The sequence below is a fragment of the Mobula birostris genome, chromosome 32 (genome assembly GCF_030028105.1).
Source record: "Mobula birostris isolate sMobBir1 chromosome 32, sMobBir1.hap1, whole genome shotgun sequence".
Classification (NCBI taxonomy): Eukaryota; Metazoa; Chordata; class Chondrichthyes; order Myliobatiformes; family Myliobatidae; genus Mobula; species Mobula birostris.
The window spans coordinates 15,004,472-15,076,560 of record NC_092401.1 but is presented as its reverse complement, the minus strand read 5'-3'; the positions used below and the strand labels follow the sequence as shown (position 1 = coordinate 15,076,560).

The 72,089-nt window shown below is 42.4% G+C and overlaps 1 protein-coding gene across 1 annotated transcript; it reads right to left on the bottom strand.

Annotated features, from left to right (window-relative positions):
* Window positions 1–34,716: 34,716 nt before the first annotated feature.
* LOC140191123 (hepatic lectin-like) lies at window positions 34,717–71,653 on the bottom strand. Its single transcript, XM_072248228.1, has 6 exons — window positions 71,580–71,653; window positions 71,028–71,147; window positions 54,361–54,426; window positions 52,528–52,679; window positions 45,967–46,076; window positions 34,717–35,948 (listed from the first exon to the last, which is right to left on the bottom strand). Exons 1-6 carry the CDS (start codon window positions 71,641–71,643, stop codon window positions 35,813–35,815), a joined length of 648 nt encoding a protein of 215 aa, XP_072104329.1. The 5' UTR covers window positions 71,644–71,653; the 3' UTR covers window positions 34,717–35,812.
* Between the last annotated feature and the right edge of the window lie 436 nt (window positions 71,654–72,089).

Here is a 72,089-nt window from a genome sequence, read left to right as displayed (position 1 = left end):
GGGTGATTACAGTCCTATAGCTCATATCTATTACTTACTCATTCACCAGTTTGAGCAGAATATCATCGAGCTGCAGCTCCAGTACCTTAACGTTCTGTGAGAAGTTCTAGCTCGAGGAACCTGATGCAGGTGTGGTTATCTGGGAGTATGGATATCTCCGAAACTTTCTGCGTCTCAAACACAAGCGAAAACATAGTTCCTGCAACCATTCTCCTTGCACTGACTGCGGCAAAGCGGACGAAGAATCAAAAAATAAAGAAGACGCTTATCAGATTCTTACTTCACTCAAATCTGATGAACCCAAGCCACTGTAACACTGGCCCACTCACACAATTTTGCTCCGCCTGCCCCTGCCTTATCTTTATTCTCTTTTTATAATCAATCCTTTTCAGCGATTGGACGCAGTTCTACTCCATAAACTGCTGCGAATTGTTGCCATTTTTGAAACTTTAACCGCGGATTAGATATTGGCTTTGTGGGAAAAGCCAGGAAATGGTAGCAGATGGTTACTTCCTTGACTGGATCCCTGTGACTCGTAGAGTGCCGCAGCGATCGGTGCTGGGTCCGTGGCTTCTTGTCATCAATTATAACGCTGTGGATGATAATGCGGTTAAATAGTTTCGTACCTTTGCGGATGACAGCAAGATGGGGGATGTAGTGGACAACGAGGAAGACAATCAGAGCTTACAGCAGGTTCTGAACCTGCTGAAAAATGGGCTGAAAAATGCTAAATGGAATTTATTGCAGACAAGTGCGAGGTGCTGTACTTCGTTAGTACAAGCAAGGGTAGGACCTCCTCAGTGAACGCTCGCGCACTCAGGTGTGTTGTAAAACAAAGATATCCAGGAATATAGGTTTATAATTTATTGAAACTGGCGTTACAGGCAGATAGGGTCGGAAAGAAAGCTTTTGTCACATTGGTCTTTATAAATCAAAGTATTGAACACAGCAGATGGAATGTCATGTTGAAGTTGTATGAGACGTTGGTGAGGCCTAATTTGGAGTATTGAGTTCAATCTTGGTTACCTACCTATAGGAAAGATGTAACTAAGGTTGAATGAGTACAGAGAAAATTTACAAGGATATTGCCAGGATTGGATAACCTGAGTTAGAGGAAACTTGAATAGCTTAGGACAGTATTCCATGGACTGAGAGGATATTTCATAGAGATCTACCAAACTATGAGAGGTATAGATAAGCAAAGTGCAAGCAGGGGTTTTCCACTTAGGTTGGGTGGGACTACAACTAGTGGTCATTGGTTAAGGGTGAAAGGTGAAATACTGAGCGAAAAATTAGGAAATTTTTTCACCCAGAGCGTCGTGAACATGTGGGATGAGCTGCCAGCACAGGTGGTGCATGTGAGCTCGGCTTAAACGTTTAAGGGAAGTTTGAAAAGGTATCTGTATGATAGCCGTATATAGGCTATAGCCCCGGTACTGTTGAATGGTTCTGCACGGACTAGATCGGCGAAGGGCCTGTTTCTGTGCTGTACTCTATGATTAAATTACAGGTGTGCTGGTTTCGCAGCCAGATATCGCTTGTTGAGATCAGTTGCCCGATCCACGCTTCAGCTCAAAAAATGAAGATTGCTGGCAGAATAGCAGCCAGTGGTAATATGCAGTCCAGAGTGGAGGCTGATAAGTCAATCACCAAGTCACTTAGTCAAGGCATATGCCGCTTGACAGTCAGTCCTGAAGACGGATGCTATGGTTTGGAGGTGTTTGATGTTCGGATATATACTGAAATGTAAGTTGGAAAATGATAATGTTCGAATAAACTGATGTGAATTTATGCCAGGTCATTGAAAGCCAAATGCATGTCCACCAAGTTATTAAGAAAGGAAAAGGTATGCTTGTTTTTATTCTGAAGGTATTTGAATGCAGCAGTAAGTACTTTGCTACTTTAGCTGGAGTATTGTGAACAGTTTTGTGCTATTAATAATATGATTATACTTACCACAGAATGAGACGATGAAGGTTCAAAACAGCTGGGGCAGAGCAGTAGGTTTGCTCAAAGATGCCACTGTGAACATTATCCCCAGAGTGTAGAAGAATGGAAGATCTCGATTAAAACTGGTGGTTGCATGCAATAGACAGAGCGAAATAGCTCCAAATCAAATGCATTAGATTAATATTATACGGCCCCAACACATCCATTCATAACTACTGATTGATTAATGGTGTATTTGCTAAACGGAGGGATACTTTTAGATTCTGTTCATTTACTAAGAAAGAGCTCCGTGCCAACGTCATGATTAGAGCAGCCATCTCCATCTCCACCTGGAAGGGACAAATATCAGATGCCAAGTGCAGATGAAAGTAACAAACGCATCAGATAATGGAAGAGAGAAGCAAAGGAAAGTCTATCAGACCGAGTGGATATCTCTGTTGTAGTGATGAGAAAAAGTACTACAGACCTAGCATTGCATGGGCATAAATTTCTTATACTATTTCACCGTTTAGTGGTCCCTGCTGACAATATGCCCAGTACCATTTACAGCTTCTGTGTAAACAAAACAGACTCTGCCTGCATGGAGTAAGACCTGCATTACACTCAGGTATGAACTAATGTAGCAAGTAGCATTTGTACCATATTGCTAATGCAATAACCATCTATACAGGAATATCAATATAGCTAATTTCCTTCTACTGAAATAAAGTCCAAAAGTCCAAAGGAAACAAGTTTATGGGAATACTTCAGCGTAAAATTGTCATACTGTGGGTATTTCCATCTCAAAATTCAGAAGGTGGGTGATAGGTAGGCAGCATATGCTGGTCGTATAGCTGCACCATAGCCTGGTGCATGAATATTACTGCCTGTGCCACGCGACAGTGAGAGTAGGAATGCGATGAGGTGGAGGATAAATGCGTGGCTGAGGGATTGGAGCAGGGGGCAGGGATTCAAGTTTTTGGATCATTGGGACCTCTTTTGGCGCAGGCGTGACCTGTACAAAAAGGACGGGTTACACTTGAATCCTAGGGGGACCAATATCCTGGCAGGGAGATTAGCGAGGGCTACTGAGGTGACTTTAAACTAGAATGGTTGGAGGGTGGGAATCAAATTAAAGAGGCTAAGCGTGAGGAGGTTAGTTCACAACAGGGGGATGGGAACCAGTGCAGAGAGACAGAGGAGTGTAAAGTGAGGGTAGAAGCAAAAAGTACTAAGGAGAAGAGTAAAAGTGGAAAGCCGACAAATCCAGGGCAAGCATTAAAAAGGGCCACTTTTCAACATAATTGTATAAGGGCTAAGAGAGTTGTAAAAGAGCACCTGAAGGCTTTGTGTGTCAGTGCAAGGAGCATTCGTAATAACGTGGATGAATTGAAAGTGCAGATTGTTATTAATGATTATGATATAGTTGGGATCACAGAGACATGGCTCCAGGGTGACCAAGGATGGGAGCTCAGCGTTCAGGGATATTCAATACTCAGGAGGGATAGACATGAAGGAAGTGGAGGTGGGGTGGGGTTGCTGGTTAAAGAAGAGATTAACGCAATAGAAAGGAAGGACATAAGCCAGGAAGATGTGGAATCGATATGGGTAGAGCTGTGCAATACTAAGGGGCAGAAGACGCTGGTGGGAGTTGTGTACAGGCCACCTAACAGTAGTAGTGAGGTCGGAGATGGTATTAAACAGGAAATTAGAAATGTGTGCAATAAAGGAACAGCAGTTATAATGGGTGACTTCAATCTACATGTAGATTGGGTGAACCAAATTGGTAAAGGTGCTGAGGAAGAGGATTTCTTGGAATGTATGCGGGATGGTTTTTTGAACCAACATGTCGAGGAACCAACTAGAGAGCAGGCTATTCTGGACTGGGTTTTGAGCAATGAGGAAGGGTTAATTAGCAATCTTGTCGTGAGAGGCCCCTTGGGTAAGAGTGACCATAATATGGTGGAATTCTTCATTAAGATGGAGAGTGACATAGTTAATTCAGAAACAAAGGTTCTGAACTTAAAGAGGGGTAACTTTGAAGGTATGAAACGGGAATTAGCTAAGATAGACTGGCAAATGACACTTAAAGGATTGACGGTGGATATGCAATGGCAAGCATTTAAAGATTGCATGGATGAACTACAACAATTGTTCATCCCAGTTTGGTAAAAGAATAAATCAAGGAAGGTAGTACACCCGTGGCTGACAACAGAAATTAGGGATAGTATCAATTCCAAAGAAGAAGCATACAAATTAGCCAGAGAAAGTGGCTCACCTGAGGACTGGGAGAAATTCAGAGTTCAGCAGAGGAGGACAAAGGGCTTAATTAGGAAGGGGAAAAAAGATTATGAGAGAAAACTGGCATGGAACATAAAAACTGACTGTAAAAGCTTTTATAGATATGTAAAAAGAAAAAGACTGGTAAAGACAAATGTAGGTCCCCTACAGACAGAAACAGGTGAATTGATTATGGGGAGCAAGGACATGGCAGACCAATTGAATAATTACTTTGGTTCTGTCTTCACTAAGGAGGACATAAATAATCTTCCAGAAATAGTAGGGGTCAGAGGGTCCAGTGAGATGGAGGAACTGAGCGAAATACTTGTTAGTAGGGAAGTGGTGTTAGGTAAATTGAAGGGATTGAAGGCAGATAAATCCCCAGGGCCAGATGGTCTGCATCCTAGAGTGCTTAAGGAAGTAGCCCAAGAAATAGTGGATGCATTAGTGATAATTATTCAAAACTCGTTAGATTCTGGACTAGTTCCTGAGGATTGGAGGGTGGCTAATGTAACCCCACTTTTTAAAAATGGAGGGAGAGATAAACCAGGGAATTATAGACCAGTTAGCCTAACGTCGGTGGTGGGCAAACTGCTGGAGTCAGTTATCAAAGATGTGATAACAGCACATTTGGAAAGCGGTGAAATCATCGGACAAAGTCAGCATGGATTTGTGAAAGGAAAAATCATGTCTGACGAATCTCATAGAATTTTTTGAGGATGTAACTAGTAGAGTGGATAGGGGAGAACCAGTGGATGTGGTATATATGGATTTTCAAAAGGTTTTTGACAAGGTCCCACACAGGAGATTAGTGTGCAAACTTAAAGCACACGGTATTGGGGGTAAGGTATTGATGTGGATGGAGAATTGGTTAGCAGACAGGAAGCAAAGTGTGGGAATAAACGGGACCTTTTCAGAATGGCAGGCGGTGACTAGTGGGGTACCGCAAGGCTCAGTGCTGGGACCCCAGTTGTTTACAATATATATTAATGACTTGGATGAGGGAATTAAATGCAGCATCTCAAAGTTTGCGGATGACGCGAAGCTGGGTGGCAGTGTTAGCTGTGAGGAGGATGCAGAGTGACTTGGATAGGTTGGGTGAGTGGGCAAATTCATGGCAGATGCAATTTAATGTGGATAAATGTGAAGTTATCCACTTTGGTGGCAAAAATAGGAAAACAGATTATTATCTGAATGGTGGTTGATTAGGAAAAGGGGAGGTGCAACGAGACCTGGGTGTCATTATACACCAGTCATTGAAAGTGGGCATGCAGGTACAGCAGGCGGTGAAAAAGGCGAATGGTATGCTATCATTCATAGCAAGAGGATTCGAGTACAGGAGCAGGGAGATACTACTGCAGTTGTACAAGGCCTTGGTGAGACCACACCTGGAGTATTGTGTGCAGTTTTGGTCTCCTAATCTGAGGAAAGACATCCTTACCATAGAGGGAGTACAAAGAAGGTTCGCCAGATTGATTCCTGGGATGGCAGGACTTTCACATGATGAAAGGCTGGATCAACTAGGCTTATACTCGTTGGAATTTAGAAGATTGAGGGGGGATCTGATTGAAACGTATAAAATCCTAAAGGGATTGGACAGGCTAGATGCAGGAAGATTGTTCCCGATGTTGGGGAAGCCCAGAACGAGGGGTCACAGTTTGAGGATAAAGGGGAAGCCTTTTACGACCGAGATTAGGAAAAACTTCTTCACACAGAGAGTGGTGAATCTGTGGAATTCTCTGCCACAGGAAACAGTTGAGGCCAGTTCATTGGCTATATTTAAGAGGGAGTTAGATATGGCCCTTGTGGCTACGGGGATCAGGGGGTATGGAGGGAAGGCTGGTGCAGGGTTCTGAGTTGGATGATCAGCCATGATCATAATAAATGGCGGTGCAGGCTCGAAGGGCCGAATGGCCTACTCCTGCACCTATTTTCTATGTTTCTCTGTTTCTATGAATATGGAACTAAAGCCGATAGTGAATTCGGCGTCCTATGAGTAATAGTACTTTCCTTGTTCTTTTATTCAGAAACTGGAAAGAAGGGGAACCAAATAATGCGAACGACGTCGAGGACTGTGTGGAGATACTTGGCAGTGGAGAATGGAATGATTTGCCATGTGATAGCAGTCAGCGTTGGATCTGTGAGAGATCTGCATTGATTCCCTCTTCAATATAGCAGTTGGTACCAACAGAGCAATGACCCAGTTTGTCAATATTGAACATGATATACAGATGTTATGTCGGATAAGAACACATTTTAGTCTAACCAAAGAGTGCTGATGTCTTAAAAAGTATTCCAGTCATTTATTCGTGTCCTCTTCTGTGGAGAGTTCTTTTCGAAATTCCACATTTGTCGCTTGTTCCACTCCAGCTCTAATGAATTTAGATCATGACTACAATCAAAGTTTAGAAATATTCTCCGCCATTTGTAAACCACTTGGAAACTGTCTCCAGGCATTAAATTATCTAGGAAATGGAACTTCTCCAGCTTCCTCAGTGAACTCTTTGAGCTTGAAAATGTGCTTTACAGAAAAGAGGGTACGCTTACACTGGAAGAAGATATGCATCCCTGATTAATTCAGCGGGAAACTGGCAAATATGCATAATGAAAGCAGTCTGATGAAATGCATTTGGGACAGGGGACAAGGCAGAGGAATTTGCAGTCAAATATAAACTTTTTTTTATTATTATCTGTTTCATACGTCGTGATTTGTTACGTTTTCAGCCAGAAATCAGCAGTGGTGCAGTGATTGCCAAACGGTGTCCGACACATCTCTAAGAAAATAGCCAAAATAAACAAGCTAATTGATTAGGTGTCGCTCAGGGTGATTTCGGTATCTCAGAAACTGCTGATCTCCTGGGAATTTTACGCACAACAGACTCTGGAGTTTACAAAGAATGGTGCCAAAAAAAAAAAAATCCAGCGAGTGGATTTAACAAGATGTTTTTGCTCACAGAACAGCCACTCGCTGGATGTCTCTTTGTTTTTGGCATCATACTTTGTAGACTCCAGAGTCTGTTGTGCGTAAAAATCCCAGGAGATCAGCACTTTCTGAGATACTCAAATCACCCTGGACGGCACCTAATTAATTTGCTTGTTTATTTCGGCTCTTTTCTTAATTATGTGCCAGACGCGCTCTGGTGCGCTCCAGCGTGCACTGCCCCACTGAAAGTCAGTACAAGACATAAAAAGCTGTAAGTTACGCAATTAAATTCATCAATAAAAGAATAACGACGAAATGTTCAGGTTCCACGTTTCCAATAAAGGTATATTTATTGTCCAAGTATGTAAATATATACAATTCTGAAATTTGTCAGGTTTTCATAACCGTTCAAATATCTGATGGTGGAGGGTAACAACCTGTTACTGCATTGTTAGGTATAGATCTTCAGCCTCTTGTAAGCCTCTTTATGATACTAACGAGAAGATGACATGTCCTGGATGTGAAGGCCCTTAATAATGAATGTGACCTTCTTGAGCCACAGCCTCTTGAAGACGTCCTTGGTAGTGGAAATGGTTGCACCCTGATACAGCAGGCTAAATATATATTCCTCCTCATCTTCTTGCGATCCCGTTTATGGCAGGCTCCATACCATTCAGAATACTCTTTGCCTTACATCTAGACGAATTTGTAATACTTTGGCCATAGAACAAATCTGCTCAAACTTTCCGTGTTTTGGAGGAAGGATATGTTCATATATCTCCAATCACAGTAAATCAATTTAATCAGTGGTTAAAATAATCGGACTGGTTATGTTTCTATATTATCAAAGAATAACAAGCAATGCAAGGTGTACTGGAAATAGCAATATGTACTTGCCTCATTGCTTACAATTCCGATCCCGGGCATAAAAGTTCTGATTGGATTGGATAGGATTAGGGGAAGCAAGGAACGATATTGTCAGCACTGGAGATGCAGTTACGTTGACTATTTGAAAAATTGAGGATTGCCTTGGAACGGAAGTGGTTGATTGGATACGTAACTAGTAAATTAGGAAATATTTTAAAGCTGTTATTCGATAGGAACCATTTCCCTTTGAAGAGAGACGAAGAAATAGGTGACACGTTTCAAATAGAAAACACTTTTTCTACCAAACGCGCTGTGGAATTCGTTGTCTGAAAGGGTACACGATGTGGAAACCTTTACAGCATTTGAACAACAGAAGGCGTGTGCATGAGGAACCTTGCCATTTAGGAATAGATATCTAGCACTAACATGTTGCATTAAACAGGGCTATGTTTTATTTCAACTAACAGCAACAACTTGGGCTGGATGCCAGACCAATGCATCTTCAATGGTCCTTCCGGTTCCAGGACATCTCTGTTGACCCTTCCCTTTTTATTTCCGATGCATTCAGAATCCCAAACCTCCAGTGCTATTTGGAAACCACCTCTTCTTTCTTTGAAGACAAGGGTAGTTCTTAAACAGTTTTAAATCCCGTAGACTATTGGTAGAAAGCAGACTGAAATTGCGGTGTGTGACTCCGAGTGCCGGAGAGTCCAGCTTCTCTCAAACCATGTGCCCCTCCGCCCTTCGCTGTTTTTCTTTTTTGTCGGCAAATAATGACAAAAATCTGTCGATGTAAACTTCAAATAAAGCATATCGTATAGCTGCTCAGCTTTAATGAACTTCTGTGTGTATGCTGTTTTACAATATTGTTGCCCAACATTGGAATACGTTGATAATTTGGCGCAAATTAAATCTCTAAAATAGACAATCTTCCACTGAAAATTAATGATATCCCTAATGTCTTCTTTCCACCATAACACACTTGTTCCCTCCCACGTCCTCCCACTTTTGTGCGACTATTTTATAATCAACTGAAATTTTATGTTCCTATTTTACTGCTGACCGGATTCGTCATAAAGGAGAAATGATATTTCCTGTTTCTGAATCTCGGATATCGACGTGTTTCTTTAAACCATTCATTGACGTCAGGAGAATACAGTAAAAAGTTTGCTGTATCTATTGACTGTTTGCAGTGTACTTCTGATATCTGTTTACGCTCAATCCAGCCACTCTGAGTTAATTCGTGCTGCAAGCAGCGGTTCATTTCTATAGCCAGTATTCAGTTTGAACAAACAGCTACGTTTAACAAGTAGCTTCATGCACCTGTAGAATAACGTTCTTAAAGCCCAATTGTATAAATGAATGTAAATAGTGTTTTTCGGTATTGAGCTGACAACTTAATGGCAGAAAAGACCAAGGGGATCCCAAAATCGTCTCCCTTTGTTACAAGCACAAGCTAGTCTACAGATACTGCAAATTCAGAGTAATACACACACAATGCAATAGAAACTCATCAGTCAGGCAGCGTCTGTAGAAGGGAATAAATATCCGATGTTTTACGCTGAGGTCTTACATTGGCACTGGAATTAAACAGGGAAGAACCCAGAATGAGATGGCAGGTGATGGGAAAAGTGTATAACCCAGACAGATGATAAGTTAAACCAGGTGAGAGAGATTGTTGGATTGGGGAGCATGGCTAGCGATTGAGAAGCTGGGACTGGTTAGATGGAAAATATAAAAGGGCTTAAGAAAGAATCCGATAGGAAAGGGGAGTTGTTCATCGGGAAAAGAAAGGAAAAAGGAGGGGCATTAGAGGGATGTGATATGCAGTGCAGAAGGAGATAGTGGGTAAAAGGGGTGCCAGAATGGAGAATGTTCAAAGAAAGGGCAGGAGGTGATAAAATTACCAGAATTTAGATACATCAGTGTTCATGCTGTCAGGTTGGAGGATACTAAGACGGATAATGAAGTGTTGCTTCTCCATTGTGAGAGTGGCCTCATCGTGCCAGTAGAAGAAGCCATCGACCTACATGTAATAATGGGAATGTGCAGTTGTATAAAATGGTTGAACATACGGAATCCCTGCTGTTTGCAAAAGTAGCAAACGTGCCTTCCTTTTCATTTCTGATTAACGATCCCAGCCCGAAACTTCTTCTCAATAAATGCTGCCTGTCCTGTTAAATTGTTGCAGCATTTTGTGTGTGCCGTTCCCCTTAGATGGACATATATTATAATTCGTCCCCTAAAACCGTCTGTGCATACTTCAACTTCAATCTCTCTCCACGGGGTGTCCGCCTCTGCTTGCCGTCAACGGCGTTGAGGAAGGTGGAGGGTTAGGGGTGGGAAGGAGGAGAATGGTGGAATTCTCCACTTTCTGACCATTCTCCTCTTCTTCATTTGAGAAGCTTCTATTTGGGTCCTCAGTGGGACCATGCATGGAGAACCAGGTGTATGATTTGAACTTCAATCCTACAGATACATAAACTGACTTGGGACTAGTGCAGATATTATTAATAGCATTAATTTCCACTCTGAACTGATAACGTGTGGAGGTGAAGTAACACTAAACTATTATGGCTGGGTTTCGGAAGAACAAGATGTGAAAACTCTGCGACAAATGAATGTGGTTGGGATTTGAGTGGAAGCTGTTGTGAGGCTCTTTCCATTGGCGAGAAAAATCCTACCTGAGGAATCTAGATCAGCCGTAGAGTTCTCTGGGTAATATTATGCTCTCGCTATTTCGGCCTGAATCTCTCGATTGTCAGACGTGCGTTCAACTTCAGCGACTGATTGTGAATTTTCCTCCAGTTAGCATAAACTTCTATCCCTTATTTATGAAACATTGACATACACCGACAACTTCTTCAGTAGATCAAGATAGAATTCCGTTCGGTAGTCGCCTTTACTATTTTGGTATGTAAAATTAGCAAACTAAATATTTCTTCTTTGAAATGGGACCGCATTACAGGATGTGTGCGACAATATTTGTCAAGCAGTTGTAAGAAACGTGTTGAACGTTGTTTAAGGTTAGTTTCTGTTCAACCCCTGAGTTCCTTAAGCCAAGGATATAAGGTTGAGTGGTGGGAATCGATCCATTATGAAGACAAAACAAAATGCTCTTCCAATGTTGAAATGCTTCGGATTCAACACCAGGAGAACAATGCTCAAAATACTCCGGTGTTTGTTGGGGAGCGTCAACAGTTTTTGTGTGTGTGTGTTTTTTGTTCAAAAAGCCCAGTGGTTCTATAAGTGTAAAACTAATGCCCAACAGTTTTGCTTCTCTAGCGGTATTTAAATCGCATAACCGTTTAACCTGGCAGAATATGGACTGAAATCTTGATTTGGCCAAAGAAGAGGACAGAGTAAAAAGGAATAGTAACTGAAACAAAGCAAACTTCCGAAACATAATTACGGTTGTTCAGGTTGCTCTGTTTCAGTTACTTGTCTGGGTTTAATTAAAACCTCCAGATCGATGAACAACACCCAAGAGAATGCATTACCAGGAATTCCTGTTCTATTGGTTGGAAAGGATCTGACGGTAAGAGCAGCCACATGTCCGCAACTTTAACTGTTGGTACTAAGTCACTGTGGAACAAAGTAATAAGGCCAGAAGTGGCTTGTCCGATTGTGAACGCCATGAATTTATTATAAAATGAAGGAGTTGTGTGAGGGGGGGGGGTGAAGTCTATATTTCCATCTGTACCTTGATATTAAGCAACACCTACCCGTCATTTCCAGCATCTGCAGACTCCCTCGTGTTTATGCACATTGATCTTTCTTCAGGAAATTATTAGAAAATGTCAGTAATGTAAACCACCTCCAAATTTCTGTGTGGGAATATTGTCAGAATAACAGTTAAGTGTTCGACGGGTACGGTGGACGACCAGCAGCAACAGAAATAGAAGCAGGCACAATCTTTCATGCGCCGACAATACTGTATTTCTCACTCCATTGTTAAAATCAACCCAAATGAACCGAGGTCAGTCAACATAGAACATTGAATGGTATCGTACATGTGCTAGACATTCAACCAACTGTATCTGTGCCGACCACGATACAAATTTTAATTACAAATCTGTCTGCACACAGTCTTTGTACTGAATATTACCTGCTTGTCCATGTGCTTCTTTACTTCACTATCATGTTAATTTCTACTAGCTTCTCGTGCACAGCCTTCCAGGTAAAGAGCACTCTGTTAAAAAGTTCCTTCTTAACTTACTTTGAGAGAAGTATATTCCTTTCTATTCCAGATTAAAACAACTTCAATCGTTATTGCTCACCTGTGGCCTTTGATAGTCTGCTGTAGGGAAGAGTCAAGATCAATAAACAGCGCAGACGTAAATGTCTGGCGCATCTCCCTCGTTATCAATACTGTGGTGCCAACACTGCGAAAATAGTTTCGGTGAGGAGGGGGAATGGGTGGGGACAATGAAATGTGTGAACTGAAAGTTCCATAAAACGGAGACAAACAGCAAATCTCAACAGTACCCACAGACGGAAACAGATAACAGGGGGAAGACACCATGGTTTCCCTCATGTTACCGTCGAGCTTTTCAAATTTTACCCTTAATCCATTACCTCAAGTTGTAGTCCCACCTGACGTCAGTGAAAAAAGTTCTGTTGCGTTAACCCTATCTATACCCCTCATATTTTGACAGCTTTCCTTGCTCTCTGTTACACCTCCTCCGCTGGCGCCGTGCACAGATTTGTTGATACGGTCAACCACGTTATGATCCAATCACGAATATACATCTTAAACAAGAACGGAATCAGCACTGATACCTGCAGTACTGTACTAGTCACAAATCTCCTATCAGAGGCAACCATCTGCTACCACTCTCTCGCTTATCACAAAGCGCTTATGTTCAGCGCTTCTTTCATCAAGTCAGCAACTTGCCTTTGGTTTTCATTTTTGCCAGTCCTTCATTCGCGGGTGGAAATTCAGGAGTACCATTACAATCAGATGTAGAAGCAATCTTCATTCCTGTTTCCACAACAATTTTGTTTTACCAGTCTGGGTTGTTAGCCCTGGTTGAACCACCGAACCTGGAGGACCGGCGTACCACTATTAGTATTACCTCTACCGTTTAACCTGTTTGGAATGGGTGACCAAAACATAAAGCCCTGACTCCAGCCAACATAGCTCACCGCGTCATTGACGCTAGCAAGCCTCCAAATCCATGGAAAAGTTTGTGGTCGTCTTCGATGGTGGTCTACAATATATGCCTATTAACGTAGCCATACTTTTTTATATTCCTTAGTTCCAACTATAAAGCCTAATTCGAGAACCTCTTGTTATGTCCCGCCTGCGCACTGGCGTGACATTTACCCTGAACAGTAACGCTACCCCTCCTCCTCCGTACGTAACCATGGAATATTGGGTTGCCAGTCCCGCTCCTCCTGCAGCCGTCTTACTACTGGCTGTATTATTCTAATTCTATATATTGATTCATGCTGTGAGACCATCTGCTGTTCCTCCAATACTTCCTGCATTGAAATATACGCAGCTAAGGACGTTAGTCGGAATTTGTTCCACCTTTTTATTCCTGAGATATTATCAACAGCTGACTCCACAACTCCTCCAGCATCTGCTCTGGCACTCTGGTTCCCATCGCTCTACAAATCTAGTTTAATGCCCAACCCTCTGCTACACTAGCAAACATTCGTTTTCCATTCAACTGCAAACCATCTGTTCTGTACAAATACCACCTTCCCTGTAAAAGAGCCCAAATGGCCAAATATCTGACGCTTTCTCTCATACACAAAATCCGTAGCCATGTGTTGAACTGTATGATCTTTCTTTTGCTGGCCTCATAGCACATGGCACGTGTAGCAATCCTAAAATCACCACCGTGCCCCGGAGGGCCAGCTCTTTATTTTAGCACCTAACTCCCTAAACTCACTTTGTAGAGCCTCGCCACTCTGCCTGCCTATGTCATTGGTAGGAAATGGACAACAACCTCTAGATGCTTACCCTGGCACTCAAGAATACTGAGGTTCAGAATAAGATTCCCCAGAGCTTTGGCACCCTGGAGGCAACACGATATCCTGGAATCTCGTTTTCGTTCACAGAAATTCCTTTGCGTTTCTCTAACTAACGAATCTCCGATCACCAAACCCCACACTCCTTTCCCAGTTACAGAGCCCACTCAGTACCCGAGACCTCTCATATAAGCCTCTGCTTGTTGATGCCTCGAAGAGTTAAAGCCTCAAAATATCCACTAGGGCATTGTTTGCTCAAAAGTTTCGCTAATGCCCCCCTTCTTCGTCACTATTCCCCATTTCCATTTCCCTCTCTCATCTCATCTCCTTACGTGCCCATCACCTCCCTCTGGTGCTCCTCCTCCTTGCCTTCCTCCATGGACTTCTGTCCTGTCCTAACATCTACCGACCTCTCCAACACTTTATCTCTTTCACCATCGATTTCCCAGCTCTTTACTTCACCCCTCCCACTCTCCCTGTATCACATATTACCTTGCATTTCTTCCTACCCTATACCCACCTTCATACTCTGACTTCTCATCTTTTTTCCGAGTCCTAATGAAGAGTCTCGGTCCGAAACATCGACTGTTTACTGTTTTCGATAGATGTTGCCTGATCTGCTGATTTCCTCGGGCACTTTGTGTATGTTGTTTGTATTTCCAGTTGCTGTAGAGTTCCTCTTGTTTGGAAAAAATAACAACTGGGTGGGGTCAGACACTTTAACTCATTCACAAAGTCAAACCCCTTCACACACACACGCATACCTAAACAAACTGATGTGTGGCTACACGTCGCACTTCTACGCACTCATACTGTACACCTCTATTTTACAGAACGGGATTGTAGTCCGAATGACTCCCTCCCAATGAGATGAGGCAGGAAGGCGCTAACTAACCAATCCCTGCGCACACCACCAACCCCCCCCCCCACCACCACCACCCCCACCCCCCAAGGACTCCTGATGCCGCTGAAAGCCTGCCAGTGACTTTTGCAGAGCGTCTAGCGAGAGAATTCAGGAATCCTGAATGGAATACGATGAAACTAGAAGAAGATAAAAGGAGCCCTTCTCTTTATTGGCTTCTTGACCTCTCTCCTTCTTGTACTACTCCCTCCACATTGCATCGCGGATGGAGGAGTGAACCTCATTTACCTGCTCTTTCGGTACCCCGACATTCAACAAAAGCATATCCTTATGAGTCATGCGGGATCCTCCACTCCCCATCTGTCTGTCCAACTTCCGCACCTGCTGGGACGATAGGCTCCCTAAAGCATCCATCTCTCTGTTAGATCGGGTCACTTCAGTATTCCCTCATCCGGTATCCTCAACAAACATGCGGACAGAAGCTCTCTATGCTTCTGTCTGTAACTACCCTCTAACCTCGCCAATATTTGAAAATTCTTGATGTCTTGAAAAGGGCCAATCCTACAACTACCTACACATTCCGGGTCCTCTGCCTCCTCTCCCTCCCGGGAAGAAGAAGCCGCGGACGGATGCACACCAATGCGGGTATGGGAACGCATGATCTCTAGCCTGGTCCATAATGTTTCGGATATGGAGGGGGGAAGACGATCATTTCAGCGCATACTACGAGGAGTCAACTTTACCCCTTCTTCCCCATTTTCACCATCCAACCAGACACCCCCATCCCCCTTTTACGCAGTGGAATTATCACCCTGCCGCATTAAGGCTTGGACATTAACTGGATCACCAATTAACCAGCGGCCAGCGTCTAACTGCTGTACCTTTATTAAACCGCAGGCTATCTCAGTATTGTTATCTTTTAACTTTGCGGCCCGTTTATGCCAACCGCCCCACTTCTTCCGTAATGAAACAAAGCTGATTTAGCCCTTCCAGCTCATTTTTACAACACGCGTGTCTTACAATGCCTGTAAACAGCCAGAAATAATGCCTCCAGCTATCATTTCTCCTGCGAAATCCCAGTGTTTTAAGTATGGGCACGATGTGGTGCCCAGCTTCAACCCCAGCGATATCCAGCTGGTCTGAGCAATCTACAAAGATCCCATGAGTAAGTTGGCAGACTTCACACCCCGCACACCGGTTTGTCAGTCCAACTCGGAAGTCGGCGTTGCTCATATGTACTGGTGGTGGGGCGGGGCGAAATCTCTAGTAAGCTAATTTTTAAAGATACTAATTTTCGGCTCAAACAGTAAACGCAGCCTGGAGCGCCTAATGTAACGTGGAAACAGCTTTACGGATTTGGTGAGTGAGACACAAAGCATTGATTAATAATAAGCGTATTAATCATTTATCTGAAAGTGTAAAAGACTCAAGCAAACATCTAAATTTCCCCAAGTTACACACAGTACGAAACAGATCATTCAACGTTTTCAGAGCCAAGAGTATGTGAACCTTCCAACACTGGAAAATATCTTCCCAATGGTTAGTGAAGCATGTTCTGGGAACAGAGTGCAATCGCCCGCTTGTCCCATTCTAGAAGCACAGAAACAGACAAAACCAATAGCACAATACAGGCCCTTCGGCCCACAAAGGTGTGCCGAACATGTCCCCACCTGAGAACTTTCCTTGGGTTACCCTATTTTTCTGGGCCCTCTATTTTTCTGAGCTCCATATACCTGTCCAGGAGTCTCTAAAAAGATCCACCACGGTCAACGGCACCCCATTCCACGCACTCGCCACTGACTGCGTAAAAAACATACCCCTGCCATCTCCTCTGTGCCTACCTCCAAGCACTTAAAACTGTGCCCTCTCCTGCCAGCCGTTTCAGCCCTGGGAAAAAGCCTCTGACTATCCACACGATCAATTCCTCTCATCATCTTGTACGCCTCTATCAGGTCACCTCTCATCCTCCGTAGCTCCAAGGAGAGAAGGTCCAAGTTCACTCAACCTATTCCCAATCCAGGGAACATCCTCTAAATTTCCTCTGCACCCTTTCTATGGTTTCCACATCCTTCCTATAGTGAGGCGACCAGAACTAAGCACAGTACTCCAAGCGGGGTCTGATCAGGGTCCTATATAGCTGCAAGATTACCTCTCGGCTCCTAAACTCAATCCCACGATTGATGAAGGCCATTGCACCGTATGCTTCCTTAAACACAGAGTCAACATCCGCATCAGCTTTGAGTGTCCTATGGACTCAGACCCCAAGATCCATCTGATCCTCCACATTGCCACTAATCTTACAATTAATATTATATTCTGTCATCATATTTCACCCAGCAAAATGTACCTGCCTTTCACAAAGCCATGCTGAGTAGTCCTAATCATTTTCCCGTCCCTCTGAGGAGCTTGAGACCGGACACTGGTGCCGTGGCACACAATCGAACCAATGGGCACGAGCTGCAGCACACTCCAACGGGCCAATCACTGACTGGCACGATAGAAACAACGTTTACCCGACAAGTAATTTAACCCCATATAACAAGGTTCCTTGGACTTGTGGTGAGAATCGAAATCCATTCGCGCGCACTGTAATGCTCATGATATATAGGACCAGAATTGGGCGCATCAAGGCTTCTCCGCTCCCCTCCGCTCGCTACCGTGCTGTTGATTCTGACTGATCTATTTCTTCCGGAGGGCGGATCCACAATTTCCGTGGGAAATTTAAGCAGCTCCATTTTTAAACAAGCAGTGGATGAATTGGAAATTTTCTTTCAAATTCACCCCTGATCAGAAAACATTTTCTTTCCTTTTCAGCATTTTAGAGCGTAACACCATAAGAGCATAAGATATAGGAGCAGACTCAGGAAGCCATTTAGCCCATCGAGTCTACTCCGTCATTCAGTCATGGCTGAAACTTTATCTCCTACTCAACCCCATTCCCCGGCCTTCTTTCAATCCGGTTTGGAATAATGTCATGTCCAATCAAGATCCTATCATTCGCTGCCTTAAATATACCCAATACGCCTGTGGTAACAAATTCCTCAAATTCACCACCTTCAGGCTAAAGGAATTTCTCTGCATCTCTGTTTTAAATGGATGCCCCTCTTTCCCGAGGCTGTTCCCTCCGGCTGTAGACTCCCCCACCATGGAAACATCCTTTCTACATCTACTCTGTCTAGGCCTTTCAACATTCGCAAGGTTACAATGAGATACCCCCTCATCCTTCTAAATTTCAGAACCAGAGATCTCAAAAGTTCCTCATATGATAACCTTTTCATTTCTGAAATCATCCTTGTGGACGGCCTCTAGACCTTTTCCAAGGCCATCACATCTTTTCTTCGATATGGAGCCCAAAATTGTTCACAATACTCAAGGTGAGGCCTCGCCAGTGCCTTAGTCTCACCTCCCTACTCTTGATTCTACAAACTGTAGATCTGTTGAAATGACTGCTAGCATTGCATTTGCATTCCTCACAACCAACTCTGCCTGCAAGTTAATCGCTAGGGTGTTATGCACAAGCACTCCCAAGTCCCTTTGCATCTCAGATTTTTGTATTTTCTCCCCATTTACAGAAAGGTCTGCACATTGATATCTACTATCAAGGTATGGCATACATTTGCAAACATTGTGTTTCATTTGCCACTTTCTTGCCCTTTCTCCTATTCTGTCCAGGTCCATCTGCAGCCTACCTATTTCCTCAAAGCTACCTGCCCTTTCACCAATCGTCGTATTATCTGCAAACCTGGCAACAGACTCACCTATTCTATCATCGAAATCATCGCTATACAACATAAAAAGAAGAGGTCCCAACAACGACAGCTGTGGAACACCACTAGTTAATGGCAGCCAACCAGACAAGCAGCCAATGCTCTAACCACGTCATTAACTCTTCTGTAATCTCATGTGTTCTTACCTTGGTAAGCAGCATTCTGTATGGCACCTTGTCAAAGGCCGGCTGAAAGTAGAAAACTGCAACATCCACAGCATTCCCTTTATCTATCATACTAGTAATCTCCAGTGAGTACCTATCACTTCATTTTACAGCATATTTGATCCAGTTGGACCTCTTTCGATTGGAGTAGTTTTGGAGCACTGGTTGCAAATAGTTTTAAGTTTAATTAGAAATGCGTGGAAGTCAACCGGATTCTTGTTTCCAGACGCAGCGGGTGGGGGTGCTTGGGTCGTCGGGATATGTTTTACTCAGAGCCTCTTTAGCACGTAGGTTAATTAATACAGACGTTAGGGAGGGTTTAAACTAATTTGGCATGGGGAAGGAAACCGGTGTGATAGGGCTGAAGAAGGGGAAAACAAAAATACATCACAGATAGCGTGCAACAGAGATGATAGAAAGGACAGGCAGCAGATGAGGCACAAGCACAAGATGTGGGGTGATTTAGAGGGCAATAGAGTCGTGGTGCAGTTAAAACAGAAAGCAACAAATACTGGACTGCAACACACATAAAAATTGTTGGTGAACGCAGCAGGCCAGGCAGCATCTGTAGGAAGAGGTACAGTCGAAGTTTCGGGCCGAGACCTTTCATCAGGACTAACCGAAAGAAGAGCTAGTAAGAAATTTGAAAGTGGGAGCGGGAGGGGGAGATCAGAAATGATAGGAGAAGACAGGAGGGGGAGGGATGGAGCCAACAGCTGGACAATTGATTGGCAAAAGGGATATGAGAGGATCATGGGACAGGAGGCCCAGGGAGAAGGAAAAGGGGGAGGGGGGAACCAGAGGATGGGCAAGGGGTATAGTGAGGGGGACAGAGGAAGAAAAAGGAGAGAGAGAAAAAGAATGTGTGTATATAAATAAATAACGGATGCGGTACGAGGGGGAGGTGGGGCATTAGTGGAGTCTGAGAAGTCAATGTTCATGCCCACAGGTTGGAGGCTACCCAGACGGAATATAAGATGCTGTTCCTCCAACCTGAGTGTGGCTTCATCTTTACAGTAGAGGAGGCTGTGGATAGACATATCAGAATGGGAATGGTACGAGGAATTAAAATGTGTGGCCAGTGGAAGTTCCTGCTTTCTCTGGAAGACAGAGCGTAGGTGAAATACTGGACTGAAAGTGTTATATTTGAATGCACGCAGCATAGGAAATAAAATGAACAATCACGAAATTCAGCTCAGTATGACCTTGTGGCTATCTCTGAAACTTGGCTAAAGGATAGCTGTCATTGGGAACTGAACGTCGAAGGATATACGGTGTATGAGAAAGATAGGCTAGTAGGCAGAGGGGGAGGTGTGACCCTGTGTATAAGAGATAGTATTAAATTATTAGAAAGGGGTGATGTAGGATCGGAAGTTGTAGTGTGTATCTGGGTTCAGTGAAGAATGGCAAGGGTACAAGGACCCTAAAGGCAGTTGTATACAGGCCTCCAAACAGCAGCCAGGATGGAGATTACAAATTACAACAGGATTTAGAAAAGACATGTCAGAAGGGCAACGTCATGATAAACCTTAGGGATTTTAACATAAAAATGTATTGGGAAAACTAGGCCAGTACTGGACCTCAAGAGAGAGAATTTGTAGAATGTCTAAGGGACGGCTTTGCAGAACAGCTTGTTGTTGAGCCCACTAGGGAATCGGCTGTGCTGGATCGGGTGTTGTGCAATGATCCGGAAGTGATAAGGGAACTTAAGGTTAAAGGAGCCCTTAGGGAATAATGATCACAATATGATCGAGTGTGCTTTGAAACTTGAGAAGGAGAAACTAAATTCAGATGTGTGTGTAATTCAGTGGAATAAGGCAATTACAATGACATTAGAGGGGAAGTAGCTGAAGTTGACTGGAAAGGGGCACTAGCAGGAAGGACAGCAGAGCAGCAATGGCTGAAGTTTCTACGAAAAATGAGGGAAGAGCAAGACGGATATATTCTAAATGAGAATAAATTGTCAAATGGAAGAAGGACTCGACAGTAGCTGACAAGTGAAGACAGAGGCAAAGTGAAAACAAAATAGATGGAATACAAGGAAACAGAGCGCCTTGCAGAGAGGCGTAGATAGTTTCGGGGGATGGGCAAAAAAGTGGCAAATGATACACATTGCTGGAAAGTGCATGGTCATGCACGTTCGTGGAAGAAATTAATGGGATGACTATTGTTTAGATGGGAGAGAATTCAAAATGCAGAGAGCAAAGGGACTTGTGAGTCCTTGTGCGCAATACGCCAAAGGTTAACCTCCAGGTTGAGTCGGTGGTACAAAAGGCATTCATTTCGAGGGGTATAGAATATAAGAGCAGGGGTGTGATGTTGAGGTTCTATAAGGCACTCGTGAGACCACACTTGGAGTATTGTGTGCAGTTTTTGGTTCCTTATTTTAGAAGGGATATACTGATATTGGAGAGGGTTCAGAACAGATTCACAAGAATGATTCCAGGAATGAAAGGGTTACTATATATGAAACGTCTGGCAACTCTTGGGCTGTATTTTCTGGAGTTCAGGAGAATGAGAGGGGATCTCATAGAAACACTCCGAATGTTAAATGGCCTGAACTGATTAGATATGTCAATGCTATTTTCCGTGGTAGGGTAGTCTAGCATAAGAGGGCACGACCTCAGGATTGAAGGATCTCCACTTAGAACAGAGATGCGGAGAAATTACTTTAGTGAGAGGGTGGTAAACGTTGGAATTTGTTGCCATGGGTGGCTGTGGAGGCCATGTCATTAGGTGCATTTAAGGCAGGGATTGAGAGGTTCTTGATTAGGCAGGGCATCGAAGGGTATAGGGAGAAGGCAGGGAAATGTGGATGACTGGAAGAATTGGATTAGCCCATGATTGAAGAGCGGAGCTGATTCGATGGACTGAATGGCCTGCTTCTGCTCCTATATCTTATGCTGGTATGGTCTTATAGACTTTCGCCCGTCAATTACAATGGTTCTTTTTCTTAAGATGCTGTCAGAACACTCTTGGTCAATAAATGGTCCCTGTGCCGTTTTCCCAAAGAAAACTGTGTTTAGGATTTTGTGTGATTCCCAAACAATCACGAAAAGATTCTCGCACAGAGACGCCAAAACGTTCTCCCGTTTGACTCCATAGTGAGTCAGGTGGCGTCTGACTAATATATGCACCAATTAATAGTTAATGCATTTCAGTACATTTTAAATACTCAAATCACTAAAATATATATCGATGTTCAGTTGCTCACTAGAATTCTTCGAATTCCACCTACTATTATCCCAAAGTATTCTTTATTACAAATTGCAATCATCGACTGCTTGGTTTAGGAATATTTAGGAATCTTTTTTTGGGTTTTGGAATCTTTTTGGGCTCCTCTTCCCATAATAATTTTCTTGCCGGATACGCCTTTTTTTATACTTAACTGTTCTCCCTTACAAATATTTTACACTGAATATTATGCATTGGTATCTCTTTTCTTTTTATTTTATTACCATGTTAGTGATTATAACGTTAAGGTATTTTATTTTACTGTATTTGATAGGTTTATTATTTTTTTTCGCTGTTATAGTGTAGTTTTTTTTAGGTGGTCTTTTTACCAACATATATTTGGGGGCTGCCTTCTGGAGAAATGGGGGTAGATTTAGTCTTAGCTAGCTTTCTGGCCTCTCTTGGCTTCGTGTTAGGGTTCTTGGGCGGGCTTTTTCTTCTCTTTTTTTCATCGGGCTAATTCTGAACTACAACAATGTCTGCTTTGTCGCATCTTCCGCTTCCTTTCTAAATGCTGGTTCCTCTTCCGGTTACATGGGTTTATACTCTGGTTAACCCTTTATATACAATAGGTGCGATCTATGGTTAACATGGCTCAGAGGATTAACTTTGTTTCTTGAAATACAAATGGACTAAACCATCCGATTAAAATGAAAATGATTTTTTAAGTATTCCATAGAATGAATGCCCATATTATTTTTGCCCAAGTATCACTCAAACTCCAAAGCTAAAGTGATAGGAGCTTCAATTTTCATAATATTTCAATTGTATTTGTACATCACAAAACCTTCTCTGACCCGAATGGTAGATTCTTGATAGTTACTGGTTTACTTTTTAAAAAGGAAGTTGTTATGGTTAATGTTTATGCCCCGAATGTGGATTACCCTTAAATTTTTAAATAATTATTTACCTCTTTTCCTAATTCAAGTGATTATATGTTGATAATGGGGGGTGACTTTAATTGTTGCTTAAGTCCTTCGATGGATAAACCTGTACCAACTTAGGCACTACCGAATAAGTCAGCCTGTCTTATCAATTCGTTTTTGATCGATTCTGGAATCTCCGAGATTTGGAGATTTCTATATACCAAGGATAAAGAATTTTCGTTCTTTTCACACGTACATCATACTTATTCTAGGATTGACTATTTTTTAAAAGACTCTCGTTTAGGTCCATCTGTAATTGAGTGTAACTATGATGTCATTGCCATATCTGATCATGCACCATTGAATCTATTAAGTTCTGGGTAATATCTTCTAATACTAGACAATGGCGTTTTAATTCCAACTTACTTCAAGACTCAGATTTTGTAAAATTTATCAAGGATCAGATTGACTTCTTTTTAACTAATACTACGGATGAAATTTCCAGCGGGGTTATACGGGATACTTTTAAAGCTTATATCCGCGGTCGGATCATTTCTTACTCGGCTGGATTGAAAGAACGCACTAGGAATGAAATATTGGTGTTGATTGACAAGATTAAAGACATCGATAAGCAATATGCCATTGCTCCTAATGAGGAGCTTTACAAACAGAGTTGAACTTCAAATGGAACATAGTTTGCTTCTAACATCGTCAATAGAAAATCAATTAATGAAAACAAGAAGTGAGATTTATATACGTAGTGATAAATCTGGTAAATTATTAGCTAAACAATTAAAAACAGCCTCGGTTAAACGTCAATTTAATAAAATTTGTAAACATAATGATATTTCAACAGTTGATCATGATGAGACTAATAAATCTTTTCAAGAATTTTATACATCTTTATATCAGTCAGAATTTCCTCATGATCCCGGGAAGATGCAAGATTTTTTTAGGAATTTGAACTTTTCGAAAATAACACCCGACAAACGTTTAAAGTTAGAAACACCTATTACGGATGAAGAATTAATAGGTGCTATTTCTTCAATGAATTCTAGGAAATCACCCGCCCCAGATGCTTATACAGCAGAATTTTTTAAGTTTTTCTCTTCTATTCTTTCTCCACAGTTGTGCAGAGTTTTAAAGATGCAATTATTATAGGTAAACTGCTACAATCGTTTTATGGAGCTTCCATTTCCTTAATTAAAAAACGATAAGGATCCTACTGAATGTGCATCATATAGATCGATATTTTTATTGAATGTTGATTCCAAATTTTTTTCCAAAATACTAGCATCTAGGTTAGAAAAGGTATTACCTCAAATTATTTCCGTGGATCAAACTGGATTTATCAAAAATCGCTATTCATCTTTTAATATTAGGGGATTAATAAATATTATTTGTACTCCTTCTCTCAGAACTCCAGAATATGTTATCTCATAAGATGCTGAGAAAGCTTTTGACAGAATTGAATGGCCATATTTATTTACTACGCTGGAGAAGTTTAATTTTAGCCCGATATTTATATCCTGGATTAAATTGATATATCATACCCCCTTAGCTTCGGTTTTGACTAACAATCACCCTTTTTTTGATTATTTCGTGGCACTAGACAGGGTTGTCCTTTAAGTTCTTTATTACTTGATATTGCTTTAGAACCTTTAGCAATTGCAATTCGAGATTCACCAAACATTTTTGATATTATTCGTGCGAAGGAGATACATAAATTATCATTATATGCGGATGATTTACTATTATATATGTCTGACCCAGAAAAATCCATTCCTGCAACTTTATCCTCGTTGGACAAATTCAGTAAATTTTCTGGTTACAAACTGAATCTTAATAAGAGTGAACTTTTTCCGTTAAATATGCTGGTTACAGTTTATGAATATGTGCCATTTAGATTAGTTACTGATAAATTTACTTATTTAGGAATTAAAATTACTAAGAAGCACAAGGATTTATTTAAGGTTAATTTTTTACCCTTGATCAGATTAAAGGTTTGATAACTAAATGGTCACCAATGTTTTTGTCATTAATTGGTTGGATCAACGCTGTTAAGATGATTATTTTACCTAAGTTTCTATATTTATTTCAAGCACTGCCAACTTTTGTTCCAAAATCCTTTTTTGATAATGTTGATTCAAAAATTTCCTCATACATATGGCAGAATAAAAATCCTAGATTAGGGAAAAGACGCTTACAGAAGCCCAAAAAGGAGGGTGGCTTAGCATTGCAAACGTTAGATTCTACTATTGGGCGATTAGTATTCGTTATTTAAAATTTTAGACATGGAATTGGGACACAGTTCCAAGTCCACAATGGGTCAATCTTGAATGTAATTCTGTTTCAGGATTTTCATTGGGTTCTATTTTAGGGATCGCACTTCCTTTTGACTTTTCTAAACTGGACAAACATATGGATAATCCAATAGTTAAATATACTCTTCGAATATGGTTTCAGTTTCGAAATTTTTTTGGACTGAATCAATTTATTTTAACTAGCCCTATTATGTCTAACTTTCTTTTTCAACCTTTTTTGGATCAAGCATATCTGGTTTGGAAAACAAAGGGTATAATACGTTTTTCTGATTTATTTTCAGGAATTTGTTTTATGTCTTTTGAATAATTATCAAATAAATATAATTTACCTAGATCACATTTTTTAGATATTTACAGATCAGAAACTTTTTAAATACTTTTCTTACTACCTTTCCGATTTCATATTCCACTGATATATTGGAAAAAATCTTGGATTTAAACCTTTTTTAGAAAGGTTCAATAGCAATTATTTATAATATGGTAAGGAAAATAAATCCAGATGTCTCCAATACAATTAAGAATGACGAGGAAAGGGAACTTAAACTTACCTTACCTACTGAGAAATGGCAAAAAAAATTCAATCAGTTAACTCTTCCTCTATTTGTGCTAAACATGAGTTGATACAGTTTAAAGTTGTACACAGGGCTTATATGTCTAAGGATAAATTAGCTTGTTATTACTCTCATATAAACCCTGCGTGTGATAGATGTCATTCTGAGATAGCTTCATTAACTCATATGTTTTGGTCTTGTCCTTCATTGAAGAAATATTGGGACAATATTTTTGATAGTATTTCCACTGTCTTGAGCATTGATTTACAACCTCACCCTATTACTGCCATTTTTGGTTTACCACTGATTGAAAAACATCATTTGACCTCTTCAGTTTGTCGGGTCATTGCTTTTGTTGCTTTAATGGCTAGAAGATCTACACTATTGAATTGGAAAGAGATTAATCCTGCTACAACATTTCATTGGTTTTCTCAAACTATATCTTGCTTAAATCTAGAAAAAAATTAGAAGTGTTATTTTTGACCCATCTATTAAATTTAATGAGACTTGAAGACCATTTATTCAATACTTCCACATGATGTAATTTGACCCTTGCCAATCTATTTTGTCATTTCAATATATGGGGAGAGGAGCGGAAGTGGCGACACTATTGGTTCTATCTGAGGTATCACAATAGCCCTTTTTTTCCTTTAGTTTGGGTAGGTTAGCTTTTTTAAAGGTTTGTTTCCTTTTTCTGTTTTTTTACAATATTTTATATTTTATGTATACTCATTACATATTTTGTTGCTAATCTGTGTGATTTTGGGAAGTTTATAACTATGTGTTACCTGTAGTAAACTTCAATAATTTTTATTAATTAATATAATCCCATTACTATGGACTTACTTTTTGTAATGTTTTTGTTGTTGAAACTAATAAAAAGATTGAAAAAGAAAAAAAAAAGGAAGATCTTCTGGGTAACAGTAGATGGTTACATCCATCTGACTAGACAGCTAGAGTCTCCTGACTTCCTGCAGTTCCGACAGATGAAGGCAACGGAGGCTCTGCTTGTAGACCATGGTTTGATGTTTCCTACCTGCTGCAAATTTTCTTGATTATTTTAAGGTATATCTTTTGTAGTCCATTTGACATACACTCTGAGCAGAACTACTGTTTTGTCTGATTTGATGGGATAATCTCCCACTCGCACATGCTTCCAAAGCTCCAGTGTTACAAATACACTCCGAGACTGAATTAAAAAAGGGATCTTCCAAGCAGCGATAAAAAAAAACACACAAGAACACGGGTGCATTATTTCCACGAGATTCATTCGTTGCTCAGACGTGACTTTGCTATCAGCGGCGTGTTTCTGGGACAACGTTGCCTCTGAATTTTATTAACCGCTGCGCGATACCATTGCTCCGAAAGGGACCTTACTGACGGCCAAAAAACTGTGCGGCACTTTGTTTTTCTTTGTTTGTTTATGTAACAATCTGCATGCTATGAATATTTAGAATGAAAATATCGCTTTTTTCCCCATTAGTCCTGTCCTGACTCACTTCACTCCCGTTCCCATCCCCCTACCAAATTAGTTTAAACCCTTCCCAACAGCTCTAACAAACCTGTCCGCGAGAATATTCGTCCCCCTCGGGTTCAGGTTCAACCCGTGCCATTCGGACAGGTCATAAACTTCCCGGAAGTGATCCCAATGATCCAAGAACCTGAAGTCCTGCCCCCTGAACCAGCCTCTCAGCCACACATTTATCGGCCAAATTAACAAGTTTCTACCTTCAACAGCGCGTGTCACAGGTAGCTGTCCAGAAATGACTACCCTACTTCTCAGCTTTCTGCCTAGGTCTCTAAATTCTCTGTTCAGGACCTCTTTGTTTTCCCTTCCTATGTCACTGGTTGTCACTTATCCCTGAAATGCAACCTGGAGCACGGCGAAATTCAGGACCAATCTGCCAGTCCCGGTGCCCATACGAAGTATTTACCCCAAAAGTCAACAATTGCAATGCAAGTTGTTGAAACTCCCGCGTTAGTTAAATAACCCCGAATTCAATAAAAGTGATCAATACAAGGCGAGCTTAAAAATCGATCAAAAACGACTAGAGAGGCCAGTGATAAAATCCACCGTGAGATGGGACCACAGGTGGGAGGGAATGGAGAGAGGACGAAGGAGACTCTAAAGAGGAGGATCAGAGTCTTTGGAACCGGCGCAAATGTCATAGGCTTCGACAAACGTCTTCACGTCTACCAATAACGTCTTTTTAATGAATTCTAGGCTGCGTGAAATCCCAGGGTGGGCTGTTATCTTGGATGCCTGCGTCGATCTGAGAAACCACCCACATAAGTTCGGGTTGCACAAAAAGGAGGCCTGGAGGAACGTAACTGGGAACTAGATTACTCCTATCTAGTGCGCATCTGACTTCAGAAACAGTGCTCTGAAAGTTTTTTTTTCTGACCTATCTATTGAATCAGGAGGAGGATAGTGCCTTGATAGAGTGTCAGGCTTTCGGTTATCGGAACCCGGACGATAAGTAATGACAAAATTAAAACGGTTAAAAAAATGTCAAAAAGTCTCGTCGTGAGTTAATTCTATTTGGCGCTCTGGATATAAGTTATTGTTTTATGTTGCGTCCAGACAACAAATGAATGCTCAGTATCTTCTAATCAGTTCCACTATTCTTCCAGGGCCAGTTTAACAACCAATAACTCCCGGTTACCTTTATAATAGTTGGACTCGGCTGATGATAATTATTTGGAAAAATAATTTCAGGAATGCAATTTTTTATCGGTGGTAAAACAGTTGAACAAGACTGCCTTTACTCCGATGCCGGAAGCGTCTACCTCAACAACAAACGACAGATCAGGGTTGGTTGAGCGATATGACAGCATTCAGAAAACGATTCTGCAGGTCATTAAAGTCTGACTCGACCTCTGCCATCCATCAGAAACGACCCTACCTTTACTTTGTACAATTAATCAGGGAAGCAGGCACGATGCTAAAACCCTTAATAAATCTAATATAAAAGTTAGCAAACTCCAGAAATCTCTGAATCTGCTTGACAGAAGTGAGATGGGCCAGTCCCGAACGGCACGAGGTAGCCTTTTTTCTTGCTGATAATCGCGAGGATATCTGAGTAGAAAAGAGGACCCTCATAATTTCATTTATATTTTCGAACCCAGGAAGGTCGGATACAGGTTCAGAGATCTTCTTTTTGACCTCGGGCGCTTTGGACATGGAATGGTGATTCTGGCAATCTGAAGATGGGCAGATGTTCTAGCAGTTAGGGAACGAATCTGTAATAATGCCCCTGGACCAGTCAACTACGGGGATATGCTGATACAACCAGGGATACCAAAGAATAAGAGGGATCTCTGTCGAACAAATCAAGTGGAAGTTTAGTGTTTGATCGTGATTCCCAATCCGAAAGCCTAACATTCCGGAAATGGATCAAAGTTTACTCGGTTCAGGACACATCAGGACAGTAAGGAGATGACCAAGCTTAGTGATTGGAACCCCAATTTGTCATTACACTACTACATCTAAAAAGTTGCCCGCTGAACCTGAGTTAACAAATGCCAGAATGGGAAACTCCTTTTCGATAACGTATCAAACAAGAAGGTAAATGTAATCGCGAGGAAGTACTTATGGGAGAAGCCCCAGGGAACGTCACAGATCTCTCCTCACTGAAAAGTCTCTGGAATTTCCCGAACTCTGAGGCACTTGGGAAGATAATGCTCTAGTTGGCCACGCTGCACTCAACGTCCTCTTTTAAATCTTCTGTGGTGTTCAGCAGCCGAGAGGTGTGTACTGCCCAACAGCATAAACTCCATGGCATCCAGCGAGTAGGTCGGCGAAGTATGTGTAGCAGGAAATGATCAGGTGGATGGCGAGGGTAGGTAGTTCAGAAGCTGAGTAACTCCAGGCGCCGATCTTGCAACCGTTCTCACAGACGGGTATCCAGACGAGTGGCTACATCAATTAGGCCATTGATGTCCGTACATGATCGCGAGCTGCCAGTTCACCTTTAAGATTGTTGTTCTCCCATTTGTAGTACATAGCCACAGGACCTGCGCCACCCTATCCACTCCCTGGAAGCAAAGTTCTAAATTCGATTGAACAGGAAGACACGCACCTCGATCACTGCCTTATGCCAAGAAGTCTTGCAGCCGCCTGCTGCACGCTGGTGGGGTAAGTATACGCTCTCATTCGGGTACTGATAAATGTTTCAAATGTTTAAAGCTTGAAAGGTCCAAAGGTTCAAGATTGCATTATCAACGTATAGAGCTCTGAACTACTTCTTTTCCGGATGGCCATGAAACCAAGAAAATAATGAAAGGCAACAATGGACCAATAAAGAAGTCTTGTTTCTCCTTCTTTTCCCAGTTAGCTGTTGCCCATTCCAGAGCTTTACTGGACGGGGTGGTGGCATAATGTAAGCCACTTTACTTCGTTCAGTTGGAAACCTGTACTGCATCAGTTCCAACAACATACAGCACTGGGCTATATTCCCAGCACGGCCCGGGACTGTCATCAAAGTACTCGGCATTAGACAGATTTAGGGAGCAATCAGCACTACTTCCCACCACCCCCACCCCGCTCATCCACGATTGAGGTGTATCTGATTCCTTGGGTTTGAGTTTTTACCTTGATAGCCGGGAGAGACGTGACCATTTCCTGCTGCTGCAGCTCGTGCCTACCAACCATCGCACTCTGCTTTGTCAGATCTGATCGGATGTGGTATCCTGCTGAGTTCATTCTCCGCTCGGTCGTACTGTCAGGTCGTGCGAACGAACTCAAGTATGGGAATCACAGAGACTTCGGCAATTCAAACAAAACAGAAGATTTATTATAGGAATTAACCAGCAAAGCTAGTAAGAAATCAGGCTAATTATACAGAATCTTGAACTGAAAACACTTACGCTACGAAGAAGAACTCGGTCAGAGTTTCACCAGAAAATGATCCACAACGACCGCGCAAACAGGGGTTGGCATCCCCACAACCCCCTTCCTCCGCGTCCCCCCCCCCACCGAAATGCACCCTGGAGCACGTAGAAACGTAGGAACAATCAGACAGCCCCGGTGTCCAGACAAAGCAACAACCCGAAAGACAACAACTAAATGCAAGACCTTGAAAATCCCGTGTTAATTTAATAGCCCCAAATTTGAATAAAAGTGATCGCGACTAAAAGAGTTTTAAAATGCGCATGATACCAAATGAGACAACTGCAAACAAAGAGGAAAAGCAGATCTGGTCCAAAGACAAACAATTAAAACTACGAGGGGTGATTGATAAGTTCGTGGCCCAAGATAGAATGAGTCAAATTTAGAAAATCTAGCACATTTATTTTTCAACACAGTCCCCTTCTACATTTGGACACTTAGTCCATTGGGTCGTGGAGCATACGGATCTTGGACTTCCAGCAAGTATCCACAGCATGAGTGATTGATAGGTTCATGGTCTAACGTAGAAGGGGTTGAGTTATACAGCTCTCGTTACCCGCACATGCAGATCAACTCTTTGAGTGATTATAGAGAAAGTTTGAAGTTAATAACTCATCGCCTTCTACCATAGGCCACGAACATATCAATCACCTCTACTGTGGACACTTTCTGGAGGTCCCAGATCCTTATGCTCCACGACGGCTGGGCTAAGTGTGTAAATGTAGGAGAGGACTATGTTAAAAAAAATAAATGCGCTAGGTTTTCTAAAATTCACTCCTTCTACCTTAGGCCACGAACTTATCAATCATTCCTGGTAATATGTAAACAATCTTTGGGACATTGCACACCCACGGGGCTTCTCGCGAAAATATAATCCACATACAAACTGGGGAAAGTATCTTGTATTATTTCTTAAAACGGCCTCTGGTTGTGATAAGTTAAGTCCAGGACAGATCCTTGAAGATATTGCACCCAAGAATTAGAAACTGCGGACTCTTTCCACCACTGATTTTTCATACAGTGCTGATGTATTTTTTTTCCCCGACTCTCCGTTCCTGCAATCCACAATCAATTCCTTGGTCCTGCTGACACTGGGCACGAGGTTTTCCTCCAACATTACTCAAACAGTCATTCTATCTGGCTCCTGTACGCACTCGAGCTGTTGTTGGCTACACAGTAAAGAGGGTGGAGACAGGGTGTACTAAGCACATATTCCTGAGTTGCACCTGCGTTGTTTTCATCAACGAGAATAATTTATCAACTATCCTCACTAACTATGGGCTCCCGATGAGAATGCTGAGGATACACTTGCCGGAGGATTGACAGACGCCCTGGTTTAGAAGCTTGGTGATGTATACTGAAGGACGACAGTACTGAACGCCGAACGGTAATCGATAAGCAGAAGTTTTGTCAAGGTGCTCAAAGTGGAGTGGAGTGCAAGTGAGATTACGTCCACTGTTGATCTGGTGCTGCAGAAGATAAAGTGCAGAGTGTTCAGTACTTTGCTCTGGCAGGGGTTAATCTCTCAAAGCACCTCAAAGCACTGAGTGGACGTTCCATCGCGATGGCAGGCTGAGATTTCTCATCAGAAGACTGCCAGTCATTATGCAATAAAGAAATAAAGGAGACCAGGAAACAGTGAAATTGATAGGACCAGATAACAGATTGATTATAGTAGGACCCACTCTTCAGAGCTTATGGCATCTTTGAGTAAGCGGTTGTCGTACAATTATAGGATTTCAATGCACCAAAACATGAGAAACGCTTCATAATGAAATTACTGTGTCTTTGTTATAGCTTAGCCTAAATCTGGAGCATCACTTCTCACCTCAGTATAATTATGAGTGTTACTTCGTCAGAAAGATTAGAGCAGTTCAGGAATTAAACTTATCTTGTGGTATGGTGCAGTCTCCAAAACTCAGCGTTGGGACCATTGGTATTTACCAAACGTTTCCCAAAATTTCCATTTCGATTTCGATTTCAATTCCTTTATTCACTCTTACCAACAGGTAGGAGATGCAGAAGACTGAAGGCACACACTCAGCGATTCGGGAACAGCTTCTTCCCCTTTGCCATCCGATTCCTGAATGGACTTTGAAGCTTTGGACACTACCTCTCATTTTTAATGTACAGTGCCTTATGTTCTATTTGAGGTTATTCTGGACCAGCGTTCATCGCTGATTCCCGGATCCTGTTCCATGTGAACTACCGTTCTACGTGTTGAAGTCGCGAGTAGATGAGCGCTGAAACCCCGAATTATATTCCGAAAAACATTTTCATCCTTCATTTCTACTGCTGAATCCTGAGTTTACTCCGCACCTAGGTCCGCTCGTCTGAAGACCGTTAAAATGTCGGACTTAAAATTAGTCCCGACTGTACAACGCATGGAAATGATTATTAACTGATTTAAAAATATTGTATGGACCATAGCAGGTATAGTTGGCTTCATTTCATTACTGCATATTGATTAATTCTTCCATAATATGACCATAACTGAACTGAGAGCGTGGTCATTAGCCAGGATGAACTTGCACTTTTTTCTGTTCTAAGTATATAGTCGTGAAATTATAAGCAGTATTACACGCATATTGGACTGTCTCAGTACTTTTATATTTGTATGTTGTAGCACTTTTTATCCGCAGTTATTTTGTAAATAATACTATTCTTTTGCACTTCTGGTTCGATGCCAATTGCATTTCATTTGCTTTGTATCTGTACTCGGCACAATGACAATAAAGTCCAAGCTAATCTAATCTAATCTATATGAATTATTATGTGGATATTAATGTTCCAAATTTACTAGAATAGTATGTTACTGTCACTGCGGAATTGTTCAGAATTTGGTCAAATAAGTTCACTCATTGGTTCCATCAGGACAGGTTAATACCCCATTCTGGCAACCATGAATTTCATATCTGAGCCACTTTAAGGAGTGTTGGCTTTTCTAACAGATAACTCTTGAAGACCAGCCGATTGCTTCCTGTTCTACCTTCAGTACATCTTCCCGCTTTGTTCAAAATAGAGCGCACTGATTCATCAGCAAAACATACCAGTACTGTGGATGAATTCGGGAAACAGTTCCCTTAACCTTTTTAACTTAATGCTATCAGAATTCCTCAAGTGTGGAGTCAGCATTGGGCACTGCCAGTCTGTGCCAATGTATCGCGGATGCTGCTGGGTCTGTTTCGCTGGTGAAACGAAACATATTTATGGATGATAATAAGGTGCTCAATGTATTATATGTAACATATCCACAACCTACTGCTTGACTAATGAATGACACACATTTCTGAATTGAGAGAACAGTCTCCAAATAAACCAAAACTGACTGGCTGCGAACAATTATGTCTTATCCGAATCAAAGCTTGAGAGCCTGCTTTGGCAGAAATCGGTTATATATCCTACAGAAGAGTCGGCGACAGAAATCCTACCCCGAACTCCATGTGGCAAGATATGAACAGCTAGAGAGCGCAAATTATTCAGGGATAATCTCTTTTCTTTCTTAGAATTTATAATAGGCCAAATGACTCGTTGGCCTCTACAGAGATTGATCGAACAAAGTGGAGAAATGCTTTTCTCCCATTAACTTAAAGCACGATGAAGTACAGCATATGTAACAGAAGGGGAGCTCAACGTCCCAAACTACCCGGCAATGAGTTTAACCTATTTCCAAACCTATGAGAGGGATACATTGACCTTATTTACCCCCCAAATGCATAGATATGGAGTGGAAGGAAGAAGCCCTCTCATGCATTCTCCAAGGGGCTGTCATAGCAGAGGAAGAATGCAAGCAGCTTGGAGAATTGAAGTTAATGCAGAGAATTGTGAGAAGCAGAAGGAATGGGGCAAGGAAACATTGAGTGAACCGTACATTTTCAAAGCCACGACGGAAATAACAGTGGATTACATAATTCCTCGTATTTGGCAGAACATACCGAAAGAGTTGGTGAAGCATATAGGATCTTAGATTTCATAAGTAAACAGTGCTAGCACAATCCCTGCGAAGTCGTCTGTGCCCTCTGAATGCAGACAAGGAAACCACCGATACCACAACACTCGTAAATTTATATGTACTTTATTCAGGAATAAGTTGTTAGCATTGAGATAGAAGTAATCAACACATTTGACTAGATATTAATCATTAGAAAGTGACAGATCATGAGCATAATCTTGGACGGTAGAACCTGAAAGTAATATTACGTTCAGAAACAGGAATGCTTGGCTTGGAAAAAAGAGCAGTTGGCTTTGTCGACGAGTAGAAAGAAAATAGAAAGAAGAGGCATGTGTGGGACTGGCAGACAATAGTAGCATTGGCAACATTCGGATCAATTTCATCCACCTGCCTCATGGAAGTTAGAGCTGGTAGCCCAGCTTTCTAGGATCAGGTTTAGTTCAAATAAATCCCAGTTTAATGGCGGGTACTGACAAGTTACAGTTACAGAAAACGTCAACGACTGGAATTCAGCGGTTACAGACCCAGACATTAAACTTCAACAAGTTCTGGTAAGTCTTCCGGGATTCAGATGGACAGATGAAAGTGGGCGCAGGGGGGTGGGGGAGGAGGTGGGATCTCGGTTTCGCGATAAAAGGGAGAAGGAGACAGGATTTCCCGGCGGTAGCCGAACATTGTTTTCACAATGTCCATATGATTGACTTCGATGGTACAAAGCTATTGTACCGCGCCAATGGCTTTGGGACCGCCTGGTGAATGAAGTCTTGGAAATAAAACCAGAGATAAAGAATTGTAACAAAGACGAAGTTCTCGTTCGTAGTAAGAACTGGAATTCGATTGTAAGCAAGGTGGGACAGCTAAAACCGGCTTGGATGACACTTGTCAATCAGGAGGGACGGTCATCGGTGGTATATATACTACTGGACTAGATAAGCATAGGCATCATTACTGACGAAATGGCAGAGTTTGTTAACGGAAAGGTCTTTTAAAATTGTTCCCTGTACCCGGCTGGAAGCCAGAGAAGAGTTTATCCGTCAAATACACCGTGAAATCACTTGAGGATTTAGCTCTGTTCCAGTGGGGAGCACACGGGTAAAAGAGATCTGGCCACGCACCAACCACGCTAATCCCAGCTCAGAGCTGCTCATCTGGTATACTGGAAAAAAAGGAAGTTTACAAACGCAGTTACCGCCCACAGTATACAGTAGCTTGATGGAATGTTAGGCTGCTGGTTTTTCACAGATAGCGAAATGCAGAGAATCGCATGGCCAATCGTGCCAGAATCCGTTTTCGCCGACCACGGCACAGTCTTCATCGAATTGTCCATGATTATTGGGTTGATTGTGTGCCCAGAATCTGAGTGAAAAGATGGATGTGGATAAAAAACTGTACAATTCGATAACTCATTAAAAACCATTGTCTTGCACCGTCAGCCCGAAGTTCCACTGCCGACGGACGGTTACACATCTAGCACCGACAACACTGACCCCATAATTGTCATTCACCACCATATTTGTAGCATCCGTTTTTTGTCCCTGAACATTCATTTAAGTGGCGCTTATCATTTATATATAGTCGCAGATTACCACAACCCCACCCAAAATTCCAATAGACACAGAAACACTGGGGATCAGATATTAAGGTGAAAACCCGACTGCTTTGACGTATTCGTTTTAAGCCACTTCAACTTCTACAGTGTTTTCTAGGTCCTCCTTAGTGCAAAAGAGTTAACAGGGTGGATCGCCGACTCACAGATCAGCCATAGTGGATTTTAAAACCGGAAATCAGTTTGACAGGGTAATTAAACTTCCAGTGGAGGAGCATATAGTAATCAGACACGAGGAATTCGGCAGATGCTGGAAATGCAGCAACACACATCAAAGTTGCTGTTGAACGCAGCAGGACGGGCAGCATCTCCAGGAAGAGGTACAGTCAACGTATCGGGCCGAGATCCTTCGTCAGGACTAACTGAAAGAAGAGTTTTAAGAGATTTGAAAGTGAGAGGGGGAGGGGCGATCCAAAATGATAGGAGAAGACAGGACGAGAAGGGATAGAGCCAAGAGCTGGACAGTTGATTGGCAAAAGGTATATGAGAGGATCATAGGACAGGAGGCCCAGGGAGAAAGAAAAGGGGAAGAGGAAAAACCCAAAGGATGGGCAAGGGGTATAGTGAGAAAAGGGAGAGAGAGAGAAAGAATGTGTGCATACAAATAAATAACGGATGGGGTACGGGGAGGGGGGAGGTGGGGCATTAGCGTAAGTTTGAGAAGTCAATGTTCATGCCATCAGATTGGAGGCTACCCAGACGGAATATCAGGTGTTGTTCCTCCAACCTGAGTGTGGCTTCATCTTTACAGTAGAGGAGGCCGTGTATATACATATCAGAATGGGAAAGGGACGTGGAATTAAAATGTGTGGCCACTGGGAGATCCTGCTTTCTCTGGCGGACAGAGAATCCCTTGTTTACTCTGTTTACCCCATCCCTTGTTTACCCCACCAACCTCCGGATCCAGCACATTATCCTCTGCAACTTCCTCTACCTTCAACAGGAACCCACCACTAAGCACATCTTTCCCTCTACACCCCTCTACGCTTTCCACAGGGATCGGTCCCTCTGCGACTCCACAGGTCCCTCCCCACGGATCTCCCACCCGGAACTTATCCCTGTAAGCGCAATTGCTACACCTGTCCCTACACCTCCTCTCTTGCCACCATTCAGGGCCCCAAACAGTCCTTCCAAGTGAGGCAACACTTCACTTGTGAGTCTGTTGGGGTCATCTATTGCATCCAGTGCTCCCGGTGCAGCCTCCTCTACATCGGTGAAACCCTACGCAGATTGGGGGACCGCTTCGTCGAGCACCTCCGCTCCGTCCGCCGCAACAGACAGGATCTCCCAGTAGCCACCCACTTCAACTCTGCTTCACTCCCATTCAGATATGTCCATACATGGCCTCCTCTACTGCCATGATGAGGCTAAACTCAGGTTGCAGGAGCAACACCTCATTTACCGTTTAGGTAGTCTCCAGCCCCTTGGTATGAACACAGAATTTTCCAACTTCCAGTAATTTCTTCCCCCTCCTTTCCTCTATCCCTATGTCACTCTACCCCCTCCCCCACCTGCCTATCACCTCATTCTACTACCCATTGTGTTTTCCCCTATTCCTTCTTTACCTTTCCTGCCGATCACCTCCCTGCTTCCCCTCTCCCACACTTTTATCTTTCCCCTCACTGGTTTTTCACCTGGAACCTACCAGCCTTCTCCTTTACACCCTCCCCCCACCTTCTTTATAGGGCCTCTGCCCCTTCCCTCTTCAATCCTGATGAAGGGTTCTGGACGGAAACGTTGACTGATCGTTTCCACGGATGCTGCCCAACCTGCTGAGTTCCTCCAGCGTGTTGTGAGTGTTGCTTTGACCCCAGCATCTGCAGATTATTTTGTGTTTATTGAACGTGGAATGTTTGTTCGTGCCAGACAGGATTGTTTGAAATCTCAAAACTGTTGCATACGATATCTAAAGTCTACAGAGAATCGTGCTAGAAACAAACAAAATGACTTCAGAAATATGAGGCTATTAGGCAGAAACTTAGAAGCATAAATTGGGAACCGAAGTTCTCAAGGAAATTTACGGCAGAAATGTGGCAAGTGTTCAGGGGATATTTGCCCGGATTTCTGCATAGGCACGTTCCAATGAGACAGGGAAGGGATGATAGGGTGTAGGAACTGTGGTGTACAAAGGCTGTCAAAAATCTAGTCAAGACATAAATAGCAGCTTACGAAAGGTTCAAAAAACTAGGATCTAAAAGATTATAAAGCTAGCAGAAATGAGTTTAAGAATAAAATTAGGAGACCCAGAAGGGGCCATGAGAAATCCTTGGGGGACAGAATTGCGGAAAACCCCAAGGCATTCGACAAGTATGTGAAGAGCAAGTGGATAAGATCTGAGAGTATAGGACCAAACAATTGTGACAGTGGAAAGTGTGTATGGAACCAAAGGATATAGCAATGGTACTTAATGAATACTTTGCTTCAGTATTCAATACGGTGAAGGATCTTGAAGATTGTAGGGATGACTTACTGCGGACTGAAAATAATGAGCATAGACATATTGAGGAAAAGTATGTGCTGAAGATTTTGGAAAGCATCAAGTTGGATAGGTCACCGGGATCGGACGGGATGTGCCCCAGGCAACTGTGGGAGGAAAGAAAAGAGATTGCTGAGCCTCTGGCGATGATCGATGCATCATAAATGGGGAGGGGAGAGATTCCAGATGATTCGAGGTTTCCAGATGTTGTTCCGTTATAAAAGAAAGAGTGTAGGGATATCCCCGGAAATTACAGACCAGTTGGTCTTATCTGAATATTCGGTAAGTTGATGGAAAAGATCATGAGAGGCAGGACTTATGAACATTTGGAGAGGAATACTATGATCAGGAATAGTCATCATGGTTTTGTCAAAGGCATGTGGAGCCTTACGACACTGATTGAAATTTTTGAGAAAGTGACTAAACACATTGATGAAGGTAGAACGTTAGATGTAGTGTATATGGATTTCAGCAAGGCATTTTATAAGGTACCCCATGCAAGGCTCATTGAGAAAGTAAGTAGGCATAGGATCCAATGGGGCATTGCTTTGTGGATCCAGAACTGGCTTGCCCACAGAAAGCAAACAGTGGTTCTGAATGGGCCATATTCTGCATGGAGTTCAGTGACCAGTAGTGTGCCTCAGGGATTTGTTCTGGGACCACCACTCTTCATGATTTTTATAAATGTTCTGGATGAGGAAGTAGAGAGATCAGTTAATAAATTTGCTGAAGGTAGGGGGTGTTGTGGAGGGCTATCAGAGTTTTTAGCGAGACATTGTTCAATGCAAAACTGTGCTGAGAAGTGGGAGATAGAGTTCAACCCAGGTAAGGGTGAGGTGGCTCATTTTGGTAGTATTAATGGTAAGACTTTTGGCAGTGTAAAGGATCAGAGGGATCTTGGGGTCTGAGTCCATAGGACACTCAAAGCTGCTGCGCAAGTTAACTCTGTGGTAAGAAGGCATACAAATGTGGGATCTGACCAGGTAATAAAGGACCCTGGTCAGACCCCACTTGGAGTACTGCGCTGAGTTCTGATCCTCTTACTGCAGAAAGGATATTTGAAACCATATAAAGGGTGCAGAGCAGATTTACAAGGATGTTTCCTGGATTAGGAAATATGCTTTATGAGAATAGGTTGAGTGAACTTGGCCTTTTCTCCTTGGAGCAATGGAGGATGAGAACTGACCTGATAGATATGTATAAGATGATGAAAGGCATTGACCGTGTGGATAGTCAGATGCTTTTTTCCCAGGGCTCAAATGACTAACGCGAGAGGGCACAATTTTAAGGTCCTTGGAGGTAGATACAGAAGAAATGTCAGGGGTAAGTTTTTTACGCAGAGTGGTGAGTGCATGGAATGGGCTGCCGGCGAAGGTGTTGAGCAGACTCCTGGATGGGTACATGCACCTTAGAAAAATAGAGGGCTCTGGGTAACCCTTGGTGAATACTAAGGTAAGGACATACTCGGCAGAGCTTTGTGGGCCTAAGGGCCTGTATTGTGTTGCAGGCTTTCTATGTTTCTATGTTTCTAAAAATATGCATCCAGTTCTCTGGGAGAAAATGCCCTCTTAACGGGAGAGATCACAGGAGAAATGATAGACAATTTCAAGCTAACAGGAAAGCGACAACACTCAAATAGCCACGTGTTACAATATTGGTGTGCACAATACAAAGTGTGAGCGCACAACATAAAAACAAAAGAGAGTGCATACAACGCAACCAGAGCTATTGGGAAGATAGAGGATTGGGAAGCTTTTAAAAATTTGCAGAAGGAAACTAAGAAGGTCATTAAGCGTGAAAGATCTACTATAAAAGGAAGATGACGACAAATATGAAAGGAGATACTAAAAGTTGTTTTAAGTATATTAAGGGTAAAAGAAGGTCGAGAGTAGATATAGGACTAATATGAAATAACACTGGAGATATTGTAATAACAGATGCAGAAAAAGCAGAATCACATTGGAAGACGTTTGAAGTACATCAGACATTCAAGAGTGTCAGGGAAGTGAAGTTTGTGCAGTGAAAATTACGTCTGAGAAGGTGCTCAGGAAGATTAATAGTCTGTTGGTGGATTCATCCCCTGGACCTGATGCAATCCACCCTCTGGTTCTGGAGGAAGTAACTGAAGAGATTGCGGAGGTATTAACGATGGTCTTTCAAGAGTTGATAGATTGTGGCTTTCCATCGGATGACTGGAAAATTGCAAATGTTACACCACTATTTAAGAGGGGTAGCAGGCAGCAGCAAGGAAACGTTAGACCTGTTAGCCTGACATCAGAGGTTGGGACATCGTTGGAATCGATTGTTAGGGATGACATTACGAAGTATTTTGATGTACGTTCCAAGATAGGCCAAAGCCAGCATATTTTCCTGAAAAGAAAATCCTGCCTGACAAACCTACTGCAATTCTTTGAGGAAATTTCAAGCAGGTAGACAAAGGAAATGCAGTAGATGTGGTGTAATTGGATTTTTAGAAGGCCTTTGGCAAGGTGCCGCACATGAGGCTGCTTAGGGAAGTTAGCAGCTTGGTTGGAGCATTGGCTGGTCGGCATAATACAGCGAGTGGGAATAAAGGGATCCTATTCTGGTGGCTGCCAGTTTCCAGTGGACTTCCGTAGTGGTCGGTGCTTGGACCGCTACTTCTTACGATGTATGTCAATGATTTGGACTACGTTATTAATGGACTTGCGGCTAAATTTGCCGATGATAAAAAGATACGTGCAGGAGCGGGCAGTGTAGAGAAAACTGGCAGCCTGCAGAGGGACTTAGATAGTTCAGGGAAATGGGCAAAAAAGTGTCAAGTTAAATAGAATGTTGGAAAGTGTATGGCCATGCACTTTGGTGGAAGAAATAAACAGACAGACTATTACTTAATGGGGAGAGAATTAAAATTGCAGAGATGCAAAGGGACTTTGGAGTCCTTGTGTAAAATATCATAAAGGTTAACCTCCAGGGTGAGTCAGTGGCGAAGGAAGAGAATGCAATCACAAGATCACAAAACAAAGCAGCAAAAATAGGCCATTTGGCCCATTGAGTCTTCTCCGCCACTCCACCATGAGCCAAACTATTCTCCCACCTAGCTCCAAATTTCCGGCTTTTTTCCCTTATCCCTTGATACCCTGAATAATTAGATACCCATCAATCTCTTCCTTAAACAACCTCAATGATCGGGCCTCCGCAGCTGTATGTGGCAACGAATTCCATAATCCATGACCCTCTGGCTAAAAAAAAAATACTCCTCACCTCTGTTTTAAATGGGTACCCTTTAATTCTAAGACTGTGGCCTCTTGTCCTGGACTCACCCCCTAAGGGAAACAGCCTTTCAACATCTACTCTGTTCAACCCTTTCAACATTCGAAATGTTTCTATGAGATTCCCTCTCATTCTTCTATACTCTAATGCATACAGTCCAAGAGCCGACAAATGCTCCTCATATGTTAGACATTGCATTCCAGGAATCATCCTAGTAAATCTTCTCTGAACTCTCTCCAACATCAGTACATCCCTTCTAAGATAGGGGACCCAAAACTGCACACAGTAATCCAAATGAGGTCTTACCAGTGCCCCATAGAGCCTCATCAACACCTCCTTACTCTTATACACCATTCCTCTTCAAATGAATTCCAACATAGCATTTGTTTTCCTTACTGCCGATCCAACTGGGTGGTTAACATTTAGGGTATCCTGCAGGAGGACCCCCCCAAGTCCCTTTGCACTTCCGATTTTTGAATTTTCTCCCCATCTGAATAATAATCCACCCGATTATTTCTTCTTCCAAACTGTACAACTGTACAACTGTACATTTCTCAACACTGTATCTCATCTGCCTTTTCTTTGCTCACTCTCCTAAACTGACCAAGTCTCTCTGCAACCTTTCCGTTTCTTCAAAACTTCCTGCTCCTCCACCTATCTTGGTGTCATCTGCAAATTTAGCCACAAAATCATTTAATCCATCATCTAAATCATCGATATACATTGTAAACAGAAGCGGTCCCAACACCGACCCCCGCGAAACGCCAGTAGTAACCGGCAACCAATCAGAATAGGATCCCTTTATTCCCACCCTTTGCTTTCTGCCTATCATCCAATGCTCCACCCATTCCAATACCTTTCCTGTAATTCGATGGGTTCTCATCTTATTAAGCAGCCTCTTATGCGGCACTTATCGAAGGCCTCTTGAAAATCCAAATAAACAACATCCACAGCCTCTCCCTTGTCAATCTTATTTGAGATTACCTCAAAAAATCCCAACAGGATGTTGAGGCAGGAACTTCCCTTCATGAAACTATGCTGACTTGGGCCTATCCTGCCATGCACCAGGAGGTATTTCATAACCACGTCCTTGAGGATCGACTCCAATAACTTTCCAACCACCGATGTCAGACTAATAGGTCTGTAATTTTCTTTTTGTTGCCGCCCTCCTTTCTTAAACAGGGGAACTACATTTGCGACCTTCCAGTTGTCCGGAACCATGGCAGAGTCTATTGATTTCTGGAAGATCATTTCCAATGACTCCACAATCTCCGAAGCCACCTCCTTCAGAACCCATGGGTGCACCTCATCCGGTCCGGGAGACTTATCTATTTTTTGTCCATTTAGCTTCCCAACCACTTTCTCTCAATAATCTTGACTGTACCTAATTTTATTCCATGACATCTCTGGCTATCAGGTATGTTGCTACTGACTTCCACTGTGAAGACTAATGCAAAGTACTCATTTAGTTTCTCTGCCGTCTCTTTATTACCCATTATAATTTGACCAGCATCATTTTCAATCGGTCCGATGTCTACCCGTGTCACTCTTTTACTCTTCACATATTTAAAAAAACTCGGTATCAATTTTTTGTTAATTGCCAACTTCCTTTCATAATTCATCTTTTCTTTCCTAATTACGTTCCTAGTTCCCTTCTGTAAGTTTTTAAAAGTCTTCCAGTCCTCAGTTTTTCCCACTATTTTTTGCTTCCTGATACGTCATCTCTTTTGCTTTTATTTTAGCCTTAACCTCTCTCGTTAGCCACTTTTGTGCCATTTTTCCATTCATAATTTTCTTTTTGTTGGAATATATTTTTCCAGCACTTTCCTTATTTCTTGTATGAATTTCATCCAATTCTGCTCTATAGTCTCTCCATCTAGCTAACTTTTCCAATCGACTTGGGCCAGCTCCTCTCTCATACCACTCTAATTTCCTTTCTTCCACTGAAATATCGATATACCGAATACCAGCTTCTCCTTTTCAAATTTGAAACTGAACTCAATCATATTAGGATCACTACTTCCAAGAGGTTCCTTTGCCTCCAGCTCCCTAATCGCCTCAGGTTCATTACACAGCACCCAGTCCAAAACAGCTGGTCCCCTGATGGGTTTATGGACAAGCTGCTCCAAAAAGCCATCCCTTAAGCATTTTACAAACTCCTTCTCCTGAGAACCAGTACCTTCCTGACTTTCCCAATCCACTTTCATATTAAAATCCCCCTTAATTATCTTGACATTTTCCAACTGACATGCTTTTTCTATTTCCAGCTGTACCTTGTAGTCCACATTGTTGGCATTCATTTCTAGAGGTATAGAACATAAGAGCAGGGATGTGGAGCTGAGGCTCTATAGGGCACTCGTGAGACCACACTTGTAGAGTATTGTGTGCAGCTTTGGGCTACTTATTTCAGAATGCATAAGCAGACATTGGAGAACGTTTAGAAAAGATTCATAAGAATGATTCCAAGAATGAAAACTTTACCCTTTGAGGAACGTCTGGCAGCTCTTGTCCTGTATTCCCTGGAATTCAGGGGAATGAGAGGGGATCTCATAGAAACACTCCGAATGTTTGCCAACATTTTAGTAAATCTCCTCTGTACTCTCTCAATTTTATTGACGTCTTTCCTATAATTCGGTGACCAGAAACCTCGTCTTCAGTTCCACTTGAGCCGGTAAATTTTTATAAGTGACAATATCTTGCTCAAGCAATGCAAAGATGCTGCTTGAGCAAGATATTGTCACTTATAAAAATTTACCGGGTCAAATGGAACTGAAGATGAAGTTTCTGGTCACCGAATTATAGGAAAGATGTCAATAAAATTGAGAGAGTACAGAGGAGATTTACTAAAATGTTGGCAACACATCAAAGTTGCTGGTGAACGCAGCAGGCCAGGCAGCATCTCTAGGAAGAGGTACACTCGACGTTTCAGGCCGAGACCCTTCATCAGGACTAACTGAAGGAAGAGCTAGTAAGAGATTTGAAAGTGGGAGGGGGAGGGGGAGGTCCAAAGTGATAGGAGAAGACAGGAGGGGGAGGGATGGAGTGAAGAGCTGGACAGGTGATTGGCAAAAGGGATATGGGGGGTTCATGGGACAGGAGGCCCAGGGAGAAGGAAAAGAGGGAGGTGGGGGAAACCCAGAAAATGGGCAAGGGGTATAGGCAGAGGGACAGAGGGAGAAAAAGGAGAGTGAGAGAAAGAATGTGTGTATATAAATAACGGATGGGGTACGAGGAGGAGGTGGGGCATTAGCGGAAGTTAGAGAAGTGATCTGTACTAGGTGAGACTAGGTGAGAGTAAGAGTTCGGCATGGAATAGAAGGGCCGAGATGTCCTGTTTCCGTGATGTAATTGTTATATAGTTATATGGTTAATGTTAAAAGGCCTTAAGAGATTACATATGGCCAAGTTATTTCCCATTATAAGGGCGTCCAGGACAAGAGGGCACAACTTCAGGATTGAGGGACGTCCATTTAGAAATGACATGCGGAGAAATTACTTTAGTCAGAGGGTGCTAAATCTGTGGAACTCGTTGGCACGAGCGGCAGTGAAAACCAAGTCGTTGGGTGTACTTAAGGCAGAGATAGTTAGGTTCTTGATTAGCCAGGGCATGAAAGGGTATGGGGTGAAGTCACGGGAGTGGCAATGACTGGAAGAATTGGATTAGCCCATGATTGATTGGCGAAGCATCCTTAGTGGACCGAATGCCCTACCTCTGCTCCTATATCTTATGGTCTAACATATCTAACATTGAAGTAGATAGGGTATCACAGCAGAAAACCACAAACATACATTCAGTGGCCACTTTATCGGGTGCAGGTGCTGCTTAATAAAGTGACCACTGAGTGTATGTCAGCAAGAGAGGGAAAGGGTATAAAAAGAATGTCCCTGAAAGGAAAAGGAAAATGACTTGAAACTGCGAGCTGGAGCAGAGGTCAACATTATTCACACTGCACAAAATTCCGTAATAAATGGGGATAATAGCATACTTCAGGAGACTGCCGGTGAAGGTTTTTCACCGTGCGAGGTAAAAATGTACTTACTTGATATTGGATGCATAATCAGTGCCATCTATCCAGCGCCATTTCCCTTCTTCGACGATGTCATGGAGTCCAATCCAATAGTTATGATTCACATTCAGCCGGATATATCCCTGCAAATAGATAGCAATATATTCACATGACCAGATTTGCCGGTGTTCCTGGCATGACCAATTCATGTGCTCAGAGCCGTCGATCCAGTCGGGGTTCACACACAAAAGTTTGTCTGTTGGACAAATGCCTTGTTAAAGCACAGGATCTTGTGTTCCATTAATGTAAAATGAACTGCAATTAATAAAAAGAGTTCTTAGTCTTTGGCATCCTCCTACCAATCAACACGGGTCAGTAAGTGAACCAACTCACTGCGTAAAATATTCTTGATTCTTCTTTTCTGTTTAGGAAGAGCATTCATGTCATCATAGAACATAGAACATAGAATAGTACAGCACAGTACAGACCCTTCGGCCCACAATATTGTGCCGACCCTTAAAACCTGTGTCCCATATAACCCCCTACCTTAAATTCCTCCATACAGCTGTCTAGTAGTCTCTTAAATTTCACTAGTGTATCTACCTCCGCCACTGACTTAGGCAATATATTCCACGAACCAACCACTCTCTGAGTGAAAAAAAAACTTCCTCTAATATCCCCCTTGAATTTCTCACGCCTTACCTTAAAGCTATGTCCTCTTGTATTGAGCAGTGGTGCCCTGGCGAAAAGGAGCTGGCTATCCACTCTATCTATTCCTCTTAATATCTAATATAGCTCTATCATGTCTCCTCTCATCCTCCTTCTGTCCAAAGAGTAATACCCTAGCTCCCACAATCTCTGATCATAATGCATACTCTCTATCTTAGTCCATTACAGCATGCTGGACAATAGCAAAATGATATAAGGATAGACAATCATCTTTATAGTTACCCAAGGCTGTTTTCATCCTCAAATTGGCCCTGGTGCGAGGCAGTTTGAGCTCAAGCCAATAACTTCCTTGTTCTGTCTGCCTATGAGCCGTTGTCCAACCTGCACCTTACTCACGCTGAGAGACCAGATTAACACTTTCCTTTCTCTCGTAGATAATCAACCACAAATGGTTCAGGTGGAATTGTGTGCTGGGAGGGGCGGATATCTTACATCACCCTCATGATATGTGACGAGATACATAAGTCAATGCCTATCCCGAAACCTAGATTTTACCTCAGTCCCATGAGAACATTCAGATGAGAAAGTTAAAAGCAACTATTGAGCATTTACTGAAGAAGAAGAATACACTCTGTGTGTTTCTACGAATTGCTGCAACAGCCAGCTGGTCCAAGTTTTGAGGCATTGTTGTGAACATTGAGATCATTGTCTTCAAGTGTCAGCAAGACTGTCGGATTGTGCCCGAAGATAAATCAATATCCTTGAAACAAATTTAAGTCTGGACCTTAAGGGAGATGGCAAAGTTATTCCAAACCACACATCTAGTTTTTTTACCAATCATGATTATTGGGGTTATCATTGAGCAGTGATCGATGATCAGGCAATTCTCCGAATACGTTTACGCCTATTTTCTCCCTATCTGTGGAAAGAATTTGGAGGTATCCTTTCCCTGACCCCAGCCTACCAGGCTGAATTGCCGACTGGGGAAACGTGCAGCATCAGACTACAGATGAAGAGTGGGACATGGGTGGTACGGGGAGGAGGATATCAGAAGGAATCGGAATTAGACACTGCAATATTACAGGCAGTGCGATTTTTTTCATTTTTCTGGGACATGGAAGACCTGATGGAGAGGAAATTTATACTATAGGTATGGGCCATAGCGAGGAATCTCGCTAAGCTCCAGTCTTGGCTTGGAAACTTCCCCAAGACAGATGAATAACAGAGAAATGTCCAATGTTTGTCTCCAAGCAAACTGCAGCCTTGCTTTTGCATTCTTCATTCTCGTGGATTTAAAACGAAAGTCCGATGATGCATATTTGCCAAAGAAGATCCGGATTCTACAGTATGTTCCCTCTGCAACATCAAAACAATATTCCCCTCATTCACTGTAATATCGGAAAGAACCGCACGTGTGTTCCGGGCTGCTTTGCCTGTCTAGATTTAGGTTACTATGACATTCTTTCTCATTTCTCAGTCACGAGATCAATCGAGGATTCTGCTGTTCATCTCTGTTTCATCTCACAATTTTCTGCTCACTGCAGTGTTTCGGATGCCATTCAAACACCCGCAGATTTAATTACGGGAAACTTTATCTGCTTTTCCTCTGGCCCATAGGAGCAAAACTTAGTGTGGGGATTAGTGTGGGTGGTATAAGAGGGAAATGGGTCATGTGCAGCATTATCAAAGTACATAGGTGTCAGCAGATACGACCCAGAGAATCATTTTCTTCTGGACATTCACAGTAAATCGAACAAATTTAATCAAATCAATGAACAACTGCCCACAACAGAATGGACGAAGAATCAATATGCAAGAGACAACAAAATGTGAAAATATAAAAATAAAAATATTATTACTGTTTTTATTTTTTGTCAGCTCAAGCTGGTAAAACTTGGGGTATGGACATAGTCAAGCACGTTCATGTGTCAATTGCTAGGATCTTATGGACTATCCTAGTGTTGGTTAGTTTGCTGGCTTTCTGAAGATTTACATAGGTATTGCAGTGCAGTTCTAATTTTTTTGTGTTATTTTGCGGTGAGCTTGGGATGGTACCATTGGTGTATATTACTATCGGGACAATGTATACCGTGTTTATATTCCAAAGTCTTTCAGTTCCTTCTTTTAATTCAGCACATTTCTGGTGTTTTCACTTATTGATTTCTGTACGTAATGTGTATTTGGAATGGCCATATCTATAAGATAAGCTGTTCCTGCTTGCTTATCCGGTATTATTATATCCGGACAGTTATTATGGATTGCCTTTTCTATAGTAACGGAACAGTCATAATATACTTTGTGGTATTCTGACTCTAAAACTGGATTTCAGGTGCATCTATAGTGAGGTGTGATTACTTTTATGAGTTTATATTTTGAAGCAAGATTTTGATAAATGATGTTTGCCACTTGATTGTGCCTGTGTAAGTAATCAGATTGTGTTAAACCGCTGCAGGATCTGGTAATGTGCTGAATTGTTTCTGATATTCCTTGGCATTTTCTACATCTACCATCATGAATTTATTGGTCATTTATCAAAGATTTTTGATTTTGTGTGTGTGTGTGTTTGTGGTAACCTCCAGGCTCTATATTGCCACAAGAAACCCTTTTGTTTTGGGTAGAAGTCTCCAACTCTGAGCCAAGCATTTGAAACTTCCTTGTTGACATCGAGGTGTCTCAGACTGTGGGGATATCATTCATGGAGGATCATGCTCTTCCAATGGTTAACTTTTTTTTCAATAGTGATAATGTCTTCATTTTTCTTGGTTGTGCTCTCACTTAAATTTGGTGGTGTATCGCTCTTATCAGAATCCTATGTGCTTGGGTGGCGACCTGATTCCTGTTTTAGTTACAAAAGTATATCCTTAGAAATTCTGTCTGACGATTGTGTAGATTTTAATATGTTATTCCTCTTCTCCAGTCTGGCCTAGGTAATGTTAATCTAAACATATTCCAATGTACAAACGTACATAATATTTTCTGAACTTCGTCATTTCAGTTCTTATTTTTCTTTGTTGATTTTACAGATTGGTTTCAGACCAAGGTACAAGCCAAAAATAATACATTAATAGAGACAGGCAACACCCACAAAATGCAGGTGGAACGCAGCAGGACAGGCAGCATCTATAGGAAGAAGAACAGTCGACCCACTGCGCTTGTGTGTGTTGCTTGAATTTCCAGCATGTGCAGATTTCCTCGTGTTTACATTAATATAGATATAGCGAAAGTGTTTGTTGCCTTGGCTATATTTTTACTGTAGTATTCTGCTTGGCATATTTATTTAAAGCCTTGAAGTAAATTCTGTCAAAGGATTTTCCTTTATCACACTGATATCTATTTTCTTCCCTTGTTATATCCCTGATAATTATGTTTCATGTTCATCAACTAGTTGTATTCTATCATGCTACTCTGTTTTTATTCTATTAAATTATCGCATCTTTTGTTATGTTTATTGTTCTAAATTTATTGAATCCATTATTATTATTATTATTATCATCATCAACATCATCATCATCATATTTTTTCTTCAGCTCATGCTGGTAAAATCTGAGATACGGGCATAGCCAAGCACATCATTTCTCATTTGTTAGGAACGTTCGGACTGTTCTAGTGGTATTTAGTATTGTGGCTTCCTGAAGATTTTCATAGATATTACTGTGAAGACATTATAGTTTAATGCTGTTCTCTACTGCCTTTGGGATGACACCACCTGTAGATATTACTATCAGGAGAATGTGTATCTTGCTTATGCTCTAAAGACTTACAATTTTCTCTTAATTCAACATATTTCTCATGTCTTATACGTTGATTTCTGTATGTTATATGTGTTTGGAATCTATTAAATAATTTGTTCGTGCTTGTTTATACAGTAGTATTAGATCCAGACGGCAATTCTGGATTGATCGGTCAAAACGTAACTTATGATATTCTGACTCTATTTCCAGCCTCTCTAGGCATTTTCTGCATTTATCATCTTAACATTGTTGGATTTTTACTATGTATTTTGATAATTCATTGTACTAACCACCAAGTCCTGTATTGTAATTTTAAATAATTATTTTGTGATGAGTAGAAGTACAGGACACCAGACTTAACTGAGAGCACAACCCAGAAAAAATGAAGAAATTATTGCTACAGAAGAAAAAGTTAACCAATAGAAGAGCAGGACCCTCCGAGGATAATATCCCCAGAATCTGAATAGACTTGACGTCGACAAGATATGTCGAACTACTGGCTTTGAGTTGGAGACGTCGTCCTAGAAACAGAGAGGTTCCTTATGGCATTACAGGATCAGGCAGTTAACCCAAAAGATTATCAAAATACACCAATAAATTAAAAACAATAAACCCAGCAAATCACAGTGGCCTGTTATAGCCAAATTCAATCTGATTAGTTACGCAAGCACAATTGATGGGCAAATTTCATTCACCAAAATTTTGATTTGAAGTACAGACTCATAGAAGACACTATACCTTAATATAAATACTATAAATACTAGCCTGGTTGTGTTTTAGAGTTAGAGTCTAACAAATGAAATTACTACTGATTACAGAATAAACATGCAAATATAACTTTCTCAATACAGTAAGCTACTCCAAACAAATGTAACATACAGAAATCAACATGTGAAAAACACCAGCATGATGCTTAATTAAAAGAAGATGACCAGGATATAAATATTACTGTTGCCCCAAAAGTAATATCTGCAATTGATATCGTTACAAACTCACTATATAATAGTATTAAATAATTAGGCCTACAAGGCAATGTAAATATTTATGTAATTCTCAGAAAAGCAAAAATACTGAGCAGAAATATAATAATTCGGAAGTTCCGAGCAATTGAGAAATGACTGTGCTTGGCTATGCCATCAATTTTACCAGATTGAGCAGAGAAAAAGTAAAATTAACAATAATAGTAAATAAGCAATAAGTATCGAAAACATAAGGTGCAGATCCCTTGAAAATCAGTCCATAGGTTTTGACAATAGTTCGGTGGTTGTTCAAATCAGGTTCTGTGAAGTTATACCCTCTGGTTAACGAACTGAATCAGGAATGTTAGCTATTTCTGAAGCTGGTGATGTGGGTCTTTAGGCTCTTGTACATTCTTTCCGATGGCAGCAGCAAGCACTGACCGAGAATTTTTGATGACCTCTGCCTGCGAATAATTTTCAGTTAATCCAATTGGAATAATGGTTACTGCCTTTGTAACTCTCAGTTATATTGACTCGTATATATCTGGGGGAAATCCCACCCAGCACCTGCCTCAACGCTTCCCATGGAGTCGGTTACCGCACGAATCAATCCCAAACATCAATCATCAGCCGGCACACCCGGTACGTTTTACCAAGTACACTTCATAGATATTACTAAGTCTATGACATTAATATAAATTCTATACAGACAAGGATGTAATGAAAAAAGGCGCCAAGACTTATCAAAGTCCAAGTTCTTCGTGTGCAACCGTTGGAGCTCAATCAATTCCAGACGACCACCCGGATCCTGTCGACTCACGGCTCGGGACCACCCAAAATGATCAACCAGAGCCTCTCTGCACGTCCACCGTCCTCCTCGTCTCTCCTCTGTCTCCCCGCCAAAAACCCCGTCCACAGTCATATGAGACAGTATTATTATCCGCAAAAAACATCACATGAGCACCCATTGGCTAAAAGCACCCTGCTATCTGTAATAACCCAAGCAAATGTCTATCTAGAGACTCTGTCAGCATATAACATAACAAAGAAGCATTCCCAAGTATAACATAACAAAGAAGCCATTTTAAAGTTAACATACAAAAACCCCGTACACCTTAATACATCATCAGTATCAGTATCAGTGAGACTTTGTTCAGAGTAACGTAGGTTTAATGAGAATGAAGAACAGCATTCCCTAAATAAGGTAGAAATAGAACTTATGTAATGGCTCCTACCTGCTCTTCTCGATTGTTAATGACCACGAGTTTGGAGTTCATTGACTCACAGAGTTGCTCCGCTTCTTTCCAAAGGTATGGAGTTGACGAAAAATAATACTCTCTTTCTTTGAAGGGTCGCCATATGTTTAACAACTGGGCAGTATCTATACCTATGAAGGTATTGAAATAGAAATAAGGAACACTTTGGGCACCGCAAACACTTGGGTATGTCCCTACCCACGTTTACACATGGATTTCTTTTTGTTCAAACATCGATGCCGTCTCATGTTGAAGATTTCATCTATAGTGTATTGCAAACCTTGTAGGAGCCATGCCACTTTCCACCTCTGGTGTCGGCCACATCTGGAAGAAATTTCTACGCTCACTAAATACATCATGCAGCTCAGGACTTTGTTAATGTTCAATGGACAACATTCTCACCTCTAATTAAACACTCAATGAACACTCCATGACCTGGTTCTACGACAAAAGTTCTCCCTAACAGAGAGGGTCAAGAAGATTTTAAGTCCTTCCTCCAATTACCCTCCATCACAAAGTTCGACTGCTTGAGCAGAGACACATCTGTCGCCCCAGCTACTGCTGTGGGCTAAATCATTTATGATATTCTCTCTACTAACGGCTTCCATGCTACAAGCCCATTTGTTAACCCTTCCTCGACCAAACCACCCGCTACTCAGCCTTGGTAATGTAAAGACCCCAGGCAAATGAGACTCGTGTAACTGAAGCAATCCGCGAGCAACCAGAATAGAGCCCAGAACCGCTGCATTGTTGGTCCCCGAACTGTGCCCTCTTCTGCCTTTGAACCCTGCTACTAAAATCCGTAGCACTGGTTCCACAACCATGGAATGAGTAGAAAACCGATACCTACTGGGCCTCATGTCAGCTCTTTGTAATTTTGAAATCAGGAGGGAATGAAATCTGTGAAAGTCTGCTTGGCCCCATGATTGTTTTCTTCACCATGACAAATACAAATAGAATTAGTTCTCAGGTATCAGTTTAACTCAATGGATTTGAACGGATAAAACAATAAAACTATAACATACACGAGCAGAATTGGGTCACTCGGCTCATCGAGTCTACTCTGCCATCCCACCATGGCTGACTTATTATACCTCTCAATGCTCTTCTTCTGCCTTCTACCCGTAACCTTTGACACCCTGACTAACCAACGGCTTATCACCTTCTGATTTAAATATTCCAAATGACTTGGCCTCCTCAGCAGTCCATCGCAATGAATTCCATAGACTCATCACGACCTGACATAAAAAAACCGTCTCTGTTCCAAAAGTACACCCCTCCTTTCTGGAGCTGTGTGCTCTAGTCCTAGACTCATCCACAATAGCAAACATCTGCTCCACATCCACTCTTACCAGACTTGTCAATATTTGATAGGTTTCAAATAGATCCCCTTCATTCTTCTGTGCATCGGTGCGTACAGGCCCAGAACCATCACATGCAGTTCATACAGTAAATGTACCAAAGACTTTCGCAAATTATTCTACAATAAATCTCTCATTCACAGAGAGACAAAAGAGCGGCAATGGGATTGCATCGAATCAGTGGACCGGGCTGTGTTCAGGAACCTTTTCCTTCTGTAGTAGCAGCTATACTGACTACTTCACCACCATCCCACGCTCAATATTCCCCTCTCCCGGGGCAACTGAAATACTCTGGCCATTTGGGTGTAGAGAAGAGAGAAGATGTTTGCTTTTTAGTTAAACCAAGCACCATTAAATGTCAGAACACAAAATAAATTACCTGGGCGGAATTAGCAATCCCCAGTTTTTAATGAACAACTACAGATGAAAGTACTCAGGTTATTTAACTTACTATCTTTCCATCGAGAATCATCACCCTGCAGTTTGGTAAGTGAGCCATTTGTCATTTGAGAGTTTTCTATTACAGAAAGAGAAGCAAAACGTTAGAACAAATTTCAGATATTCATTATGTTGCTTTTTTCACAAATCCTGGGATTTTCGCACTTCATATGCCTTCCATTCCTAGCACAATGATGGCTAAGTAGGGGAATTTTATGACTTTTTATTATACTGGAGAAAGAAAACATGAATAGTTTAAATCCAAGTTGGATTCTGAAAGGAGCGACTTCGAGTTTGGGAGTAGGCTGGCACTGATTGCAAAGCAACTGAATCCAGAAGCCACTAATTTAGAGAAAGAGTTTCAATGCTGACACCGTATCTGAAAGTTTCAATTCAAAATTTCAAATAATCTAGAACAAAGCAAGTGGCAGTAATGATGAAAAACTAAACGACTTGTTGAAAGTGTATTATGTATTGATTTCCTCAGTATGGCGAGACATGACTATTTCTTGATCTTATTCTTTTTGGAAATCAAGACGACCTGAAAGTGTAGTTGGAGATGCCTAATCAATGCCCCGGCTTCCCGACAATCAGTATTCTGCTCAGGGCTACATACATCATTTCTCTCCGAACATTACACGCTGTTTTAATTAAATTCGATTCGATTAGATTACATTCAACTTTATTTTCATTGTGCCGAGTACAGATACAAAACCAATGTAAAGCAATTAGCATCTCACCAGAAATGCAAAGAATGGTGTTATTTACAAAATAACTGCGAATAAAAAGTATGTGCTACAGCACACAAATATAAAAGTACTGAGACACTACTTGAACGACTTTTTGTATCAAACCAAATATGCAATTATGAAAGAGACCATTACTCATTACCAACACAAGAAATTCTTTGAGTTGCCATATTGTGCATTCCAACAACATTAATAGTGTCTGCATTCTGCGAACAGATGTGTAAAGTCAGTATGCAGAAAGATGAAAGAGAAAATTTGCAAGTGCTGGAAATACAAGTAACACACACAAAATGGTCGAGGAACTCAGTTGGCCAAGTTCCTCGGACTGGCACGTCAACTGTATTCTTTTCCATATATGTTGCCTGGCTTGCTGAATTCCTCCGGAATTTTGTGTGTGATGTAGAAAGGTAAGTTTGATTCGCAGGTTGAGTTTCTAAATTGGTGAAAAGCCGATTCTGATGAATCAGAAAGGATTTGGCAAGTGTGGTTTGGTACGGGCTATTCTCTGGCAAAACGGTATTTGGTATTTGGGAGGTCTGCAAAAGTGAAAATTTGAGAGTACAAAGCTTGTATGTGCCTGTCAGAATCCAATGTAAAGGTAACCTTGGTTTAACGGAGATAGTGAGGCTCTGGCAACTAAGATGATGGGAATGTGTAGGAGGTGTAGGAATAAATAGGGTGCTTATGGAATATAAGAAATGCAACAGAACACTTAAGAAATAAACCAAGAGGGCTAAAATAAGGAATGAGGCTCTTCTAACAGCCAATATGAAGGTGAATCCTAAGGGATTAGTTTTCTGCAAGATCAGAATGGTAGTCCATGTGTGCAGCCAAGAGGTCAGTGAGACCTTAAATGATTTTGTAGATCCGAATTTACTCAGGAGCCAGACACAGTGTTTATAGAAGTGAGGCAAAGCAGCATCAACTTCATGGACCTACACAGCGTATAGAGGAGGTGCTGATTGCTATTCTAAGGCTGATTAAGGTATGTAAATTCACAGGGGCCTGACAAGCTGCTTCCTGGAACCCTAGGGGAGGCAAGAGGAGAAATTGCCAGGGATTGAGCAGAGATATTTGAATCATCATTAGCGATAGAACAGGTACCAGAGGACTGGAGGTTAGCCAAAGTTGATTTGGTGTTCGAGAAAGGCTTTAAAAATAGAACAGGAAATTATAGCCCGCTGAGCCAGACATCAGTAATGGTAAAGTTATTGGAAGGTATTCTGAGGGATCGGATACGGATGCATTCAGATAGACGTAGGCTGATTAACGATATTCAGCACGGTTTCATGCGTGATAGGGGATGTCTAACCAGTCTTCTAGAGATTTTCGAGGAAGTTACAAGGAATGTTTATGATGGCAAGGCAGTAAATGTTATTTACATGGGCTTTAGTAAGGTATTTGTGAAGGTGCAGCATGGGGTTTGGTCCAGAAGGTTCAGCCAATTGCCATTCGAAATGAAGTAGTAAATTGTATTCGGTTTTTGATTTGTGGGAGAAGCCAAATAGTTGTAGTCAATGGTTTTCCGTTTGACTGGGGCTCTGGTTCCATAGTTATTTGTCATGTACAGTGTATAAACTGTCTGGATGATGATGTGATCAACCTGATCAGCAAATTTGCAGATGTAGATAGCAAAGAAAATTTGCAGCAGGATCTACACCAGCTGGGAAAATGGGCTGAAAAATGGCAGATGGAATTTCATATGAACAAGTGTGACGTGTTGCACCTCGGTAGGACTAGGCAGGGTAGCTTTTCCACAGTAAACGAAAAGGCAAGAGGAGTGTAGTAGCACAAAGGGATCTTGGAATACAGATCTATGATTCCTTGAAAATGGAGTCTCAGGTATATACGGTCATCAAGAAAGCTTTTGATACATTTGCCTCTAAAAATCAATATTTAGTGCAGGAGATGGGATGTTATCTTGAAGTTGTGTAAGATATTGCTGAGGTCTCATTTGGAATATTGTGTGAAGTTTTCGACAGCTACATACAAGAAGGATTTAAAGAAGGCTGAAATAGTACAGAGTAAATTTACAAGGAAGTTGCCGGGGCTGGGGTACCTGAGTTAAAAGGAAAGATTGAATAGGTTTGACTTTATTCCTCAGAACACAGAAAATTGAGAGATGACTTTGTCTAGGTATACAAAATTATCAGAGGTATAGATAGGGTAAATTCTAGTAGTCTTTTTTTTTCCTCCCAATGAAGTTGGGTGGGACTATAACCATGGGGTCATGTGTTAAGGTTGAAACGTGAAAGGTTTAATGGGAACATGAAGGAAACCGTCTTCACTCAGGGAGTTCTGAGAGTGTGGTAGAACGTGCCAGAAGAATCGGTGCGTGCAAACTCGATTTGAACGTTTAAGAACAGTTTGGATAGGTACATGGATGGTATTGCTATGGAAGGCTATAGTCCCGCTGCTGGTCGATAGGAGTAGGCAATTTAAATGGTTGGGCGCAGACCAGATGGGCCGAAGCGCCTACCTCCATCCTGTACTTTTCTATGATTCAATTTCTTGATGCAAGGGAGTCCAAAGGTAATGCAGTGCACTGAACAGCAGACTCTACTTTGTGGACAGTCATACACGTATATCACTAGGTGCTCATACAGGGACATGTCGTCACGTATGCACACTCCTCCATTCTACCCTACAATCCAATAACCAGTTTGCTGGTGCTCTTGGGAAGATTTTAAACCAATATGGAAGGGGGGGTGGGAACCCACACAGGAAAGGAGAGGGAAGTGATGCAGGAAACAAAGCTAGTCTTAGTGAAGAAGAAAATAAGAGTACAGTGCGTAAAAGTAAAAAGATTCTAAAACGACAATGAGTATAAGGCCACTTTATCTGAATGTCCGTAGTATTAGAAACAAGATCAATGAACTTGTGGCACATATCAGTATCATGGTAAATGATTTAGTGGCCAGTACAAAAACCTGGTTTCAAGGTGTGGATGACTGAGAATTAAATATCCAAAGGTATCAGGTAATGTGGAAAAATAGGCAGGAAGGCAGAGGAGTTGGGGTGGCTCTCCAGTAAAGATGAGATCAGGGCAATTGTGAGAGACGATATAAGATCTGCGGAACAGAATGTTTAGTCCATCTGGGTAGAGATTAAGAGTAGTAAAGGGAAAAAAATCACTAGTTGGAGTTGTCTACAGGCCAGCTACTAAAAATACTGCAGAGCTAGAGGCCATTAACTAAGAAATAACTGAGGCTTGTGAGAACGGAACAGCAGTTTTCATGAGGGATTTTAACTTCCACATAGATTGGGAGAATCAGCAAACACGAGGAAATCTGCAGATGCTGGAAATTCAAGCAACACACACAAAATGCTGGTGGAACGCAGGAGGCCAGGCAGCATCCATAGGAAGAGGTACAGTCGACGTTTCGGTCCGAGAACCTTCGTCTTGACAGTAGAGGAGGCTGTGGATAGACATATCAGAATGGCAATGGGATGTGGAATTAAAATGTGTGGCCACCGGCAGATCCTGGTTTCTCTGGCGGACAGAGCGTAGGTGTTCAGTGAAACGGCCCCCAGCCTGCGTCCGGTCTCACCAATAAATAGAAGACCGCACCGGGAGCACCGGATGTAGTATATCACCCCAGCCCATCACAGGTGAAGTGTCGCCTCAGCTGGAAGAAATGTCTGGGTCCCTGAATGGTGGTGAGGGAGGGCATGTGTCGTACTTTTTCCACTTACAAGGATAAGTGCCGGGAGGGAGATTGGTGGGAAAGGATAGTGGGGGGGGGGGCGGTGAGTAGACAAGGGAGTCGCGTAGGAAACGATCCCTGCTGAATGCAGAAAGAGGACGAGGGGAGGTAAAGATCTGCTTGGTGGTGGGATCCCGTTGGAGGTGGCAGAAGTTATGGATAATTATATGCTGGACCAGGAAGCTGGTGGGGTGGTAGGTGAGGACAAGGGGAACCCTATTCTTAGTAGGGTGGCGGGAGTAGGGTGAGAGCAGATGTGCGTGAAATGGGAGAGATACGTTTAAGAGCAGAGTTGATGGTGGAGGAAGGGAACCCCCTTTCTTTAAAAAAGGAAGACATCTCCTTCGTCCTGGAATGAAAAGCCTCATCCTGAGAGCAGATGCGACAGAGGTGGAGGAATTGCGAGAAGCGGGTGGAAGTTTTGCAGGAGACAGGATGGGAAGGGTAATAGTCCAAGTAGCTGTGAGAGTCTGTAGACATCAGTAGATAAGCTGTCTCCAGAGATAGAGACAGAAAGATCAAGAAAGGGGAGGGAGGTGTCGGAAACGGACCGGGTCGGAGGCAAAGTTAATGAAGTCAATGAGCTCAACATGCCTGCAGGAGGCAGGGCCAACGCAGTCATCAATGTAGCAAAGGAAAAGAGGGGGACAGATACCAGTATAGAATTGGAACATGGATTGTTCCACAAAGCCCACAAAAAGGCAGGCATAACTGGGACCCATACGGGTGCCCATAGCTACACTTTTAGCTTGGAGGAAGTGGGAGGAACCAAAGGAGAAATTATTAAGGGTAAGGACTAATTCCGCTAGACGGAGCAGAGTGGTGGTAGAGGGGAACTAGTTACATCTGGAATCCAAAAAGAAGTGGAGAGCTTTGAGACCTTCCACGTGGGGGATTGAGGTATATAGGGACTGGGCATCCATGGTGAAAATAAAGCGCTGGGGGCCAGAGAACTTAAAATCATTGAAAAAATTCAGAGCATGAGAGGTGTCACGAGCATAGGTGGGAAGGGATTGAACAAGGGGGGATAAAACAGTGTTGAGTATGCAGAAATGGGTTCGGTGTGGCAGGAGCAAGCTGAGACAATGGGTCTACCTGGACAGGCAGGTTTGTGGATCTTGGTTAAGAGGTGGAAACGGGAAGTGTGGGGTGTGGGAGCTATAAGGCTGGTAGCAGTAGATGGAAGATCCCCTGAGCTGATAAAGTTGGTGTAGGAGAAAATGGCCTGGTGCTCAGTAGTGGGGTCATGATCGAGGGGTAAATAAGAGGAGATATTGACGCGTCGTCGCTGTGCCTCACCAAGATAGATGTCAGTACGCCAGACTACAACAGCAACCACCCCACCCCCGCTTAGCGGCGGGTTTTATAGTAAGGTCAGGATTAGTGCGGAGGGAGTGCAGAGCAGAGCGTTCGGACGGAGTGAGGCTGGACATGGAACAAGGTGTGGTGAGGTCGAGATGGTTAATGTCTGCCAGAGAAAGCAGGATCTCCCAGTGGCCGGACATATTAATTCCACATTCCATTTCCCATTCTGATGTGTCTATCCACGGCCTCCCCTACTGTCAAGATGAAGCCACACTCAGGTTGGACGAACAATACCTTATATTCTGTCTGGGTAGCCTCCAACCTGATGGCATGAATATTGACTTCTCTAACTCCGTTAATGCCCCTCATCCCCTTCGTAGCCCATCGTTTATTTATTTATTTATTCCCCCGCCCCTTTTCTCTCTCTCTTTTTCTCCCTCTGTCCCTCTCACTATAACTCCTTGCCTGCTCTCCATCCTCTGGGCTCCCCTCCCCTTTTCTATCTCCTTAGGCCTCCTGTCCCATGATCTTGTCCCTTCTCCAGCTTTGTATCTCTTTTGCCAATGAATTTCCCAGCTCTTAGCTCCATCTCAGCCCCTCATGACTTCTCCTATCATTTCAGATCTTCCGCTTTCCATCCCACTTTCAAATCCCTTACTATCTCTTCCTTCAGTTAGTCTTGACGAAGGGTCTCAGCCCGAAACGTCGACTGTCCCTCTTCCAGTAGATGCTGCCTGGCCTGCTGCATTCAACCAGCATTTTGTGTGTGTTGCTTGGGTGAATCAGGTTGCTCAAGGAAGTCTGGAGGGAGACTTCATAGAATACATCCGTGATGGTTTTCTTGAGCAGCATGTCAGTGAACCTCCAGAGGAAAATGCTATCATAGATCTAGTCCTATGCAATGAGACAGGTAAGATTAACGATCTTGTAGTCAGGGATACTCTCAGAAAGAGTGATCATAGTATGACTGAATTTCGCATACACATGGAGGATGAAATAGTTAGATCTAAAACTAGTGTATTGTGCTTGAACAAGGGAGATTACAACAGGATGAGGGAGGAGTTGGCTAATGTGGTTTGGGAGCACAGGCTATTTGGTAGCACAGTTGAGGAACAGTGGAATACTTTCAAAGAGATTATTCACAGTACTCAACAAAAGCATATTCCAGTCAATACTAAAGACAGATAGTGTGGGGAGAGCCAGCCTTGAATAACGAAGGAAATAAAAGATAGTATCAAATTAAAAGCTCAAGTGTACAAAGTCGCAAAGTGTAGCGGGAGACTGAAGGATTGGGAAAACTTTAAAAAGCAACATAGAACAACTAAACAAGAAACAAGGAAAGGGAAGATAGAGCCTGGCAGCAAATTAGAACAAAATATTAAAAAATAAGATAGCAAAAGTTTTTATAAATATATAAAGTGGAAGGGGGTGGCTACAGTCAATGTAGGTCCCTTGCAAGACGATAAGGGGAAATTGATATTGGGTGATAAGGAAATGGCTGAGGCATTGAACGACTACTTTGTGTCAGTCTTGATGGTGGAGGGCACTTCTATTTTGCAAAAGAATGACGTTATGGACGAAATGGCAGTTGAGGACCCAGATAAAATCACTGTCACTGAAGAGATAGTGATGAGCAAAGTGAAGGGCCTGAGATTAGCCAAGTCCCCTGGTCCTGATGGGCTGCATCACAGGGTGCTGAGGGAATTGGCGGAGGTAATAGCAGACGCATTGCTAATCATTTACCAAAGTTCTCTAGACTCTGGGCAGGTCCCGGCAGATTGGAAAACAGGAAATGTCACGCCACTCTTTAAAAAAAGAAGTAGGCAAAAGACTGGTAACTATAGGCCAGTTAGCTTAATATCTGTAGTCGGGAAAAATAAGGAGGAAGTAGCGAAATATTTAGAAAGGAGTGGTTCCATTACACAGACGCAGCATGGATTCAGAAAGGGCAGGTCCTGTTTGACAAACTTACTGGAGTTCTTTGAGGACATAATGAGTGCATTGGATAGAGGGGAACAGGTGGATGTCATATACTTGGATTTCCAGAAGGCGTTTGATGAGGTGCCGCACACGGGACTTATAAATAACATACAAATGCATGGAGTCAGAGCAAGTGTATTGGCATGGATAATGGATTGGTTAACCAACAGAAGGCAGAGAGCTTGTATATATGGGTGTTTTTCCGGTTGGCAGTCAGTGGTGAGTGAGGTGCTGCACGGGTCGGTGCTGGGCCCGCAGCTGTTTACCATTTACATTGATGATTTGCAAGAGGGGACTGTGAGTAGCGTAGCAAAATTTGCTGATGACACTAAACTGACTGGAAAGGTATATTGTACAGAGGATGTGGAGAGGCTACAGAGGGATATAGATAGGTTAAGTGAGTGGGCCAAGGTCTGACAGATGGAATTCAACGCTAGTAAATGCGAGATCATCCACTTTGGAAGGAATAATAGAAGAGCAGATTATTACTAAAATGGTGAAAGATTGCAGCATGCTATCGTGCAGAGGGACTTGGGAGTGCTTGTTCATGAATCACACAAAGTTGGCTTGCAGGTACAACAGGTTATTAAGAGGGCAAATGGAATGTTGGTCTTCGATGCTAGAGGGATTGAATTCAAGAGCAGGGAGGTCATGTTGCAACTATACAGGGAACTAGTGTGGCCGCACCCGGAGTACTGTGTGCAGTTCTGGTCTCCATACTTGAGGAAGGATATATTGGCTTTGGGGGCAGTGCAGCGGAGGTTCATCAGGTTCATTCCAGAGATGAAGGGTTAACCAATGAGGAGAGATTGAGTCACCAGGGACTACACACTGTGGAATTCAGAAGAATGAGAGAGCATCATATAGAAACATACACAATTTTGAAAGGGGTAGAAAAGATAGAAGTAGGAAAGTTGTTTCAATTGGTAGGTGAGACTAGAACTAAATGGTGGGGCAGGCTCGATGGGCCGGATGGCCTACTCCTGCTCCTATTTCTTATGGTCTTATGTTTTTCTGTAACCCTGCACAACTTCAGAGAACACTGTCCTTCAAATCATCCCTCCAATGTTACTGCACCGTGGAGCCAATGTATTTCAGCAAGGACAGTGAAGCGTGGATAGTATTGAACATGAGAAACGTTATGACATCGTTTGAATGATCCAGCCTTAGCGAAGAGAGAGCAAGTGGAAAACAACTGAATGTGGACGAGATAGGGGTGGGAATGATCGTTTAAAACAGAGGTTCTAGTTGATCCAAACGACGTGGAACGAGGTGGCGAGTGCTTTAGGCATGAAATCTTTCTGGAATCCATTGTTTTCAATAGCCAATCTGATACTGATGTCCTCAATGAATTGTGAAAGATTTGCCACAAGAAGAACAAAGAAAAATGGAGATGTTAGGAATCTGGGTTAAACATACACAGAAATATAGTAGAAACCCCAGAGCCAATACAGAACCACGGAGTTTATATTTCGTCTCAGTCAGAGCGAGGGTTAAGAGAAACAGGGCATAGATGCAGGGACGAGGACACTCTTTGTGGTGGTGTGAGGGCGAAACTTTGCCATTGTTTCCAGATGTGTCTAGTTAAGGATTAACCTGGTCAATTAGATGGACATCTATAATTGCAAGGGAAATGGTCCGATCGAAAATTGAACTCAAGATCGTTGGGTTGAAACTCCAGCACCCTGTACCATTGAGACATTTAATTGAACCCAATTGCAGAAGCGTGATGTAGACATGTGTTAACGTGCAGAGCAGATTCGACACCAAGTTTTACTTTATTTTTGCCAAGCAGGCAACCATTCCAGCTCAGAAATGCAGTAATCCAAACACATATTCACTAATCCAAGATCTTGATCCAAAAGAAGATCTAGAAATCGCAGGCCGTAAGCAGACATGAAAAACACAGAATAGACTGAGAACACGCCGGAGGCTCTTGCTGCTTACAACATCACACTTCAAGTCTGAGGAAAATAAGGCTCAGGAATCAGGAATTAACCACACAGACGTTCATTTGGAACAGGTCCAGTCAATGACCAATTTGGAACAAGACAGTCCAGTCGGTTCTGGAAAAAAAAAAGCCGTGTGGAACTATGATTCCCCTGCTGGCCAACCCGGAAATAGACGGAATTCCGAACAATAATACTGTATTCCTGACTTTGTATGGTGGCACCATGATAGAGTTATTGACGCAATTTAATATTTCCTCCATTGCCGCATGCGTGGAGTTTATACGTCTCTCTGTGAGTGTGAATGCTAATATGTCTGTCGTGTGTAATGAATGGAAGTGCCAATGCACTGGAAAGGATTTTAAAAATCGGTTAGATTCTGAATAGTATAAAAATCGGTGATTGTTATATGTGGGAAAAAAAAGTTTGAAACAAGAGAAATACCCATTTGATTAGGAAATTCAGGAGAAAGAGTGATACAGGCAGAAAATACTTTACTAGAACTGGTAAACAGAAAAAAACTGCGTATCTGAAGTTATTCAGTAAATTTCTCAGTGCCAGGGCTGAAGACAGATAGGAGGCGAGCTGGTGTTACTCACGCTTACATTCCCCTTCAGTAGATGAGTGTGGGAGGCTAAAGACAAAAATGGCAAGGTGAAAAGTGGAAAGGAGAATAAAAGTGACAGGCAGCTGGAGTTTTTCTGTCAAAACTATCATCTTATTGCGTATCCATGGGATACAAATGACAACGGAATAGTAGGATTAAATGTTTCAGTGAGTCATGATAGTAATGGAACACGTTAGGCAACATACAGTGTGGGAGCTACGAACCTCTGCATTTGAAATACCTCTGCACTTGAAAAAGTGCACTCAACAGAGTACTTTACATGTGTAAAATTGGGAAGATAGAATAGAATCCATAGTTGAAACGGAGTAGAAAGTAAAATCGAGAGAGAAAAGTTTGGTCGAAGCTTTGACTGCTGGGTTTCATTGGTGGAGAAGGGACGGGCTGGGAGCAAATTTCACTCTACTTCTTTTACAGTTGCTCTAAGCAGCAAACTTTTTCAAGTTTTCAAAACTATACTGGACTTTAAATGTTTTTTTATATAAAATGTACATCGAACAAACACGAACTGCAACTCACAACACAAGTAAATGGTGTCAGGCAGACAAAACAATTGACAAGTACCATGGCAAAAGTGAAATATTTTGACTAGACGGCGTCGACCTTCAGAGGGCCGGAGTTTATTAAGAATGATCTAACAACTTCCATTCTGTGTACATTTTATAATTTTTAACAGTGCTGTAACTTGAAGCACTATGTAAATACGTTGAAGCTCTGAAATGTTTCAAAATAAAGATTGTGGTACAGTTATTATTTTGAATATTTCTGGAGGATATTCATTACCAGAATTAATTACAGGGTATTTCACAATTATATTATCATAGATTTCAAAATTATATTCGCATCATTTCAAACTCTTCCGAACAAAATTTCAGAATTATATTAATATTGTATAAAAGAAAATTCCAGTTACATGGCAACAGTGGCTATGTGCGTGAGCACATTTCAGTAACTGCACTGTTGCGCACTCATGAGGCTTATGGAGAGTAATGTGGGGAGGTGATCATAGGAGTTACCATCAAGCCAAGTTCTTCATGTCGTAGCAGCTATGCTCCCAATCTGCCTGCAACATCAACGCGAATCTGAAACTTATGAATAAAGCACTTGACAACTTGGCATGAATCGTGTACACATGTTAATATATATTTTTTACACCCTTTATGGTTGGCGTGTATGTGTAATTTCCCATCAATCTAGGATCCTCTACCAGAGGACTGGAAGTTTGAGGGTTCAGCGCAGTACCCTTGTTGTCCCTTGTAGTGCACCCTTCTAGAACAAGATGTTGCTCCTGAGGTTTGTTGGAGCTACGCTCCCAGTCCGAGTGTCACAACACCAAGTGCTGCTATCACCACCGGAATGACACTGGTTTTAACATTCCACATCTTTTTTATTTGTTCCTTCATGCCCCGGTATTTTCTCCAGTTGCTCATTTTATTTCTTCCTGATGTTACTGTCACTCAGGAGTGCCATATCTATTATTATTATTATTATTATCATTATTACTTCCGACTGTCTCTTGTCCAAATTACTGGTACCTGCTAATCTGACTGTGATCTGACTAATCCAATGCCTTATGGGTGTTTCTCATTTGGACCTCGGAATGTTCAATCCATAGTCCGTACTTCCTGCAACTCGGTTGTGCCTTTTATTGTATATTCTGCCTGCCTGTATCGTGCAAGCTACTACGATGTGCTGGATGTTTTCAGCATTCAGCGTAGTATCCTTGATGTCCCTTGTAGTGTGCTCTTCTGGACTGAGATTTCAGATGCTGTTCCTCAGATTTATTGGAGCTACTCTCCCAGTCCTGGTATCACAACACCAAGTGCTGCTATCACCACTGGGATTACTCTAGCTTTATCATTCCACATCCTTTACATAGAAACATAGAAACATAGAAAGTAGGTGCAGGAGTAGGCCATTCGGCCCTTCGAGCCTGCACCGCCATTTATTATGATCATGGCTGATCATCCAACTCAGAACCCTGCCCCAGCCTTCCCTCCACACCCCCTGACCCCCGTAGCCACAAGGGCCATATCTAACTCCCTCTTAAATATAGCCAATGAACTGGCCTCAACTGTTTCCTGTGGCAGAGAATTCCACAGATTCACCACTCTCTATGTGAAGAAGTCTTTCCTAATCTCGGTCCTAAAAGGCTTCCCCTTTATCCTCAAACTGTGACCCCTCGTTCTGAACTTCCCCAACATCGGGAACAATCTTCCTGCATCTAGCCTGTCCAATCCCTTTAGGATTTTATACGTTTCAATCAGATCCCCCCTCAATCTTCTAAATTCCAACGAGTACAAGCCCAGTTCATCCAGTCTTTCTTCATATGAAAGTCGTGCCATCCCAGGAATCAATCTGGTGAACCTTCTTTGTACTCCCTCTATGGCAAAGATGTCTTTCCTCAGATTAGGGGACCAAAACTGCACACAATACTCCAGGTGTGGTCTCAGTAAGGCCTTGTACAACTGCAGTAGTACCTCCCTGCTCCTGTACTCGAATCCTCTTGCTATAAATGCCAGCATACCATTCGCCTTTTTCACCGCCTGCTGTACCTGCATGCCCACTTTCAATGACTGGTGTATAATGACACCCAGGTCTCGTTGCACCTCCCCTTTTCCTAATCGGCCACCATTCAGATAATAATCTGTTTTCCTATTTTTGCCACCAAAGTGGATAACTTCACATTTATCCACATTAAATTGCATCTGCCATGAATTTGCCCACTCACCCAACCTATCCAAGTCACTCTGCATCCTCTTAGCATCCTCCTCACAGCTAACACTGCCACCCAGCTTCGTGTCATCCGCAAACTTGGAGATGCTGCATTTAATTCCCTCATCCAAATCATTAATATATATTGTAAACAACTGGGGTCCCAGCACTGAGCCTTGCGGTACCCCACTAGTCACCGCCTGCCATTCTGAAAAGGTCCTGTTTATTCCCACTCTTTGCTTCCTGTCTGCTAACCAATTCTCTATCCACATCAGTACCTTACCTCCAATACCGGGTGCTTTAAGTTTGCACACTAATCTCCTGTGTGGGACCTTGTCAAAAGCCTTTTGAAAATCCAAATATACCACATCCACGGTTCTCCCCTATCCACTCTACTAGTTACATCCTCAAAAAATTCTATGAGATTCGTCAGACATGATTTTCCTTTCACAAATCCATGCTGACTTTGTCCGATGATTTCACCGCTTTTCAAATGTGCTGTTATCACATCTTTGATAACTGTGACAAGAATACACACAGATAAGATGTTAGCTGTCCTGTGTGATCAGCAGTTGGTCTGCCACCTGTCTTTAAGAGAGAGATAAGGAACACAACGAAACAGCATCTGGAGATGTGTAACGAAGGGACCGGGGAGAGAGAGCTGTCTGGAGCGGCTCCCCCTTTGAACCCTGAACTGTTTGAAGTGATGGACAGGTGATCTGGAGATGTGTAATGAAGGGACGGGCGAGAGAGCTGTCTGGAGCGGCTCCCCCTTTGAACCCTGAACTGTTTGAAGTGATGGACAGGCGATACCCCAGCAGGGGGATAAAAAGGGACAGGTTCGCTAAGGCAAGTCACACACGACACCAGAGGTAACGAGACCCTGGAAGCGGTGCGCCTCTCACGAGTCGGTGGAAAGTACCGGACCTTAAACGCACAGGGTGGAAAGGTACGATCAGCGGGAACCCGGTGTGTGTCCGCCCTTGCTTGGATGCCGGGTTCACTGCAGAGGATCGACCGCATCTGGAGGAGGGGGAGGAGGGGTCACAGTCGGTGACCTCAGGTGACATCACAAAGGACCCGCCCGGGAGCAGCTGTTTGTGAGCAATATCGCCGGTCTGTGAGTGGAAGACGTTTCTGAATGATCAGTCGTTCCCGTCCTCTCTCTCTCTCTCTCTCCCCCCACGTTGTTCATCGCCATGGCAACGATTACTGCGAACGGAACTACTAAATTGGACTGAACTTTGTGTCACTTTGAAATTGGTCATTTGTCTCTAGACAACGATAGAGCTTGATTGATGCTGTTATCTTAATTCTGTGCACATGTGTGTTTATCATTGCTAAACTGTTGCATTTATTATCCTTTCGATTACTGTGTTGCTTGTTTCTTTAATAAAACTTTCTTAGTTCCAGTAATCCAGACTCCAACTGAGTGATCCATTTCTGCTGGTTTGGCAACCCAGTTACGGGGTACGTAACATAACTGACTCCAGCAGTTTCCCCACCACCGACGTTAGGCTAACCGGTCTATCATTCCCCGGTTTCTCTCTCCCTCCTTTTTTTAAAAGTGGGGTTACATTAGCCACCTTTACATCTGTTCTTTCATGCCCAGGCACTTTCTCCAGTTGCTCATTTTATTTCTTACTGATGTTACTGTGACTCGGGATTGCCACATCTATTATCATTGCTTCCTACTGTTTCTTGTCCAATATTAATATGGCTGGTACCTGCTTACTTGTCTGTAATTGGAAATGTCACAGGATCATAGCTCTGTCATTCTCCATTGCCTCACGGGTGTTTCCCATTTGGACTTGGGAGCGTTCAATCCATACTCAGTGCAGATGATCGTGTACACAATTTCCTGGAACTTGGTTGGGCCTTTATTGTATGTTGTCCCTGCCTGCATCGTGCACGCCGCTACTATGTGCTGAATGTTTTCAGCGTACTCCTTGCACAGACTACATCTTGGGTCCTGTCTGGTGTGATACACCCCTGTTTCTACCGCGCTTGTGTGCAGCGCCTGCTCTCGTTCAGCCATGAGCAGCTTCTCTGTGTTGACCCTCGTCTCAGCCCTGCCATTTCCTGCCATTGGTAAAACTTTCTTATACCAGCAACCTCTGAAATCTGGCGATGGTACATCCTATGCAGAGGCTTTACTTGCCATGGCCTCTGGTCCTCTGGCTCTGCTTCACCCACTTCCATTTCCATGTCCCCTGCACGTTGTCAGAGATATTTTTCTAGCAGGTCATTGGAGGCCATCATTATTGATGTGGGAGTGTGTAGGTTGACATCCATGGGGTCCGGCCCTTCTGAGAAGACAGTCAGAGATTCAAAAATGAATTTACGTTGGGCTCTCTGGAGACATCATGGGCAAATCTGCAGTCATTGCCAATCTCGGAGACACAGCTAAAAATTGTGTTGATTAGTAATTCCCATAGTAAATAAAGATATGCTGAACTCTTCTTCAGTGTCATCACTCTAGGTCCAGAAACATATTCCAGGTGGGCATGGGTAATATTTGGCCCCTCCAGTAATGCGTTTATACCACGGCAGTAGATATAGAGTTGTGACAGATGTTTTCACAGCTGATTCCTCAAAAAATAGACCTTTAATAAAATGTAGTCTCGCATACCCCTTTCTCTGACCTTCTCTTGCGGCTCCATTCATTCTTTAATTTTGCGTGAATCGTGTTTCCTCCTTTCCCCGCTATTTACATTGGGCTGAGGTGGATTTATTCTGTACCAGTCAGCAGCATCCGGCTTCAACAATCACGCTGCCATGGTCTGTGACCGTTGTAACCGGATGTCCAGGCAGCGCCAGGGTGCGTCCGTACCAATAATAACTACTAGATGATATTCCTGTGGTTGAAGGCACAAAGTGAATATGCCTAACGTGGGCAAATGGTTTAAATTTAGCTAGGTAGCACTGTCGGATGGGGACGTTGGCCCAAGCTATGGGTGGAGCAATGGGACCGAGTAAATGTCAGGCAGCTTTGTCAGGGACTTGTGCTTCTCAGCGTAAACATTTTTTGTGTTGCCGTATGCATACCACAGGTCGGGAAGCAGAAGTCATCCTTGTGGAGAAGAAGGGACCCGTGGGAGGTGCAAATTTCACCGCTGCATTCGCAAACCAGGCAAAGAAAGTGTCATAATCAGAATCACAATCAGGTTTAATTTCACTGGTAGCAGTACATTGAAATACATGGAAATAACAACGATGAATACTATATGGAAGCTACAATCTTTACGCCATCCGATTTCCGGAACTTCAGCAGTACCCGAAGACGGGGAGTGGATTGAGGAGAAAGTGTGGACGTAACTCAAAGAGAACGAGGCAGAGGTTGTACTGTGAGGATACAGACGAGAGGCGCGATTGGGAGATCGCTGGAGAACACGGGGGCAGTTGCACCGCGATGAACGGCCAGCGATGAGATCGGGTAATTGCAGGCTTTCTTGGGAATCAATCAACTACCTCAAATGGACAAGGGAACTGCAGCAAAATTAATGGGCAATAGAATAGAGACCCGAGCATTGTTGTTGGACCTCAGCTATCCTTCCGTTACCAATCAGCAGAAGGAAAGGTTCTCCTTATGCGGAGTTTGCACAAACACATTCTATAACCTTTCCGCCCCAGCAACATTTCAAACTTACTCAGGTTAACCACAATGCCAAGAGTCACAGCGGACATCAAAAGGGAGACAAGCAGGAGAGTAGAGATGATCAAAGGGAAGAATTTTCCTTGGATAAGATCGGCTCGTGGACCACGATTTCCTGCAAAGTACAACAAAACATCGTCACTGGGTGAACAAGAGGGAATCGTTCAGCGAAGAGACTGGAAAGCTCATCTGGGTTCGATCTGGAGAATGTGCAGAGGAACCTAGTGTTGTTGTCAGCACTTGAATTCCTAAACTATCCAATAAACGTGGCGTCATGGTAAGAATCTCCACTCACAGCAGATGAAAAATCCAAACTGCGTGAAGGCGAAGTTCTAAAAGTTCTCTACAATTACACACAATATCATTCGCTCAGATAAGATCGACGCTGGAGGATCAGAGTTTATGGCTACAGCCACCACCAATTCCCGAACCCGCATTACCAATCTGTCAACATTTGACAATCAGGCTACGAATATTGTGTTTCTTTTGTTTCTGAATGTGTAATTGATTCCAACTCATTCGCTACAACGAAAGAAGAATTACTAACCTGTCTTCCACTTCCCCAGCTGAAAACTGTCTTCAGTGAGTTCATAATGATCACTTGGCTCCATGCTCCTGGCAGCGGCACCCACCTGACTGAAGTACATTGGAAGACGAAATGCAGTTTTTGGTCTTAAACTTCCTCAAACCTAACTTTCGTTATTCCGTGGATGTAGAAATTGAACATTTTTTTCTGTTGAATCAACTAAATGTAAACACTTCTGCTTTCAGATGCCCTGATCTGAAGAAAAACAGAGTCACGTGTATATTCACTAAAGCGGCATCTTTGCACACAACGTCCGGGACATGCAGGCACTGATTCACAGTCGGAACTCAGACCCTAGCTTCCCTGAACCTCAGTATTTAACTGCACTGCTCTTCAGTCACAGCTGTTAAACTTTATTACTTATTATTATTCGTATATCTTGCTCTGTCTCCGTGCATTTTGCAATAACTTAATCTTCATGAACAATACACAGTGCAAGCTTTTCATTTTATCCCGGTACATTTGACAATA

Bases quoted from the DNA above. Each gene is read 5' to 3' on its own strand.
- LOC140191123 (XM_072248228.1), bottom strand. From the start codon at position 71,643: ATGGAGCCAAGTGATCATTATGAACTCACTGAAGACAGTTTTCAGCTG. The intron at 54,427-71,027 runs GTAAGTTTGAAA...TTTCTGTAATAG, and splicing joins TGGCATTGTGGTTAACCTGA to AAAACTCTCAAATGACAAAT. The intron at 52,680-54,360 runs GTAAGTTAAATA...ATACCTTCATAG, and splicing joins TGATTCTCGATGGAAAGATA to GTATAGATACTGCCCAGTTG.